At 44.5% G+C, this 60,948-nt stretch overlaps 2 protein-coding genes and 1 pseudogene across 4 annotated transcripts; all 3 read left to right on the plus strand.

The window, feature by feature from the left end:
- Positions 1-35,994: 35,994 nt before the first annotated feature.
- Positions 35,995-44,037, plus strand: LOC123444770 (5'-3' exoribonuclease 3-like). Of its 2 annotated transcripts, XM_045121607.1 has the most exons (23): positions 35,995-36,338; positions 36,914-37,016; positions 37,228-37,304; positions 37,436-37,627; positions 37,780-37,899; positions 37,998-38,060; positions 38,284-38,430; positions 38,538-38,702; positions 38,856-38,933; positions 39,075-39,161; positions 39,868-40,128; positions 40,212-40,307; positions 40,844-40,939; positions 41,104-41,174; positions 41,314-41,442; positions 41,525-41,601; positions 41,698-41,738; positions 41,813-41,887; positions 41,990-42,147; positions 42,383-42,487; positions 42,564-42,639; positions 42,735-42,838; positions 42,919-44,037. In XM_045121607.1, the coding sequence occupies exons 1-23, from the start codon at positions 36,135-36,137 to the stop codon at positions 43,541-43,543; spliced, it is 3,150 nt and encodes a 1,049-aa protein (XP_044977542.1). In that variant the 5' UTR covers positions 35,995-36,134; the 3' UTR covers positions 43,544-44,037. The 2 variants fall into 2 exon arrangements, with proteins under 2 accessions (XP_044977542.1, XP_044977543.1); XM_045121608.1 differs by lacking the exons at positions 35,995-36,338; positions 36,914-37,016; positions 37,228-37,304 and having other exon boundaries at positions 37,535-37,627; positions 37,814-37,899.
- Positions 44,038-46,920: 2,883 nt separating this feature from the next.
- Positions 46,921-47,757, plus strand: LOC123440454 (annotated as a pseudogene).
- Positions 47,758-56,473: 8,716 nt separating this feature from the next.
- On the plus strand, positions 56,474-58,500 carry LOC123440455 (wiskott-Aldrich syndrome protein homolog 1-like). 2 transcript variants are annotated; one of them, XM_045117018.1, is made up of 4 exons: positions 56,474-56,648; positions 56,763-57,038; positions 57,124-57,454; positions 58,456-58,500. In XM_045117018.1, exons 1-3 carry the CDS (start codon positions 56,496-56,498, stop codon positions 57,244-57,246), a joined length of 552 nt encoding a protein of 183 aa, XP_044972953.1. In that variant the 5' UTR covers positions 56,474-56,495; the 3' UTR covers positions 57,247-57,454; positions 58,456-58,500. The 2 variants fall into 2 exon arrangements, with proteins under 2 accessions (XP_044972953.1, XP_044972954.1); XM_045117019.1 differs by lacking the exon at positions 58,456-58,500 and having other exon boundaries at positions 57,113-57,205.
- The last annotated feature ends 2,448 nt before the right edge of the window (positions 58,501-60,948 follow it).

A 60,948-nucleotide genomic window follows, 5' to 3' on the forward strand; every position in this document is an offset into this window, starting at 1 on the left:
TATATATATATATAATTGGCTTACACTCGCCAAAAGCTACATCAGAGTCACATCATTACAATACATAATCATCAAGAGTAAGAGCAGGGTTCGACTACGGACGAAAACAAACGAGAAAAATAAGAACGACGTCCATCCTTGCTATCCCAGGCTGCCGTCCTGGAACCCATCATAGATCGATGAAGAAGAAGAAGAAGCAACTCCAAATGAACAATCAACGCGCTCGCGTCAAGTAACCTTTACCTGTACCTGCAACTGGTGTTGTAGTAATCTGTGAGCCACAGGGGACTCAGGAATCTCATTTCCAAAGGTATCAAGACTAGCAAAGCTTATTAGGTGAGGCATGGTTAAGTGGTGAGGTTGCAGCAGCGGCTAAGCATATATTTGGTGGCTAAACTTACGAGTACAAGAAATAAGAGGGGGAAGATCTACGCATATTGGATGTGACTACTGATGATCAAATGAATGATCCTGAACACCTACCTACGTCAGACATCGTGTTCTCGATCAGAGAAGGAACTCACGAAAGAGACAGTCACGGTTACGCACACAGTTGGCATATTTTAATTAAGTTAACTTCAAGTTATCTAGAACCAGTGTTAAACTAAGTTTCCACGTTGCCACATAACCACGGGCACGGCTTTCTGAAAGACTTAACCCTGCAGGGGTGCTCCAACTAGTCCATCACAAATTACCACAATCCGCATAGAAATCCTCGATCACGAACCTCGCGATCTCGTCGGATTCCTTAGTGGAAAACCTCAACTCTGATATTACCCAAAGCATCACCGGAATCCCGATGCACAAGATATCTCGTCAAAGGTAAAACTAATCCAGCAAGGCCGCTCGGCGTGTCGACGATCCCGATAGGAGCCGCGTATCTCGTTCTCAGGACACGACGGATAAGCTACGCGTACGAGTGCCAAACCTCGAGTTTCCTCGCGGTGGCCCCGCACAGTGCTCTATTTTGGACCAGCACCATTAGCACTCGCCCTACGTGTATTATGTAGAATTACTCCTCGGGTAGCGCTAACTCCCTATGCATTTCAGTATTATCAAAATTATTATGTTGGGCAATTTTAGTACCAATGTTGGGCCTTGCCAGACCAGCTTTAATCTAAAACGAATTATCAAGGGGGTCCCCATAACAACCCCGATCGTGTTATGAGCGCTCAAATATGGAACATAACACCGGTAGCCGAAACTAAGGGGGCAAAGGTGGAACAAAACACCAGGCTAGAAAGGCCGAGCCTTCCACCTTTTACCAAGTATATAGATGCATTAAATTAAATAGCATTAATATGGTGATATAACAAGGAACCCATGTTATCACATGGAAGCAACTGCACCTGCAACTTGCAACGCTACAACAGGGTTAAGCAAGCAGTAACATAGCCAATCAGTGGTTTGCTAGGTCGAACAGGTTGAAGGTTATCATGGCATTGTTGAGAGGCTGATATTTAACATGTGGTAGGCAACGAGACATATTCGATAGCATCGAAATAACTAGCATGGCCATGATAGTAATGATATCTGGGGAAATGGTCATCTTGCCTGAGATCCCGCTTGGAAGAAGAATGCCTCCGTGAAGCAGACGAACCGACATAGTCGAACGGGTCCTCACAATCCGACACGCTGCGGAACTCTATCGAGATGAAGCAAACCGGAAACACAAATCAACACACGGAATTCACCACACAATGCACAACACATATGATGCTTGAGCAGCTGAATACATGCAAGTCACGGCATGACAATTCACACAATCAAACACTACACATTAAGTGAAGTTCAATATGCAACGAGTTGCATATTGACGAAACTCCACGTTTATTTATTTAGTTCAATCCCGATTAGATACACGGCAATATTAAATGTGGTTAAACATGGCAAGAGGTGAAGCGCAATTAAACTACCTATCTAGGCATTTTAAATGTGGTCGGAAATGACATATAGCACCTTCGAAACGACCTCACATGTTAATATACAATTATGTCCAGATCTGAACTAACACATTTAATTGGTTGTTAAACAGCAAAACAAATAGGTTCACGCGATTCTACGCGTCGTTACAAGCAATTTACACATAGAGAACATCTCCAATGGAGCTACGGTTCAAAAGATACAAGCACCACAATCGGAGCTACGGTTCAAAAACTACGAGCAAAACAAGAAATCACCACAATCTGCCAAAATCAACCACATAGCATTTTCTACACCCCACAACTACGAGCTACTCAACTCCAATATAATCAACCAATGCATGACATGAAAGAGGGCAAGAAGCACTACAACAAACAACTAACAACAACTAGCATGGCAGCAAGGAACACTAGGAAAAGAAGTCACAAAATGGCACCTCACACACTATTTCAGACTTAGTGAAAATTACACTTCATGAAAGTGCAGTTTTTGATCTGAAGGCATATTGACAGCAGCAAAACCATAAGCTACAGGTCTACAAATGGCATGAAAATTTACAGCACGCTAGAGAAACACAAGGGCTACATATCACAAGATAGAAGCAAGACAAGACAGCAACAAAATATAACAGATTTCAGACTTAGAAATATTTTAGCTCCTCCAAATCATCACTATTTCTAGCAACTAGAGAGCAAGCAAACCATACCTAAACATGCATTTCTATTGCAACCAAAAATATCAGGGGCTAGCCTAAACATCAAAGAACAACTCTCTAGTTGTCAACTCCGTCAAACGAAGCACGGAATAAATCCTACGAATAAGACAAGAGGGCAACATAGCAAAATATCGCGCGAACTAACTTGCTCAAAAGCTAAAACTAATTGCACAGAAAAATCACATGGATTTTTCTACCCAGGAAACATATAAAATATGTGGGGTCGCACAACAAAAATAACGTCACACGTAAATGCGAGATAATAACCTAAGCACGAAAAATAAACTAGCGGCAAACCCCTACACGCAAAAATACCAATGACCGCTCTAAAATACATGGCAAGAGGGTTCCTAAATCATGGACATTTGATCCACGACATTCGAGCAAACCGGACTTGCGCGAAAAATAAATACGGGACGCAAACATAATAGGACAGCACGTGTTTCTAGGCATATGGCACGCTAAACGATGCCAAACAATTATGCAAGTCGGATAATCATATTCTATGCGAAATTCTACGCCAAAACCATATACAATATACCTCGATCCGACTTACGGAATAAAAACTACACGCGTTCTAATATCGTCTATTTTCTGGATTTATATATCCGAAAAACCTAATTATCTAATGGGCCAAAACTACACATGGGCATACAGGGCAAGGCGCGGGATACTATTAAACGCACATGGCGGGATTAGGGGCTGCTCACCCTAGCTGGGCTCGGCCCAGGTTGCTGGGGAGGAAGAGGCGCTCGGCTGGGCCTTGGGGAGTCGCGGCCCAAGAGAGGCGAGGCAGGGCGAGGCCGGCCGAGGAGCGTGGCGCGGCCCACTGGCGCGATGCGAGCAGCGTGCTGGCATGAGCGCTGGCTTCATGCTCTGCTGGAACGTGGAGGCCGGCGGCGGCGGTCCCTGGGGGCTCCGGCGAGTGAGCCCGTCGGCGGGATCCGAGGGGAAACGAGCAGATCTGGACCGGCGGCGCTGGATCCGTCCCTTTCCGGCGAGGGCGAAGCCCTATGCTGCGAGCTACGCGTCCATGCACCCGGGACCTGCGAGGGAGAGAGAGCGTCAGGAGATTAGGACAGCCGGGGAGAGGAGGAAGGAGGAGAGGGAGAGAGAGGCCGAGGGGACCTGGGAGCTCCGGCGACCAGCAAGGGTGGCGCGGCGGTCCGGCGACGGGGCTGGCCGGCGCATCTCGAGGCGCAGCGGCGGAAGGCGGCGGATCCGGGCCTTCGGGGCCCGCTTGGGCCTGGGGCGGGCCCAATCTGGGCTGTTGCGGCGGGGAGGAGAGAGTGGTTGCGCGGCTCCCGAGGTGGAAGGAGGGGATGTCTAAAAAATGGAGAGGGTCTATATATAACAAATGGGGGGCTAGGTTTAGCAGTTTTCCGTCCCGGATCCAACCATGGGGTCGGATTCGGATGATTCCGAACGCGGGAACGGGGACGTGGCTGTGTAGAGGGGATATCCGGAGACGAGAGGGAGAATGGGCGGCGCGGCAATGAATTTTGAAACACCGACAGATGTCCGACGGTAGACCGAATACGGTGCCGCTACGGTCGACCGTTCGGGTACCAGATGGACTCCGATCGCGACAAAATTCGACACGCGGCCTAGCTATAACTGACCACGACCGCATGCCAACTTTCACCTCGATCAGAGAAAGTTTCCAACACACTTTTACAACAGGGTTTTGACGATGTCGCGGGCGCGTGTATGTGCGGTCAGGCTCAGAACGGACAACGACACGAACCGGCAACTAACAACGGATGCAAGTTTTGAAAATGGGCAACAACGGGATGCCGATGCAATGCTGATGATGCGATGATAATGTAACAAAATAGAATAACCACACGACGAAAACGGAATAAAGGGGGAATCTTCTGGGGCGTCGGTCTCGGGCTGTCACAACTAGGGATTGGAGAGGAGATGGTGCTCATGAAGATGTTGATGGAGATGCCTCCCCTCTGACGAGAGGAGTGTTGGTGATGAAGATGGCGACGATTTCCCCCTCCGGGAGGGAAGTTTCCCCGGCAGGATCGTCCTGCCGGAGCTCTAGATTGGATCTGCTCAAGTTCTGCCTCGTGGCGGCAGAGAATCCACGAAAAAGCTCCACCCTGATTTTTTTCCGGACGAACCCCTTCATATAGCAAAAGAGGGGGGCCAGTGGGCCGCCAGGGTGCCCACAGGCCCTGTTGCCGCGGCCAGGGGGTAGGCTGTGACAACCAGGCTTGTGGGCCCGTGGTTGCTCCCCTGTGACACTTCTTTCGCCCAGTATTTTTTATCAAATCCAAAAAAATCCACGTTGATTTTCAGGGCATTTGGAGTTGCGCAGAATAGAGCACTCACACTTGATCCTTTTCCAGTCCAGAATTCCAGCTGTCGGCATTCTCCCTCTTCAAATAAACCTTGCAAAATAAGAGATAAAAGGCATAAGTAAGGTTCCACAAAGTATAATGAGAGTCCATAAAGCGATAAATATCAACATGAAAGCATGATGCAAAATGGACGTATCAATTCCCCCGAGCTTAGACCTTGCTTGTCCTCAAGCGAAAACCAAGACCCAAAACATGTCCACATGTTTAGGGATGAAAGTGTCGATAAAACATAATACGGACATGAGGGCATCATAATCACACATAGAACAGCAATACATCATAGAGATTCTTATGGGAAAGTAACAATTCCTTCACAAAGCAAAGTATGAAACAAAAACCTTACCGAGAAGTAGCCAACAACAGTCCATAGTCATTGAAGCAATTGCAATTTATCATATTATCACAAAGAGACCAATAAGAGCTTGTAAGGCAAATCCACATACTCAATCGTCTCTTTTGTTTTCCACAATTGTACTACTCACGTGATACTCATGGTATCGAAGTTTCAGTTGGACACACAGAAAGATAGGGGCTTGTAATTTTGCCTCCCAACCATTTACCTCAAGGGTAAAGTCAACAATAATAAAGCATAAGTACTCAGCTCCAAGTTGATATATGAATATAGATCTTTTCCAAGCATATGATGTTAGCCAAGATAAAGGCGAAATAAGGAATTAGTGAAGATCACCATGACTCTTACAAGGGCAAAAAGTAAATGTACAAGATAGGCCCTTCACAGAGGGGAGCAGAGGTTGTCATCCGCTTTTGAGGTTTGGATGCGTGTCCTCTTAGTGCGGAGGAACGTCACTTTATATTGCCTCCTGATACGTCTCCAACGTATCTATAATTTTTGATGGTTCCACGCTATTATCTTGTCAACTCTGGATGTTTTATATGCATGAATATGCTATTTTATATCTTTTTTGGGACTAACCTATTAACTCAGTGCCAAGTGTCAGTTTCTGTTTTTTCCGTATTTTTGGACCATTTTCAGACGGAGTCCAAATGGAATGAAACTTTACAATGATTTTGTTTGGACCAAAAGAGACCCCGAAGCTTTGGAAGAAGGCCAGAAGAGCCACGAGGGAGTCATAATCCCTGACACCGCCACCACCCCCCTAGGTGGTGGCGGCCAGGCTTGTGACCTCCTCGTGGGCCCAACCGATGTAATTCCACCGTCATAAATTTCTATAAATTCAGAAACCCCCAAAAAGAAACCTAGATCGGGAGCTCCGCCGCCGTAAGCCTCTGTATCCACCAAAAACCAATCTGGAGCCCGTTCTGGCACCCTGCCGGAGGGGGAACCCATCTCCGGTGGCCATCTTCATCATCCCGGCGATCTCCATGACGAGGAGGGAGTAGTTCTCCCACGGGGCTGAGGGTATGTACCAGTAGCTATGTGTTTGATCTCTCTCTCTCTCTCTCGTGTTCTTGAGATGTCTTGATCTCGATGTACCATGGGCTTTGCTACTATAGTTGGATCTTATGATGTTCTTCCCCCTCTCCCTCTTGTAATGAATTGAGTTTCCCCTTTGGAGTTATCTTATCGGATTGAGTCTTTGAGAACACTTGATGTATGTCTTGCACGTGTCTATCTGTTGTGATCAACTTGCGGGTTTGTGACAATTGGGAACCTATGCATATGGTTTGACACACGTTTGATTCATGTGAGTACTCGATGTATGTTTTGGTGATCAACTTGCGGGTTCGTGACATTGGGAACCAATGCATAGCGGTTGGCACACGTTTTGACTCTCCGGTAGAAACTTTGGGGCACTCTTTGAAGTTCTATGTGTTGGTTGATATGTATCTTAAGGTGTTATCTAGGTGACATTAGGGTCTTGGTTGATATGTATCTTAAGGTGTTATTCTAGTACGAACTCTATGATGGATCGAACGGAAAGAATATCTTCGTGTTATTTTACTACGGACTCTTGAATAGATCGATCAGAAAGAATAACTTTGTGGTGGTTTCCTACCCGACAATAATATCTTCGTTTGTTCCCCGCTATTAGTGACTTTGGAGTGACTCTTTGTTGCATGTTGAGGGCTAGTTATATGATCCAATTATGTTATCATTGTTGAGAGAACTTCACTAGTGAAAGTATGAACCCTAGGCCTTGTTTCCACGCATTGCAATACCATTCGTGCTCACTTTTGTTACTAGTTACCTTGCTGTTTTTGTAATTTCAGACTATAAAAACCTATATCTACTATCCATATTGCACTTGTATCACCATCTCTTCCCCGAACTAGTGCACCTACACAACTTACCATTGTATTAGGTGTGTTGGGGACACAAGAGACTCTTTGTTATTTGGTTGCAGGGTTGCTTGAGAGAGACCATCTTCATCCTACGCCTCCCGCGGATTGATAAACCTTAGGTCATCCACTTGAGGGGAAATTGCTACTGTCCTACAACCCTCTGCACTTGGAGGCCCAACAACGTCTACAAGGAGAAGGTTGCGTAGTGGACATCAAGCTCTTTTCTGGCGCCGTTGCCGGGGAGGTTAGCGCTTGAAGATATATCTTTAGATCTTGCAATCAAATATTTTTGTTTCTTGTTCTTTCGTTGAAAATTACAAAAAAATTGGAATTGAGGATGCCTCATATGCTCCATCTTTTCAATGTCTTTCATGAGCATGATGGGAAGGAAAATAGTGCTCAAGTGCTGAAAGAAGAATTACATAGAATGCTTGGCATAGAATATATGAAAGATGAGCATGATTGCAATGTTGTTAGCATGAATTCTATGAATACCCATGATGCTAATGATATGCAAAGCCACAAGCTTGGGGATGCTATATTTGATGAACATGATCTTTTTAGTTCTTCCACTTTGAATGATCAAAATTATTTTGATGAAAGCATGCCCCCTATCTATGATGATTATTGTGAGGATACTTATGCTTTGAAGAAGAGGGATGATAAAGCTTGTCATACTTTCGAAAACCCCTTTGCTAAACCTTGCTTTTTCATTGTGGACACAATTTGTAGTGCTCAAGTCTTTTACGGTACTCCCCCTACTATTCTTGAGAATAGACTTCCTTATGTGGAGAGTAGTAAAATTTATATGCTTGTAGATCATGAAAAGAATGCTTCAAGTGTTGGTTATATTTTTGAATTCATTCATGATGCTACTGAAAATTACTATGAGAGAGGGTCATATGCTTCTACTTATTGCAATAGTATCAAGCTTCCTCTCCATATGTTGAATTTTTTTAAGCTATGCTTGTTTTGCCTTCCTATGCTAGTTGATTCTTGCTCCAATAAATTGTTTGATCACAAAATCCATATGCACAGGAAGTGGGTTAGACTTAAATGTGCTAGACATTTGCTCCATGATGCTCTCGTTGTGTTTCAATCCTTACCTTTTGTGTGAGCATCATTGAAATCAATGCCTAGCTAAGGGTGTTAAAAGATAGCGCTTGTTGGGAGGCAACCCAATGAATAAATTTTTCTTTGCTTTTTGATTCCTGTTTTTTCTCCACACCATAATAATTCTGTTATGATTGTGTTTTTTGTGTTTCTTTTTGTGTTTGTGCTAAGCAAAACCGTTATGATTAGTCTTGGGGATGATCGTTTGGTCATGCTGGAAAAGACAGAAACTTTCTGCTCACGAAAAGAATTTTCATTTTTCTTCTGTAAGAGCTTTTGAGTTGATTCTTTTTGCTGCTGATTGCTATGCAAATTCTTTAGACTGTCATAATTTTTCAGAATTTTTTGAAGTATTAGAAGTATACGAAGTATATAGTTTAACAGATTCTGTTTTTGTTGTGTTGGTTGCTTATTTTGATGAAACTATGGATAGTATCGGAGGGTACTAGCCATGGAAAAGTGAAAATACAGTAACACAACATCAACATAAGTAGAATTCAAGTTTTCTACAGTACCTAAGGAAGTGGTGGTTCGATTTCTTATACTAATGTTATCACGAGTTTCTGTTTAAGTTTCGTGTTGTGAAGTTTTCAAGTTTTGGGTGAAGTTCTTATGGACAAAGAGATAAAGAGTGGCAATAGCTCAAGCTTGGGGATGCCCAAGGCACCCCAAGAGATTCAAGGATGCCGTAAAAGCCTAAGCTTGGGGATGCCCCGGGAAGGCATCCCCTCTCTCGTCTTCAATCCATCGGTAACGTTACTTGGGGCTATATTTTTATTCACCACATGATATGTGTTTTAGCTTGGAGCGTCTTGTATCGTAGGAGTCTTTTTTTGTGTGTGTCACAATCATCCTTGCTGCACACCTAGATAGAGAGACATGCCCTCACCGTGATTTTGTCGAGCTTCACTTATATCCTTTGGTAGACAATTCAGCTCACATGTGCTTCACTTATATCTTTTGAGCTAGATACCTTTGCTCTATGTGCTTCACTTATATCTTTTAGAGCGCAGCGGTGCGTGGCTTGGTAGTTGATCTATGCTTTGAAAGTAGTCTCAAAAGGGTAGTTATCCAAAGGGATACGAAAACTTCCACCTTCATGTGCATTGAATAGAAAGAGAAGTTTGATTCATCTCAATTAGTTTTGAGTTGTGGTTTTGATAATATTGAAGTCATGCTAGTAAGGTGTTGTGGATCTAGAAATACTTGTGTTGAAGTTAGTAATTCCCATAGCATGCACGTATGGTGAACCACTATGTGATGAAGTCTGAGCATGATTAGTCTATTGATTGTCATCCTTTGTGTGGCGGTCGGGATCGCGCGATGGTTTATACGTACCAACCCTTCCCCTAGGAGTATGCGTTGAATGCTTTGTTTCGATTACTAATAAAAATTTTGCAACAAGTATATGAGTTCTTCATGACTAATGTTGAGTCCATGGTTTAGATGCACTTTCACCTTCCACCATCACTATCTTCTTAGTGCCGTGCAACTTTCGCCGGTGCACAAAACCCACCATTAGCCTCCCTCAAAACAGCCACCATACCTACCTATTATGGCTTTTTCAAAGTTATTCCGAGATATATTGCCATGCAACTACCACCATGAAACGTTCCACCACGTCTACATTGCCATTGCATGATCATAATATAGCTAGCATGATGTTTCCATTAATGTCTATGCCAGGCTAGATCATTGTCACGGTACACTAGTGAAGGCATTCCATATAGAGTCATCATTGCTCTAAGTTTTGAGTTGTAAGTGTGATGATCATCATTGATGGAGCATTGTCCCATGTGAGAAAATAAAAGAGGCCAGCGAAGCCCATTTACAAAAAGAGGCCAAAGATGCCCACCAAAAAAAAGAGGCCAAAGAGCCCACAAAAAAATGAGAGAAAAGAGAGAAGGGACAATGCTACTATCCTTCCACACTTGTGCTTATTAAGCACCATGATCTTCATGATTGAGAGTCTCTTGTTTTGTCACCACCATATAGCTAGTGGGAAATTTTCATTGTATAATTTGGCTTGTATATTCCAATGATAGACTTCCTAAAAATTGCCTTAGGTCTTCGTGAGCAAGCAAGTTGGATGCACACCCATTAGTTTTCTTTAAAAGCTTTCACACACTCTTATATCTAGTGCATAATTTGTATGGCAATCCCTACTCATTCACATTGATATCTATTGATGAGCATCTCCACAGCTTATTGATATGCCTAGTTAATGTGATCATCTTCTCCTTTTTTGTCTTGCAACCTCCACCACACTCCACACCACTTATAGTGCTAAAACCATGGCTCACGCTCATGTATTGCGTGAGAGTTGAAAAGTTTTGAGAAAGTAAATGTGTGAAACAATTACTTGGCCAATACCGGGGTTGTGCATGATTTAAATTCGTTGTGCAATGATGATAGAGCATAGCCAGACTATATGCTTTTGTAGGGATAACTTTCTTTTGGCCTTGTTATTTTGAAAGTTCATGATTACCTTGCTAGTTTGCTTGAACTATTATTGTTTCCACGTCAATAGAAAACTATTGTTTTGAATCTAACGGATCTGAACATTCATGTCACATAAGAGGAGTTACAAAGGACATCTATGCTAGGTAGCATGAAAGCATCAAAAATTCATTCTTTATCACTTCCCTACTCGAGGACGAGCAGGAGTTAAGCTTGGGGATGCTTGATACGTCTCCAACGTATTTATAATTTTTTATGGTTCCATGTTATTATCTTGTCAACTTTGGATGTTTTATATGCATGAATATGCTATTTTATATCTTCTTTGGGACTAACCTATTAACTCAGTGCCAAGTGTCAGTTTCTGTTTTTTCCGTGTTTTTGGCCCATTTTCAGACGGAGTCCAATTGGAATGAAACTTTACGATGGTTTTTTTTGGACCAAAAGAGACCCCCGAAGCTTTGGAAGGACACAAGAGCCACGAGGGAGTCACAAGCCCTGACGCCGCCACCACCCCCCTAGGTGGTGGCGACCAGGCTTGTGACCTCCTCATGGGCCCAACCGACGTAATTCCACCGCCATACATTCCTATAAATTCAGAAACCCCCAAAAAGAAACCTAGATCGGGAGTTCCACCGCCGCAAGCCTCTGTAGCCACCAAAAACCAATCTGGAGCCCGTTCTGGCACCCTGCCGGAGGGGGAATCCATCTCCGGTGGCCATCTTCATCATCCCGGCGATCTCCATGACGAGGAGGGAGTAGTTCTCCCTCGGGGCTGAGGGTATGTACCACCAGCTATGTGTTTGATCTCTCTCTCTCGTGTTCTTGAGATGTCTTGATCTCGATGTACCATGGGCTTTGCTACTATAGTTGGATCTTATGATGTTCTTCCCCCTCTCCCTCTTGTAATGAATTGAGTTTCCCCTTTGGAGTTATCTTATCGGATTGAGTCTTTGAGAACACTTGATGTATGTCTTGCACGTGTCTATCTGCTGTGATCAACTTGCGGGTTTGTGACAATTGGGAACCTATGCATATGGGTTGGCACACGTTTGATTCATGTGAGTACTCGATGTATGTTTTGGTGATCAACTTGCGGGTTCGTGACATTGGGAACCTATGCATAGGGGTTGGCACACGTTTTGACTCTCCGGTAGAAACTTTGGGGCACTCTTTGAAGTTCTATGTGTTGGTTGAATAGATGATTCTGAGATTATGTGATGCATATCGCATAATCATGCCCACGGATACTTGAGGTGACAATGGAGTATCTAGGTGACATTAGGGTCTTGGTTGATATGTATCTTAAGGTGTTATTCTAGTACGAACTCTATGATGGATCGAACGGAAAGAATAGCTTCATGTTATTTTACTACGGACTCTTGAATAGATCAATCACAAAGAATAACTTTGTGGTGGTTTCGTACCCGATAATAATCTCTTTGTTTGTTCCCCGCTATTAGTGACTTTGGAGTGACTCTTTGTTGCATGTTGAGGGCTAGTTATATGATCCAATTATGTTATCATTGTTGAGAGAACTTCACTAGTGAAAGTATGAATCCTAGGCCTTGTTTCCACGCATTGCAATACCATTCGTGCTCACTTCTCTTACTAGTTACCTTGCTGTTTTTGTAATTTCAGATTACAAAAACCTATATCTACCATCCATATTGCACTTGTATCACCATCTCTTCGCCGAACTAGTGTACCTATACAACTTATCATTGTATTAGGTGTGTTAGGGACACAAGAGACTCTTATTTATTTGGTTGCAGGGTTGCTTGAGAGATACCATCTTCATCCTACGCCTCCCGCAGATTGATAAACCTTAGGTCACCCACTTGAGGGAAAATTGGTACTGTCCTGCAACCCTCTGCACTTGGAGGCCCAACAACGTCTACAAGGAGAAGGTTGCGTAGTAGACATCACCTCCTGTGATGAAGAACTTTATTATGCAGTCTGTCGCTTTTATGTCTTCCTCATCACAGGTTCGTACAAAGCTTATTTTCCACACACTAATATATCATACATATTAGAGAGCAATTTTTATTGCTTGCACCGATGACAACTCACTTGAGGGATCTTATTCAATCCATAGGTAGGTATGGTGGACACTCATGGCAAAACTGGGTTGAAGGTTTATGGATGCACAAGTAGTATCTCTACTTGGTGCGGGAGTTTTGGCTAATATGAGGTCAAGGCAATCGTCACATGCTAAGGGATCTCTAATCATATAATATTGTTTGGAACCAAGCAAACACAATTCATTATGTTGTCTTCCTTGTCCAACATCTACTTCTAGGCATGTAATAGTTTGGTGAGTGCTCACAAGTATAGAAAGTGTCTAAGATGATATATTTATATGTGAACCTCTCTTTCCTTATTACTTCTTATTAATTGCAACAATGACTGAGGTCTATGTTGGTCTACTCTCAACAAGTTTCCATCATCATACTTGTTATATATGAAGCTATCACTTTCCATAAGATTATCTCATGATCTCTCATGCTATCGTTCTTTTCATACTTTTGATCATGGCACAAAACAAAGCCCTTGACTAAGATACTCTTTATTATATAGCTCACAAGCTCGAATACATCAGGGGAAACACAAGGCAAAAGACTCAAACTAAACACTAAAGACTTATTCCACTAAGAGAAGAAATAAAATTGGAAAGGAAAGAACTAAAACAAAGGTAAAAGCAAAAGATATAAAGGTGATACGATACCAAGGCAACTCCCCCAAGCTTGGAAAAAGCCAAGGGGATTGCCCATACCAATGCTTAGTTGTCTTCATTTGGTGGTGATGGTGGTGGTGTTGCAACATGAGTTTGATCATCCGTCTTTGATTCCAAGACAACTATCAATCTTTGATTTATACCTTTGAGATCCGCGACATGGTTTTCCAGCAAAACAACTTCACGAGAAAGGTAAATATTGCGAGCAAGAGTTGTTTCACAAAACCTCAAGAGTTCAATCAAGGATGGAGAGAGCACGTGGAGGAAGGATTGGAGAAAATGTACTCCTTCAACGTCTTCAATGTTGAACCTAGGTTGAGCTTCCTCCCTAGCTTGGATTTTCTCCTTAGTTTTGTCCCTGGCTTCCGTGACTTCTACTCTTTTTAGATCAGCATCTTCTTCTTCATTAACTTGAGGGAGATTATTCTCCCCAACAGATTCCTGAGACATCTTTGCTCTAAATCTGCGACAGACAACAGGCTTGAAACGAAAACAGAGGAAAACTGCGCGATACGGAGATCAAAACCCTCGGGCGTTTATATAATGATTTTTTCTGGAGCAGAAGGAGTGCTCCGCAAGAAAACAGAGTCCGGGAGGCACACGAGCTGCCCACAAGCTCTGTTGCCGCGGCTAGGGGGGAGGCCGCGGCAACCAAGCTTGTGGCTGCCTCGTTGAAAGTGCATGCCATGCCCCTAATCGTCTTTTGGTGTTAATGACAACACATACATAGGAAACTAATCCTATTTGTTGAGTGTATCTCAGGATGTAGTAGATTGAGAATTATGTGCCAAAGGTTGTCTGAAAAGATTGGGGAGTTATATTTCGAGAAGGCTCGGGATTAAGAAGAGATGATGTAGATTAGTCTTTTGAGTTTACTGATATTGAGTATAGGGATCCCGCACTATTAAGAGGGGATCACAGGTTTTGCGATGAACTTGCTCATACCACATCTTTACTATCATACCAAACACCACACAATCTCCACTCTGTTCTCAATTCAAAACAGGTCTATTGCCTCGGACATCCGGCTCCCTCCGGACGTCCGACGGCCTGACGACCGGCAGGCTGAAATCCGCAGCCCGTCACCAGAAGTTTGTGCGCCATATAACTCGGAAATCCGGCTCCCTCCGGTCATCTGAGGGCCGGACGTCCGGCCAAGCCCCGGAAATCCGGAAGCGTGCACCAGTAGAATTTGTGTTCTATAACTCAGAAATCCGGCTCCCTCCAGACGTCCGAGCGCCGGACGTCCGACCCCGTCGGAAATCCGGAAACTACCACCACTAGAAGTTAAGCTGTATGACATGGATTTCCGGTCTACTCCGGACGTCCGAACGCTGATAAATTCAAAATAGGTTCAGTCGTATCTACAGGCCTCGGACGACCGACCCCTGTCGGACGCCCGGTTGCTGATAAATTCAAAAGAGTTCCAGTCGTGCCCACAGGCCTCGGACGACCAACCCATGTCGGACGTCCGGCCCCTCGCGGACGCCCGGACTTCCGGCAACTGTCGGACGTCCGGACCCTGCGTGACTTAAGCACCTCCAACGGCTGGATTTCACTCCACACTATATATACTCTTCTCCCACCTCGTGAAAGGGGGTTCAACACAGCTAGAATACACCCAAGAACACCTTTCCTCTCACTCACTCTTGTCTACACCAAATCCTAGATCCCAAGAGCATTTGTGAGTCCTTTTGAGTGTTGTTCCAATCAAAAGATAGATCGTCTCCCTCTCCTCCTTCACACCAAAGTGATTTGTGATTTGAGCAAGTTTTGAGCAATCCCCGTGATCTTGTTACTCTTGGAGGTTGGAGACTCCTAGGCGGTAGGAGTCTTCAGAGAGGAATCAAACCATTGTGATATCCCCCGGAAAGTTTGTGAAGGTTTGGAAGCCACCTCAAGGCTTACCACTAGTGGTTGAGAAACGCCTTCGTGGAGTTATCTCAGAGGGAGAATAGGGTGAGCCTTCGTGGCGTTGGTGTGCCTTCGTGGTAACATCCGCCCCGCTAACGGTGACGTAGCTTCCCTCCAAGGAAGTGAACATCGGGATACATCCTTGTCTCTCTCGGAGTTTCGGTTATTCCTAACCCTAACTCTCTACTTGTGTTAATCCTTATTACATACTTGTATTTGATTATTGTTTACCGCTTGTCTTACTTCACTCCAAATAGCTTACCCATTGTCATAGCAATTATTAGGGCTACACTCATATTCCGCACTTTAGCCTAAAATTGCTAAGTAATTATTAAAATTTGGATTTGTACCTATTCACCCCCCCCCTCTAGGTCCATCTCGATCCTTTCCAATTGGTATCAGAGTCTCGTGCTCTATTTGTTTGGCTTAACCGCCCTAGAGCGAGATGGACGTGGATCCAGCTACGGTAGCTCCAGTGCAGAGGGACGGGACTTCCTCGGAAGTCAAGTCTTTCACCTCTGAGGACCTGGAACGGGCCCTTGCCAAGCAAAAAGAGGAGCATGATGCTTCTCTTGAGGCCATGATTCAAATGAGACTAGCATCACTAACCACGGGGACAACCACGTCCCCGAGGGCCTCAGGGCCCCACATGCACGGTACTTCATTTGGCCAACCACCTCTGGAGAGGAACCAAACCAGTGTTCCATGGCTTTATGCTAGATCTCAAATTGAGAAACCTAAGTACAATCCTAGAGGAAAACCTCCCTTGCTTGATGAAAATTCCGATTTTGCTTTGTGGAGAGTTGGTATGCAGGATCATCTTAGGTACGCCAATGATGAGATGCTGGACATCCTCGAGCATGGGTACAATCCTGTAGATCCAAGATGCCTCACGCCCAGAGAAACTTATGACAAGCATCTCAATGACACTGCGATTATGTGCATAAGAAAAGGAATGAATGACAAGCAACGAAGACCATACATTCACATCACAGGTGCCAAGGAATTGTGGGACAACATCATAAGGACCAAGACCGGTACCTCCACTCTTCGGCTGCTCAATATGAAATTGCCAAGGGGCAATTGCAGAATTTCTGTATGGAAAAGGGTGAATCTCCCAAGCAACTACTAGAACGACTCATGACTCTCGCCGCAGACATTGAGTCATGTGACTGTGACAAGACGCAAGATGGCTTCAATCTGACCAAGATATTTCTTGTGGACAAGTTACTTCACGCTCTTGCTCCGTATCACCATCAAATGGTATGGGACATGAGGCAGCATTATGGGTTCAAAGAAATGACTCCGGATGACATCATATCCACCTTCCAATTATTTGAAGAGTCAAAGGCAAATGCAACAAAGCGCCTAGCCATGCATGGCACTTCAACATCAAAGATCAATCTTGCTTTGAAAGCCAAGCATGAGTGTGACGAAGAAGAAAGTGAAGAAGAAGACGGTGATGAGGACTGCGAAGATGGTGATGATGTTGACTCTGATGAAAGCCCATCTTATGAGGACATTGCTCTCTTTGTAAAGAAGTTCAGTGCAGGAAAGTTCAAGGGAAGATTCCCAAAGAAGAAGGTAAGGAAATGCTATAATTGTGAGGAAACCAACCACTTATCCAGTGACTGCCCTTATGAGAAGAGAGAAGACAAACCAAGGTTTCCAAAGACCTTTGTAAAGAAGAAGTTGCCAAACCCTATGAACTCCAAGTTCAAGAGGACGCATGGAAGAGCAATGGTTGCACAAGAAGAATCAAATCCAGAAGATGTTGGTGGAGTTGCCGGAGTAGCTCAAGATACACAAAACACCTTGAGGCTAGTCAACAAAAGTGGTGATGTTGTTCACTACAACTATATGAAGGACTACAAGGGCAACGCTCACAAGTGTTTGATGGCAAAGACTGCCATGGGAGATGAGGAAGACCAAAGCTCCCATGATAAGGTTAAGGTAACTCCACGGTTAAACTCCTTCAGTCTAGTTTCCACTCCTTCTCATGAGTATCTTGATGCGGAAGATCACTATGAGGATAATGACTTAGATCATCCCATGTTTGCTAAAATAAACAAATTTATGTGCTCTCTTAAAGGAAAGAAGCTCACTATGTTTCGCATACTTATGGAAATGGTGAGTAAGCACACCAATACCATCAAGGAACTCGAAACCCTCGTCACTGAGGAGAAGGAGAGAAGTGAACTCCTTGAGCAGAAAGTCTTGTATGAGGAAGCACAAAATGATGCACTATGTTCAAAAGTAGGTGAAAACCTTGATAAACATGCTAATGATCTTGCCTCCTTGAAAAAGGCTGAATATGTGTGCAAAGAATTACTAAATGATAAAGACCGACTTGTGAACTCTCATGCTTCCCTTTCTAAGGACTGTGAGCGTCTATCCTTGTCTCTCAAAGACAAGGAAGAGAAACTCACTGTTCTTACAAAGAGCTTTGAGGCACTTAAGGTCACTTATCTTGACACTCTAGCTAAGGCCTACTCCTCACCTATTATCAATGTTGATACCTGCACTACTAACTCTAGTAGTGAACTGACATCTATCCTTGAGGAAAATTGTTCGTTAAAGGCACAGCTAGACAGAGGTCTCATGACATGTGCACAAGGACAAAAGACTCTCAATGAGATCTTAAGTCGACACAATGGAGGTTTCGCCAAGGAAGGGCTTGGGTTCAACCCAAGCACTGCCAAGAACAGTGCATCTCCTCTCAAGTGTACCACTCCGCTTAAAGAAATATTTGTACGAGAGGGACACACAGAGAAAGGTAAGGTTGTGAGTGGATCGGCCACTAGGGGTTCGTCTACTCACAACAAGACAACCGAATTCATGCCTCCATCCTATGTACTCCACAAATCAAAGGAAGGAGAGGTCTATGCTAAATTCGTTGGTCCCCGTAATGCATTTCGATTCTATGCTATTTGGGTCCCTAAGACTCTTGTAACTAATGTGAAAGGCCCCATGACAAAATGGGTACCTCAAACCAAGTCTTAATTCGTTACAGGTTGTTTTCTCCGGAGGAGCCAAATGGGTGATCGACAGTGGATGCACCAATCATATGACCGGAGATAGTAACTTGCTCTATGACTTCATGCAAGCCATTCGACCATACATGAGCACTGTATTTGGTGGAGGGTCGAAAGGGCAGGTAATTGGGTTGGGCAAGGTGGCAATCACTAATGACATGTCTATTGCAAATGTCATGCTTGTCCAATCTCTTCAATATCATTTACTTTCAGTTTGCCAATTGGCTTCCGTCGGTTATGACACATTATTTGGACTAACGGATGTGAAAGTCTTTAAGAGAGACACTCTTGAAGTGGCCTTTGTTGGAGAGTTGGATGGCAACCTTTACACGGTTGATTTCTCGAAAGAGAGCACTTTCCATACAACTTGTCTAATGGCCAAGGCCGACATGGGATGGTTGTGGCATCGCCGGCTCGCCCATGTTGGCATGAAAAATCTTCAAAATCTCTTAAATGACAATCACATCCTTGGACTAACAAATGTATTTTTTAAGAAATATCGTGTGTGCAGTGCATGCATAGCTGGGAAACAACATCAATCAAGACATCCACCCAAGAACATTGTATCCACTTCGAGGCCGTTAGAGCTCCTTCATGTGGATCTGTTTGGGCCTCCTTCATGGGCAAGTCTTGGAGGGAAAAAGTATGGCCTAGTCATTGTTGATGATTACTCAAGATATACATGGGTGTTCTTTCTCAAGTCCAAGGACGAGACGAAGATCACTTTCATTGACTTTGCCAAACAAGCCCAGCGGAAGTTTGACAAGGACATCAAGGCAATAAGAAGTGATAATGGCTCTGAGTTCAAGAACTACACCCTAGAAGAATTTCTTAGTGATGAGGGAATTGAACATCAATACTCCGCACCTTACACCCCTCAACAAAATGGTGTGGCAGAGAGGAAGAACCGGACACTTGTGGAAATGGCAAGGTCCATGTTAGACGAATACAAGTCACCACATAGTTTTTGGGCTGAGGCCGTCAACACAACATGTCATGCATCAAACCGGCTCTTCCTCCGATCAATATTGGAAAAGACTCCATATGAGATCCTAACTGGGAACAAGCCCAATGTTAAGTACTTTCGTGTGTTTGGATGCAAGTGTTTCATCCTCAACAAACGGGAACGGTTAGGAAAATTTCAATCCAAAACAACTGAAGGGATTTTTGTTGGCTATGGGTCAAACTCTCACGCCTATAGAGTCTACAACAAATCCACTAGATGTGTTATAGAAACCTGTGACGTGACGTTTGATGAATTTAACCGCTCCCATGGGGAGCAAGTTAATCTAGATGATGCAGGTGAAGAAGACTCCCCACAAGATATCTTAAACATGGGTGTAGGTGCACTTCTTCCCATGGAACAAAGACCCCATGATGATGATGAAGATGATGAGAGTATCTATCATCCTCAATACAGTTCACTGCCCGTACCTCCACAAGATACTAGCACACACATCATGCCAGTTGTTGAGGATCAAGTGGGAGAACATGTCTCTCACCCTGATGACACTCAAGAACAAGTTGATCTTCAAGAGGTAGACCAAAGTATGGGTATGCTTGATGATGAACCTCAACAGGTGCAACGCGAAGAGGAATATCTTCCTCCGCACATAAATGATCCATATGTTGAGGACGTTGATGATGGAAACGAAGTCGAACCTCGTGAAACCTTGACCTCCATCATGCCACGTGTGGCCGGTCGTGTTGATATTGATCAAATCCTCACAGGCGTGTCGGAGGGTAGAGTGACTCGTAAACAATTAACAAATTTTTGTGCTCACTTTTCGTTTGTCTCTAGTACCATGCCACATAGGGTTCAGGATGCATTGTGTGACAATGACTGGCTACTTGCTATGCAAGAGGAGCTAAACAGTTTTACACGCAACGAAGTATGGTCATTGGTAGAACGACCAACTGAGGAACATAATGTCATTGGAACTAAATGGATTTTTAAGAACAAGGAAGATGAGAACGGGACTGTCCTACGCAACAAGGCAAGGTTAGTAGCACAGGGGTACTCCCAAGTTGAAGGTTTGGACTTTGGTGAAACTTTCGCCCTTGTTGCTCGTCTTGAGCCCATTCGCATTTTATTGGCCTATGCTGCTTTCAATGGTTTTACTTTGCATCAAATGGATGTGAAAAGTGCTTTTCTTAACGGTCCTCTACAGGAAGAGGTATATGTATCACAACCACCTGGGTTTGTTGACCCTCATCACAAAGACCATGTATATAAACTTCACAAGGCTTTGTATGGTCTTAAACAAGCACCCCGTGCTTGGTACGATCATCTTAAGAAGTTCCTACTCGATGATGGCTTTGTGGTGGGGGTGATCGATCCCACTCTTTTTACTAAGAGGGAAAATGGTGATTTGATTTTATGCCAAATCTATGTAGATGACATCATTTTTGGTTCTCCTAACATCCATTTGTGCAAGAAGTTTGCGGCCTCCATGACCAAGACCTTTGAGATGTCACTCAACACGGACTTGAAGTTCTTTCTTGGTTTTCAAATACAACAATTTCAAGAAGGAATTTTCTTGTCTCAAACTAAGTACCTCAAGGACATTCTTGAGAAATTTGATATGACAAATGCTAAACCAATGAAGACACCTATGGCCACCGATGTAGTTCTAAATGAAGACTCAAACGGTATTCCTTTTGACCCATCTACTTACCGCTCCATGATTGGTTCGCTGCTTTATCTTTGCGCATCTAGACCGGACATCATGTTAAGTGTAGGAATATGTGCTAGATTTCAAGCTTCCCCTATGGAAAGCCATCACACGGCGGTTAAGCATATTCTTAGATACCTTGTTCACACCCCAAAGTTAGGCTTATGGTACCCTAAGGATGCAAAGTTTGATCTTATTGGGTATTCCGATGCGGATTGGGCCGGTGATAAAGTGGGACGGAAATCCACTTCCGGTGCATGTCAGTTTCTTGGACGCTTCATGTCTCACTTTCCGCCGCGACATAGATCAATACGAGGTCGCACGTGACTCTACGGACTCACGTTTCCGCACAAACGTCCAGGCGGACATCTTTACCATAGTCATAGTTCCTAAGGGGTTATCTATTCATCACTTTATTGATGTTGAGCATATTCGCATGCACCCAGCGAAATATCCGGGTGCCATTGAGCTTATTGAGGCATCGGGGCTTGCCGCCCCGTTTGCCTTTCATTGCGACTTTAATGCTGCTGCCATTCACCAGTTCTATGCCACATGCCATTTTGGCTCCGACAACACTGTGAGCTGGATCACCTCTGACGTTCGCTTCACAGCTTCTTATGCTACATTTGTTGCCGCACTGGGTTTTCCCAATTCCGGTTTCAAAATACATAGGGATGATCCTAACCATGCGCCTAAGTCTATTGACGTGTGTGGGCATCTTCTCAAGCCACTACGTGAGCTTGATGCGGATGAGCGCATGAAGGACCTTAACCAGGTATCCATCTGGCGCTCACCTTACTTCATTATTTTTCATGTCTCATCCGCACCATCTATCCCAAGATGGGTGATAAGGGTTCTTGCAGTGGCTATTGTATCGACATCATGTATCACTTGTTCGAGAACCCCAAGGGCAAAATCAATGTGCCCCATTTTCTATGGCATGAGATTCGGCTTGCTAGCTTTCAGTACAAGCGAGCCTTTCCTCACACTCCTTTCATCCAGGCACTTATTAACCATGTTGCTGATTTCTCTGTGGCTGTCACTCACACCCATCGCAAGTGGGTCATTCCCGCTCACATGGCGGATGACTTTGCTCCCAAGAAAGCCCCCTCATCCTCCACATCCACTCGTCGCACTGCTGCACGGGCCGCCACCCCCTCATCTAGCTCCGCTCCTCTCGGTCGCATTGCCAAATTCCTTGGCAAGGCACATTCTGCATTGATGAAGGCCATCTCTTTCCAGTGTGGTCAAACCCATGATGTGGTTTCTCGCTTAGTCTCCTCCAAGAATGCCCTCAAGGCTCGTCTGAGAGCCTCGGGCACTCTTGATGTGAGTGATGATGAGGCCCCTCCTGCTGCTCCTCCTACTGATTTTGGCTTCCCTTCTGGTCCGGAGTGGTCTGATTTCCTTAACAAGGCTGGTGGCAGTGGCTTGGCTGATGATGCTGATGATGATGGTGATGAGCTCTGAGCGTGATTGGTGCTGTTGATGGCTCCCTTTTTGGTACTTGGTGCCAAAGGGGGAGTAATGTATCGTAGTTTTTTTATCGTCATTTTTGGTCTTTGGAGATTTAATGTAATGGATAAACTCATGTATGGCTACTTATGAATGGTTGTGACTTGCTATGGATTGCTATGATATCATCATAGACTATTATATCTTGCTTCCCTATTTCTATGATGATCTATTATCTTTACATGTTGATCCATTGGAGCTTCGATTTTTTTTATCATGCATATCTTAAGGGGGAGCTCCGTACTAAATATCTCCTAGACTATAATGTATGTTAAATCTTTTTGAGACCTATGTATATGTTGTCATCAACTACCAAAAAGGGGGAGATTGAAAGTGCATGCTATGCCCCTAATCGTCTTTTGGTGTTAATGACAACACATACATAGGAAACTAATCCTATTTGTTGAGTGTATCTCAGGATGTAGTAGATTGAGAATTATGTGCCAAAGGTTGTCTGAAAAGATTGGGGAGTTATATTTCGAGAAGGCTCGGGATTAAGAAGAGATGATGTAGATTAGTCTTTTGAGTTTACTGATATTGAGTATAGGGATCCCGCACTATTAAGAGGGGATCACAGGTTTTGCGATGAACTTGCTCATACCACATCTTTACTATCATACCAAACACCACACAATCTCCACTCTGTTCTCAATTCAAAACAGGTCTATTACCTCGGACATCCGGCTCCCTCCGGACGTCCGACGGCCGAACGACCGGCAGGCTTCGGAAATCCGCAGCCCGTCACCAGAAGTTTGTGCGGCATATAACTCAGAAATCCGGCTCCCTCCGGTCATCCGAGGGCCGGACGTCCGGCCAAGCCCCGAAAATCCGGAAGCCTGCACCAGTAGAATTTGTGTTCTATAACTCGGAAATCCGGCTCCCTCCGGACGTCCGAGCGCCGGACGTCCGACCCCCGTCGGAAATCCGGAAACTACCACCAGTAGAAGTTAAGCTGTATAACACGGATTTCCGGTCTACTCCGGACGTCCGGACGCTGATAAATTCAAAATAGGTTCAGTCGTATCTACAGGCCTCGGACGACCGACCCTTGTCGGACGTCCGGTTGCTGATAAATTCAAAAGAGTTCCAGTCGTGCCCACAGGCCTCGGACGACCCACCCTTGTCGGACGTCCGGCCCCTCGCGGACGCCCGAACTTCCGGCAACTGTCGAACGTCTGGACCGTGCGTGACTTAAGCACCTCCAACGACTGGATTTCACTCCACACTATATATACTCTTCTCCCACCACATGAAAGGGGGTTCAACACAGCTAGAATACACCCAAGAACACCTTTCCTCTCACTCACTCTTGTCTACACCAAATCCTAGATCCCAAGAGCATTTGTGAGTCCTTTTGAGTGTTGTTCCAATCAAAAGATAGATCGTCTCCCTCTCCTCCTTCCCACCAAAGTGATTTGTGATTTGAGCAAGTTTTGAGCAATCCCCGTGATCTTGTTACTCTTGGAGGTTGGAGACTCCTAGGCGGTAGGAGTCTTCGGAGAGGAATCAAACCATTGTGATATCCCCCGGAAAGTTTGTGAAGGTTTGGAAGCCACCTCAAGGCTTACCACTAGTGGTTGAGAAACGCCTTCGTGGAGTTATCTCAAAGAGAGAATAGGGTGAGCCTTCGTGGCGTTGGTGTGCCTTCGTGGTAACATCCGCCCCTCTAACGGTGACGTAGCTTCCCTCCAAGGAAGTGAACATCGGGATACATCCTTGTCTCTCTCAGAGTTTCGGTTATTCCTAACCCTAACTCTCTACTTGTGTTAATCCTTATTACATACTTGTATTTGATTATTGTTTACCGCTTGTCTTACTTCACTCCAAATAGCTTACCCATTGTCATAGCAATTATTAGGCCTACACTCATATTCCACACTTTAGCCTAAAATTGCTAAGTAATTATTAAAATTTGGATTTGTACCTATTCACCCCCCCCCCTCTAGGTCCATCTCGATCCTTTTCACTCGTGCGCTCTCCGGACTCCTTTTTATTTTTTCTAATTTTCCATAAATTCGAAAACGGAGAAAATTTCCTATTGGAAAAGTTTTGTAGTCCATTTACTTACCAAAACACATACCTTTTGGTTTTCAGGGTCTGAAACAGGCTGATAAACATCCCTTATGTACTCCTTTGGAGTTATGATATTGATGATATTGGTCTCAACATTTATGGGAGTACCAGAGATGTAATGCTTGATTCTTTGCCCATTTACCACTCTAGGAAAATTGCCTTCCGTGTTATTTATTTTGATGGCACCGGAACGATATACTTCCTCGACAACGTAGGGACCTTCCCATTTAGAGAGAAGCTTGGCTACGAAGAATCTTAAACGAGAATTGTATAGCAAGACATAATCACCTACATTGAACTCTCGTTTTTGTATTCTTTTATCGTGCCACCTCTTAACCTTTTCCTTGAACAACTTGGCATTCTCATATGTCTTGGCCCTCCATTCATCTAATGAGGTGATATCAAACAACCGCTTCTCACCGGCACGTTTGAAATCGAAGTTGAGCTCTTTGATTGCCCAATAAGCTTTGTGTTCAAGCTCAAGAGGTAAATGACATGCCTTACCGTAAACCATTTTATACAGTGACATGCCCATGGGATTCTTATAGGCAGTTCTATAAGCCCATAGTGCATCGTCAAGTTTGCTAGACCAATTCTTTCGAGATCTATTGACGGTCTTTTGTAAGATCAATTTGATCTCCCTATTACTCAACTCCACTTGACCACTAGACTGAGGATGATAAGGAGATGCAACTCTGTGGTTGACATCATACTTAGCGAGCATCTTGCGGAAAACACCATGAATGAAGTGTGAACCGCCATCAATCATCAGATATCTAGGGACTCCAAATCTTGGGAAAATGACTTCTTTAAGCATCTTAATAGAGGTGTGGTGATCAGCATTCTTAGTGGGGATAACCTCTGCCCACTTAGTGACATAATCCACAGCAACTAAGATGTGAGTGTACTCATTGGAACTCGGGAAGGGTCCCATATAATCAAAGCCCCAGACATCAAATGGTTCAGTGACCAGTGAATAGTTCATAGGCATTTCCTGACGTTTGCTAATGTTCCCTATTCTTTGACATTCGTCACACGACAAGACAAACTTACGGGCATCCTTGAAGAGAGTGGGCCAATAGAAACCTGGTTGCAATACCTTATGAGCAGTTCTGTCTCCAGCATGGTGTCCTCCGTAAGCCTCGGAATGATACTTTTGCAGGATTTGTCCCTGTTCATGTTCAGGCACACAACGTCTAATAACACCATCTACTCCTTCCTTATAAAGGTGAGGATCATCCCAAAAGTAGTATCTCAAATCGAAGAAGAATTTCTTCTTTTGCTCGTAGGTGAAACTGGGTGGTATGTATATGGCTACGATATAGTTTGCATAATCAGCATACCACGGTGCACTATGTGAAGTGCAGATGACATTCAATTTCTCATCAGGAAAGCTGTCATCAATAGGTCGTGGGTCATCAAGGACATTCTCTAGCCTAGACAAGTTATCTGCTACAGGGTTATCAGCACCCTTTCGGTCAACAACGTGAAAATCAAATTCCTGTAGCAGGAGAACCCATCTGATTAGCCTAGGCTTAGCGTCCTTCTTCTCCATGAGGTACTTAATAGCAGCATGATCATAGTGAATAGTGACTTTGGAGTCAACTATATAAGTTCTGAACTTTTCACATGCAAACACGACTGCTAAAAACTCCTTCTCCGTAGTGGCATAGTTTCTTTGGGCACTATCTAGAGTTTTACTAGCGTAGTGAATGACATTCAGCTTCTTGTCAACTCTTTGTCCTAGAACAACACCAACAGCATAATAACTAGCATCACACATGATTTCAAAGGGCAAGTTCCAATCAGGTGGTTGAACAATAGGTGCGGTTATCAAGGCCTTCTTAAGTATTTCGAAAGCTTCCTCACAATCCTCATCAAAAACAAAAGGAACATCCTTTCTAATAGGTCGGTAAGAGGCCTAGAAATCTTAGAGAAGTCTTTAATGAATCTTCTATAGAAACCAGCATGACCTAGGAAACTTCGTATACCTCTGGTATCTGTGGGGCAAGGCATTTTCTCAATTGCATCAACCATAGCCTTATCAACACAGGATCACCCTTTGGTGTGGGAGGATCCCCAAGCAGTTCAACATGCAGATTATTCTTGAGAATATGATATTGTTCTAAGACAATTTTATCTATCTCATCTCTTTCCTCCATATGCATATCATTTTCATGCTCAAGCAGATATTGCTCTAAAGGATCCGTAGGAGGTACGGCAATAGAGGCAAGAGCAATGATTTCATCCCTACGAGACGACCCTTTTTCATGGGGTTGTCTTCCAAACTTGGAGAAGTTAAATTCATGAGACACACCCTCGAAACTAAAAGTGACAGTCTGTTTAATGCAATCAATGTGAGCATTGACTGTGTTGGGAAAGGGTCTACCGAATATGATGGGACAAAAGCTATCTTGTGCAGTAGCAAGGACGAGGAAATCAGTAGGATACTTCGTCTTACCACACAGGACTTCTACGTCTCTCACAATTCCAAGAGGGCAGATAGTGTCTCTATTAGCTAGCATAATAGTGACATCAATGGGTTCTAACTCAGCAGGTGCAATCTCATCTTTGATTTCATCATATAGGGAACGGGGTATTGCAATAACACTAGCACCCATATCACATAAACCATGGTAACAGTGATCTCCTATCTTGACAGAAACTACGAGCAAGCCAACTACATGTCTGTATTTGTCTTTTGCGTGAGCTTTAGCTATTCTAGTGGAGTCCTCACAGAATTTGATAACATGCCCATCTATGTCCTTGGCTAAGATATCTTTGATAATAGCAACACTAGGTTCAACTCTAATTTCCTCAGGGGGTGCAAGTGGTCTAATGTAACCCCTACGTATCACAGTTGGAGCTTTAGAATAATCCTTTTTCCTAGCAGGGTATGGTGGTTTCTCAGCGTAGGCACAAGGAACAATAGGATCACTAAAAGCAATGACTTTCTCCTCAACTAGATTGGGTTTAACTATGTTGATTTCTATAGGAGGATGATATTTAGATCACTTCTCTGTGGGAAGATCAACATGAGCAGCAAAAGATTCACATAGAGAAGCTACTATCTCAGAGTCAAGTCCATACTTAGCGCTAAAAACTCTAGAAATGCTTGTTTCAACAAAAGATTTAACGCAATCAAACTGGAAATTCATACCTGACTCCTTACCTTCTTCCAGCTCCCAATCTTCAGAGTTACGTTTGATTCTTTCCAATAAATTCCACTTGTGGTCAATATCCTTCTTCATAAAAGAACCGGTACAAGAAGTGTCAAGCATGGTACGGTCTTCATGGGAAAGCCGAGCATAAAAGTTTTGAGTGATAATTTCTCTCGAGAGCTCATGATTGGGGCATGAATATAGCATGATTTAAGCTTCCCCCAAGCTTGAGCTATGCTTTCCCTGTCACGAGGCCAAAAGTTATAAATATAATTCCGATCACGATGTACTAAATGCATAGGATAGAACTTTTGATGAAATTCCAATTTCAACCGATTGTAGTCCCATGATCCAGTATCATCACATGGCCTATACCATGTCAACGCCTTATCCTTCAAAGATAAAGGGAAGACTTTCTTCTTTACCTCATCCTCGGGCAAACCTGCAAGCTTAAATAAACCACAAACTTCATCTACATAGATTAGATGCAAGTCTGGATGTGAAGATCCATCTCCCGTAAAAGGATTAGCCAGCAGTTTCTCAAGCATACCCGAAGGAATTTCATAAAAGATATTTTCAGTAGGTACCTCAGGTTGAGGAACAACTCCACGTGCTTCCGTTTGTGGTGAAGATACCCCGAACAAACTCCTCAAAGGAATAGTTTCCATAGTGACAAGTGACAATAAATTTCAGCACAGTATATAAATGTTTCCTTACCAAAATCCACTTACCAAAGGCGCTTCCTTCCCCGGCAACGGCGCCAGAAAAGAGTCTTGATGACCCACAAGTATAGGGGATCAATCGTAGTCCTTTCAATAAGTAAGAGTATCGAACCCAACGAGGAGGAGAAGGCTCTGATAAATGGTTTTCAGCAAGGTAATAAATGCAAGCACTGAAAGTAGCGGTAAGAAGTGATGGTGTAGTGAGGTGAAACGTTGCAAGCGAAAAGTAACAAGTAACAAGTAGTAGCAACGGTGCAGCAAGTGGCCCAATCCCTTTTGTAGCAAGGGACAAGCCTGAACAAAGTCTTATAAGAGGAAAAACGCTCCCGAGGACACACGGGAATTTCTGTCATGCTAGTTTCATCATGTTCATATGATTCCCGTTCGTTACTTTGATAGTTTGATATGTGGGTGGACCGGCGCTTGGGTACTACCCTTACTTGGACAAGCATCCCACTTATGATTAACCCCTCTCGCAAGCATCCGCAACTACGAAAGAAGAATTAAGACAACGTCTAACCATAGCATTAAACTAGTGGATCCAAATCAGCCCCTTACGAAGCAACGCATAGACTAGGGTTTAAGCTTCTGTCACTCCAGCAACCCATCATCTACTTACTACTCCCCAATGCCTTCCTCTAGGCCCAAATATGGTGAAGTGTTATGTAGTCGACGTTCACATAACACCACTAGAGGAAAAACAACATACATCATATCAAAATACCGAACGAATACCAAATTCACATGACTATTATTAGCATGACTTATCCTATGTCCTCAGGAACAAAAGTAACTACTCACAAAGCATAATCATAATCATGATCAGAGGTGTAATGAATAGCATCAAGGATCTGAACATAAACTCTTCCACCAAGTAATCCAACTAGCATCAACTACAAAGAGTAATCAACACTACTAGCAACCTTACAAGTACCAATCGGAGTCGCGAGACGAAGATTGGTTACAAGAGATGAATTAGGGATTGGAGAGGAGATGATGCTGATGAAGATGTTGATGGAGATGCCTCCCTCCGACGAGAGGAGTGTTGGTGATGAAGATGGCGATGATTTCCCCCTCTGGGAGGGAAGTTTCCCCGGCAGGATCGTCCTGCCGGAGCTCTAGATTGGATCTGCTCAAGTTCCGCCTTGTGGTGGCGGAAAATCCACGAAAAAGCTCCACCCTGATTTTTTTCCGGACGAAACCCTTCATATAGCAAAAGAGGGGGGGTAGTAGGCCGCCAGGGTGCCCACAAGCCCTGTTGCCGCTGCTAGGGGGGTAGGCCGCGGCAACCAGGCTTGTGGGCCCCTGGTTGCTCCCCTGTGACACTTCTTTCGCCCAGTATTTTTTATAAAATCCAAAAAAAATCCACGTTGATTTTCAGGGCATTTGGAGTTGCGCAGAATAGAGCACTCATACTTGCTCCTTTTCCAGTCCAGAATTCCAGCTGCCGGTATTCTCCCTCTTCAAATAAACCTTGCAAAATAAGAGAGAAAAGGCATAAGTAAGGTTCCACAAAGTATAATAACAGTCCATAAAGCGATAAATATCAACATGAAAGCATGATGCAAAATGCACGTATCAGGGAGCATAGTAGACAAAGTTTTCTCTATATTGTCCACATCAGTAGGTTCCTTCTCACAAAAGCAGTTTGGAACATATCTTATGAACAACATGATTATACTCGTCAATGGACTTAAAATCCTCAAGGCGAAGATGAGTCCAATCATGGAGTGCTTCTGCCAGGACTACTGCCTTCTACTGTTCACACCTCGTTTTGAGGGTCAGAAACACAGTATTAGGACATTCCCCGTGTAAATACCCAAACTTGAGATCTGGATGAATATGGTGCCTTATGATGAATAAAGCATCATAGTTCTGATGTTCTATGAGCGGCGTGGCTTCGGCCGGGAGAGGAGTCTTCCGGGGCTGGATTGCACACGCTATCCCACGGGACACAAGACTAGTCTCGATATAGCCCATGTGTGGGTAGTTGTGGCCACTGAGGGCAAGTGAAAAGGACGTGGATGTCGCCTAGAGGGGGGAGAATAGGCGCTTTAAAATAGTTAAGGTTTAGGCTTGAAAAAATGCGGAATAAAACTAACGTTTAATATGACAAGCACAAAACCTACAAACAACTAGGCTCACCTATGTGCACCAACAACTTATGCTAAGCAAGATAAACAACTAAGTGATAGCAAGATATATTACAATAAACAATATGTCTATCACAAAGTAAAGTGCATAAGTAAAGGGTTCGGGTAAGAGATAACCGAGGCACGGGGAGACGATGATGTATCCCGAAGTTCACACCCTTGCGGATACTAATCTCCGTTAGAGCGGTGTGGAGGCACAATGCTCCCCAAGATGCCACTAAGGCCACCGTAATCTCCTCACGCCCTCGCACAATGCAAGATGCCGTGATTCCACTAAGGGACCCTTGAGGGCGGTCACCGAACCCGTACAAATGGCAACCCTTGGGGGCGGTCACCGAACCCGTACACGTGGCAACCCTTGGGGGCGGTTACCGGTACCCGTACAAATTGCTCGGGGCAATCTCCACAACCTAATTGGAGACCCCGACGCTTCCCGGAGCTTCACACCACAATGATTGAGCTCCGAGACACCACCAAGCTTCTAGGACGCCAAAGCATCCACGAAGAACAATATCAAGGGTACTAAGTACCAAAGGTAGTAAGCTTCTCAACTTCTCTCTTCCACGTATCACCGTGGAGAACTCAAACCGATGCAACTAATGCAATGGCAAGAACACACGAAGTGGTCAAGTCCCTCACACTCAAATCCCTCCACAACAACACAAGCTATGGAGAAATATGAGAGGAAGAACAAGGAGCTCACAAAGAACTCCAAGATCAAGATCCAAGGGGTTCCCCTCACATAGAGGAGAAAGTGATTGGTGGAGATGTGGATCTAGATCTCCTCTCTCTTTTCCCTCAAGAACAAGCAAGAATCATTGGAGGGATAGAGAGTAATCAAGCTCTAAGAATGTCAACAATGGAGGTAGAACAAGAGCTCAACGGATGGATAAGTCCAAGGGGGAAGAAGACCCCCTTTATGTAGTGGGGGAAGGAATCAGACCGTTACCCCCACTTTCTACCCGAGCTCCAGCGGTACTACCGCTGGCACTCCAGCGGTACTACCGCGGGCCCCAGCGGTACTACCGTTGGGCCCCTGGTAGTGCAACGGCACTACCACCGCCAAGAAAGTCTTCGCAAAAAGGTCCGTCCACGAACAACCGCTAGGCAGGCGGTACTAAGCTCCTGGAGCGGTACTGCCGCTGACTAGAGGCGGTACTACCGCCAGCCAGCGGTACTACCGCTAGGGCCAGCGGTACTACCGCCAACTCCAGCGGTACTACCGCTAGGTCCAGCGGTACTACCGCTCGCTACTGAAACAACCATAACTTTCGCATACGAGCTCCGAATCGAGCAAACCCAAGCTTGTTGGATTCAGGACGACAAGGGATATCCAAACAGAGACCATGCGGTTATGAAAATGCCAAAGATATAGAGATTTGAGTCCTCTATGAATGAAGAACCGACAAAAACTCCAACATCGAAAACATCATAGTAGATGCATATGGACTCCGTTTTCGATGAACTCGAGCTTGTCACGAAGATGACCATAAGCTCTAAAACTCACAAAGAGAAACACCAAACAGGAACCAAGAAGTATGATGCGAGGATGCAAATGGTTTGAGCTTTCCACGAATGATACGATCAAGCTACTCACTTGAGAGCCCCCTTGATAGTACAACAATCTATCCTAAACAGAAAACCTATCAAGGGCAAACCTATACCTTGCACCTCGTCCTCTTGAGCTAGATGATGATGATCTTGGCTTCCTCAAGATGGACCACCTTTCTTGATTGTGTTGGCTTGATGAATACTAGTTGATTGCTCCCCCATACTCACTATGGGTGAGCCACTCTTCAACATATCTTCACAAGTCCATTGCCACCACAATGGACGGCAAGCTTCAAGCATGATATCTTCGTGCTGATCCACTTGAACTTGCACATAGCAATCTTGATGACTATCACAACTTGACGTCATACTTCATGGGTAGTATGAGATCTTCCCTTTGACGCAAGCCCATGGAAACACACCTAACCCCCACATAGAACTCTCACGAAGACCATGGGTTAGTACACAAACACGTAATGGACAATGCTTACCATACCATGGGATCACTTGATCCCTCTCGGTACATCTTGTACGCTTTGTGTGTTGATCATCTTGATTTACTCTTTGTCTGAGATCTTGATCAACCATTGATGATGATCACATCTTGTAGTCATACTCCATGGGTTGTATGAGATCTTCCCTTTGACGTAAGCCCATGTAAACACACCTAACCCCCACATAGAACTATCACGAAGACCATGGGTTAGTACACAAACACGTAATGGACAATGCCTACCATAGCATGGGATCACTTGATCCCTCTCGGTACATCTTGTACGCTTTGTGTGTTGATCATCTTGATTTACTCTTTGTCCGAGATCTTGATCAACCATGTGTCTCTATGACCATTCTTTGGATAATACCTTGAATACCATCTTGGTCATCATATAAACTCCTTGAACCCAACAGATGGACTTCAAGAAGTGCCTATGGACAAATCCATACCATGGGATCACTTGATCCATACCATGGGATCACTTGATCCCTCTCGGTACATCTTGTACGCTTTGTGTGTTGATCATCTTGATTTACTCTTTGTCTGAGATCTTGATCAACCATGTGTCTCTATGACCATTCTTTGGATACTACCTTGAATACCATTTTGGTCATCATATAAACTCCTTGAACCCAACAGATGGACTTCAAGAAGTGCCTATGGACAAATCCTATAAATGTAACTTAAGGCAACCATTAGTCCATAGGAATTGTCATCAAGTACCAAAACCACATATGGATATATATGTTCCAACAGCAAGCTTCTCAAACTCTTTGATAGTCATCTTTGCCTACATGAGGAATTAACGATAATTAATTTATGGGCGGTAAATTAAAACCATCATGGTTATGTAATAAGAAGGCAAAAGGTTGATGCTCAAGTGAAAACTTGAAAGATTCCCAACCTCAATTGTGTGAACATAACACAATGAAGATCACTTAGATCTCATAGTAATAGGCTGCATTGCTTTTACCTTGTGTATGCTACATAATCTGGCCATCTCTTGGGCCAGGCCGGGCTTATGCTACATATACCTGGCCATCTCTTGGGCCAGGCCGGGCTTCGGGCCGGGCTAGAGCAAGCCCATCGCAGAAAACCCACGCCCGAGCCCGGCCCGGCCTGACTGTCGGGCCTAGATTCCAGGCCCAGGCCTGGCCCATCACTGCTAATTTCCGTTGGGTTCGAGCCTCGGGCTGGGACCCTTCCTTAAAACGCAAAAACAACAAATCTAGGCCCAACCTAAATTACTCTTCGGGCTCAAAATTCAGGCCCAAGCCCGGCCCATGGGCAAGGACAGGCCGGGCCGGGTTTGGTCACGCCGGGCTGGGCTGCCCAGGGCGAGATGTAATGCTACAGTTTGAATAAAAGGAATACACGTTGAAGGCAAACGCTTGATGAGATTGATGAAGCGTAGACCTCACAGTAAGAGGGGATAGTGTGCAAATCACCAGTAGATTCTAACTCATTACCCTGTGATTCCAAATATAACGAGGGGGTATTCAAAAATTAGCAAGTTTGATATGCGAGAGAAGATGATCTCAATCGCAAAAACATGTTCAAAGAATTTGATATGTGATAAACATATGGAACATGTCATTCTTCCCGGATGAAATATGATACTTTATATATATAAGCAAGCCATTGCATAATATAATCACACCTACTAATATTTTCATAAGTCCTAACTAGAATAAAATATAGAATATGGACTAGCATGTAAGTAGTCAAACTAGGTACTGAACAGTACTAGACATAGTCTACAATTGCAATAATACAATAATTACTACTAAAATTAACTAAATTCAGAGAAAAACAAACAGCAACAGGGTAGCCCGAGGCCACCCAAGCAGCTTGGGCCTGGGCCTGCCCGGCCTTTGGCTGGCCAGCATTCTTCGCATGAAATAAGCCCGAGTCCATCATTCAACATTTCAGAAATTTGTTAATGAAATTGGTATGCGACGACTTAGGGACCTGCAAGCGTCACGGGGAGTCTTTTCTTGAGATATACTTGTTTAAGACATCACATCATGCTATTTCTTTATGAGTTTATGTTTTAGGTTCTCATCAAATTTTCATGAAAAACTTTTTGAAGGAGAATCCTTTTGAGACGATATCATTATCCGGACAAATCATGAGATGACTCTACATGGGTCAATCGTAGATTAGGGAAGTGTTAGGATTAGTTACAAATACTCCCTAGTCGGTCCCCTCCTTAGCAAAGGCATCCGGCCCCTTGCCCGTAATTAAGGGGAAAATCTCCCCTTGCCCGTAAAGACAGAACGGTTGCTCCCGCAACCGGGCCCTCATCCCCTCAGGCTGGAACCGACGTCTCTCGTGAGATCGTTACGTCTTCCCCCATGATATAAATTATAGATTCATGTACATTGATAGGCATATATTGCACTTTTTCTTCTTCTACTCCCTCCGTCACGGTTTAGAAGGCGCGCATGATCAAACTCTCGGACCAAGGTGAATCTTGATTGACTCTATTTTTTTTGCAAGTGCTCACACAATAACCGCACGACGCCTAACTATTTGAGAAGATAATGCACAGTAACTCACACAACCACTAAATGAGAAGTGCATGCAGCCTACTAGTACTTCTAATTAATTAAGCATTAAATGCCACTCGTCTTAAATCCTCTTCTATTCTCAAATTGCATGTAAACGGAATCACGTCTTCTAAACCGTGACGGAGGAAGTAACAAATGGTTCCGAAGGAACGTTCCGTAGTTAGATAGTTTTTGTTTTGTTTGAGGGAACCGTAGTTAGATAGTTTTTCTTTTTGAGGGAACCGTAGTTAGATAGTTGCTCTCCATCTTGGTGCAATGAGCGTAGTCTGGGCTGCGACGGGCTCAGTGTCCCTTCCCAATTTGATACGGCCGGCCCGGCTCGGCCCGCTGACGCCGGAGTCAAACCTCTTGACGCTGACGCGTGGGAGAAATGCAGAGAAGCCCTTGACGCAGACGGCGAAAGAGCTCTCCGCCCCCTAGCCGTCCCCTTCCTCAGCGACAGCGAAGGCATCCAGCCCCGCGAGGTCCAGACCGCAAAACCGCCTCTCCTCGTGCCCCCACCTCAGATATTTCCACGCCGGGAACGGCATATACCTACCGTCCCCGCCTCGTGGCCTCCCCCTCCTTTTTTAGGGTTTCGCGCGTCACTCTCTCTCCCGCCCCGCCCCGCCCCGACCCCGTCCGCTCGTTTGTAGGGTTAGGGTTCCGGCGAGCAGCCCCTGCCCCCCGCCGCCGGCGGCGATGGGTGTCCCGTCGTTCTACCGCTGGCTGGCGGAGAAGTACCCGATGTTGGTGGTGGACGTGGTGGAGGAGGAGCCCGTCGAGATCGAGGGCGTCAAGGTCCCCGTCGACACCTCCAAGCCCAACCCCAACGGCCTCGAGTTCGACAACCTCTACCTCGACATGAACGGGATTATTCACCCCTGCTTCCACCCCGACGACAGGGTACGTACGCTCGCCCCCTCCCCCGCGTCAATATCGAGATGTGTTATTATGTTTAGATGATTGGGCTGTTCGATTCGGTGCTTCCGGGCGAGGAAGGCCGCGAGTGGCTGGGCTTGGGATGGGATGGCCTGGCTGCGTAGATACGTGGTAGATTTGTGGGAGCTATGCAGTTACACCCGGGGGGAATTAAATTACTTGCAGAATGGTAGTTGCCATTGAAGGGAGCTCCTAAATTGTCCCCAAACCATCCTGAGGTTTCAGGAAGATGCTGTAGTTCAACTATTCCAATTTGATGCTGCACTTCCATGACCAAGTCCGAGACTTTTGTTTTTCTGTCAAACGATGCTGAAAATTAATTTCTGGACAAGTGAATCTGCCAAGAAGATTCAAGTTACTTTTTGTTAGGAGGCTCTGCAGTTTGTGGACTCCACACTGCTGCTTTAACAGCAGTTTTACTGGAAGCATTTTATCCCCCCTAATATGAGCGTTCTAACATTTGCTTATTGCTCAATTGTTATCAATATCAACTTCTGAGCTGACCGTGGTTCTTTATTCTATTGTATTTTCTGCCACAGGCCTCGCCCACAACATTCGCTGAGGTTTTCCAGTGCATGTTTGATTACATAGATAGGCTCTTTGTCATGGTTCGCCCTCGGAAGCTTTTGTACATGGCCATTGGTACAAATTTCATCTCTTTGTTATCTTTTCTGTTTGGCTGTTCTAATGTTGATCAAACTGATGTAGTCATACTCTTCCTTTAGAATGAATAGACATCCTCTTCCCCGAACAATGGCAAAACATGTTAAGCTTTCCTTTGAACAACTTACTATTGTCCGTACTTGCGTTTAACACATTTTCTCCATTTGTATTATCCTACAATGGCTTACAGATGGTGTGGCTCCTCGTGCTAAGATGAACCAGCAGCGCTCTAGACGATTCAGAGCTGCAAAAGATGCTGCTGATGCGGTCAGTATTCTAGTGGAATTATCTTCTTATATTAATATTCAGTATAATCGTACAATTCTACCTATTGTTATTTGTGAACATCCGCAACCACTTATGATTGCACTCACTGGTCACTGTTGTCCTATGTCCAGGCTGAAGAAGAAGAAAAGCTGCGTGAAGAGTTTGAGAGGGAAGGAAGGAGGCTTCCTCCAAAGCAGCAATCACAAACATGTGATTCTAATGTTATTACTCCCGGGACGGAGTTTATGGCTGTTCTATCAGTTGCTTTGCAGTACTACATCCACCTCAGGTTGAATTATGATCCTGGATGGAAACAAATTAAAGTAAGCATACCTGTTTCCTAATTTGTCATTTAGTGTTGGGATTTTTATTTGTTAATATGTTTGGTCATATTTCCTTATGATTCAGGAACACCATGGATTGGTATTAGAAAGTATGTAGAAATAATATGTATCCTGATTACAATCTTTTGAAGGTTATTCTTTCTGATGCCAATGTTCCTGGTGAAGGGGAACATAAAATCATGTCCTACATTCGTGGCAATAGGAACCTTCCTGGATTTAACCCAAATACCCGACATTGCCTGTACGGCCTGGTAAGTTCCGTTCCTGTATGCTTAATGTTCTATTTCGTGTTGGGCAATATTTTATCTGTTAGTCTTGCTAACGCATAAATTTAATCTCACGAATGCAGGATGCAGATCTAATCATGTTGGCTCTAGCAACACACGAAGTGCACTTCTCTATACTGAGAGAGGTTCTCTTCTCATAATACAGAATTTATGCTTTTTACCATATATACATGCCGCAGCCTTGTGCTAAGAAAAAATGTTACATTTTTTTGTATTTTCCTGTTGTCTATGTTGCTACTCTAGTTACAAAGAAATCAAGTTCTTTCCTTCAGAGCACTGCCTTTTCCTTGAACATGTTGTTCGACATTATGCCATGAAAGCTTATTTGCATATACTTTGTGTTTACAGGTGATTTATACACCTGGACAGCAGGACAAATGTTTCTTGTGTGGTCAAGTTGGACATCTAGCAGCAAAGTGCGAAGGAAAGGCAAAACGGAAAGCTGGGGAGTTTGATGAGAAGGGTGATGAAATAGTACCGAAGAAACCCTACCAGGTAATGAGATCAATTTCTTTTATTGCAACCTGTGATTTGATGCTATTCAGTGGACTTACCAATGAACTTATTTTCATTTGTGCTGCTCCACTTTTGTGCCTTCACAGTTCTTGAATATATGGACCCTACGAGAGTACCTAGAATACGAGTTCAGAATGCCAAATCCAGCTTGCAAGACTGATATTGAACGCATCATTGATGATTTCATCTTCATGTGCTTTTTTGTTGGCAATGATTTTCTTCCACACATGCCGACACTAGAGATCCGTGAGGTTTGTTTCCTATCCGTGAGGTTATGTAGTGTTACTAATTAGTAAATTGGAGCTCTGTCTTCTCTTTGAAAGTTCGACAGGTTTCATTTTCTCTTTCTACTTTACTTTCTTAGATTATTCTCACACGATGTTAACCTCCATATCTGTCTGCAGGGAGCTATTAATTTGTTAATGGCTGTATACAAGAAGGAATTTCCTAATATGGGTGGCTATTTAACCGACGCTTGCACGGTATTCAAATTTCATTCGTACATCATCTGATCCAAGTGGTTTGTTAGAAATATATTTTGTTTGAAATGATCCTCATATTTTGTTTGAAATGATCCTCGTGGGTTTCTCAGCAGTAACACATTTTTATCTTCATTGTTGTAGCCGGATCTGAATAGAGTTGAACACTTCATTCAAGCAGTTGGTTCATATGAGGATAAAATATTTCAGAAAAGAGCTCGTTTGCACCAGGTAAAGATGACATCTATCTTGACTTTGTTCTCAATTGCTTAACTTCAACTATACCTGGTGAGTGTATGGTGAAGAGCGATATCCTACATGTCATTTCTTCTCCATGGATGATATCGTGTGCTTTCTCATGTTGTCAAGTGGCAACTAATCTCCCTCGTTGTTATAATTGTCTTCCTTGTTCACAATATTCCTCATTTCTGTATCTTGGCTCCATATAGCTTGATGTCTCTGCTTTTGTAGTTAACTGTATTTTTATTATTTAAGCAGGAATTTTTGTTATTAGATGCTTAACTGTTGTTAACTGCTGAATTTTTGTTATTTATAGCTTTCCCATGTTGTAGTTAATAACTGTAGTTAACTGTATTTTTGTGAATATTATGGTTTATGGAAATTTTACAGAATAAGAAAATATAGGGGTCTCTATCCATATATGTGGTTATAGTTTGATATGTTATCATGAAATTTGCATTTGGCATAGCACATTCACAAAGGTCAGGCCAGACATGCCTCCACCATTCGTAGCCATTTCTTGAGTTGTGTACTCTGTATATCTCTTGGAACTAGACAATATAAGTAAACGACTCTGGACTGCAAATGTTTCCAGACTTACTTATATACATTTGATGCTCAGCTGTTATTATGTTAGCAACCAGTAGTGGGTGCTTTCACTTACAGTTTACATTTTCAATGATGCTATCTTCTGTAGCGTCAAGCTGAAAGAATAAAACGTGATAAAGCCCAAGCAAAGCGAGGTGATGATGTGGATCCCCAAGTCAGGGGTGATCTTATTGTACCTGTTGCACGTTTCCAAGGATCTCGCCTTGCCTCTGGGGCTGTGGCTTCACCATTTGAACATAATGGACGTAGCACGGAAAAGGGCAGTCAAGCTAAGAAAGCGCGTATATCCTCTTCAGATTCCAGCCTTTCTGCTGCTGTTGTTGAAGCTGAAATTAGCGTTGAAGCACAGGTACTTTATTTGATCTTGTTTGAGAAGGTGTTATATTTGTTTGAAGATATGTTTTCAACTGAATCTTGCTGCAACTTCTACAGGCACGTGAAAACAAAGAAGACCTGAAGTCAATGCTTAAAGTTGCACTTCGTGATAAATCAGATCTTTTTAATTCTGAAAATCCTGAGGAGGACAAGGTATTTCTTGTATCTTTGGTTATCTGTGCAGAAATCTTCTTCTGCTGCTGTATCTGTTCATTGCAGTTGTAAGTTCAAGTTCAACAATGCTATGCATATTGTCATGACATTGTTGAGGGCACTGGCCACTGTACGTCACCAATGTTAAGATATCTTTACTTAGAGATCTTAGTGATAAGATAGGTCTAAACTACATTCCTGGTAGGGTATTACTCCCTCCGTTCCTAAATATAAGTCTTTATAGAGATTCCACTAGTAGACTACATACGGATGTATATAGACATATTTTAAAGTATAGATTCATTCATTTTGCTTTGTATATAGACTCGTAGTGTAATCTCTTAAAAGACTTATATTTAGGAACAGAGGGAGTATTATATATATAAGTTAATACATTACTTACTTTAGGGGCTAGGTATGTCATCCCTTCGGGAATTGAAAGTACACTTCTATTTTTTGGACCTTCCGAGACTGTTTATATATATTTTAATTGTTAAAAAATTCAGGTGATAACATTGTTTGTTAATAATATTCAGATAAAGCTTGGAGAACCAGGATGGAGGGAAAGGTATTATGAAGACAAGTTTGGGGCAAGAACGCCTGAACAAATTGAAGAAATACGTAGAGATGTTGTAAGTATCATGGAAGTGCCTTCAATATACTGCATTCATGATTCATTATTGACACCATACCCTGTTGCCATTATTACTTTATTCATGATAGAAAATGTCACTTGATCATTATTTGAAAAATGCATTTTCCTTAATTCTTATATGACTGCTCTATGTTCCTTCAGGTTCTCAAATATACTGAAGGTTTGTGTTGGGTAATGCACTACTATTATGAAGGTGTCTGCTCATGGCAATGGTAATGTAGCATGTTTTAATTGGTCAAATATAAGACGTTACACTGTTTTATTGTAGCACAATTGCTGATAGTTTTTAATTGTTCCTCTACCCATCTCATCGATACCTGTTTCATTCTAATTTCTTCTTACTATATGTAGGTTTTACCCTTACCACTATGCTCCCTTTGCTTCGGATTTAAAAGGTTTAGGCCAGCTTAATATAACTTTCGAACTCGGGTCACCATTCAAACCTTTCGATCAGCTTATGGGAGTTTTCCCAGCGGCGAGGTGAATGTGCTAATATCTTCTTTCTCAATCTTAGTAACTTGATGGGGTGGATTATTTGATAGGTTGTTTCATTACATTTCAGCTCACATGCACTACCTGTACAGTATCGGCAATTGATGACCGATCCTAGTTCACCGATAATTGACTTTTATCCGATTGGTATGCTTATTTTGCTAATATATGATCATGAATTGTATCAGTTTCTCTTAGAACCTTAAGCTGGTTCTAATCTGTTTTAACCTGTGTATGCTGCAGATTTTGAAGTAGATATGAATGGAAAGAGGTTTTCTTGGCAGGTACATTTATCTTAGTAAGCATACTTATGTATATTATACATCTTCCATATTTAACTAAAATTTGTACTTTACAGGGGATAGCCAAACTGCCCTTCATTGATGAAGATAGGTTGCTGTCTGAGATTAAAAAAGTCGAGCATACTTTGACGGTATGAAACAGTATCACATCTGTTTATTGCTTTATGGCATATGTAATAGAAGATCTTGTTTTAACCTTATAAGATTTTCCATATTTTCCTCGTCTTATGTAGCCTGAAGAAGCAAGGCGAAACAGTACAATGTACAATATGCTTTTTGTGAATGGCGCACACCCAATTTCGCCTTATATCTACTCTCTAAGCAGCAAATTCGGACATCTGGCTGATAATGACCGAAATGAAATTAAAGAGCAGCTCGATCCTTCTGCTAGGTTAGCTAACCCTACCAGGATTCTTGATTCACTGCAGATAGTATTTCATTGTTAAGTGTAGTAGTTACATGTCGACTGATTGGCCTTCTTAGTTCTACTCAATGGGCTTCTTGCTGGGGCCTGTGCGCAAAGTGAACATGAGTAGACTGCCATCGTATAGTATAACACATAGCCCCTCTTTTATGAGCTGCTATAACTATAACATTACTTAGCTGCTCTTGCTTATTTTGTGCAGTGGAGGAATGAATGGTTACATCTCACTTTGTGGTGGGGATCCAAGTCCGCCCGTCTTCAGATCTCCGGTGGATGGACTGGAGGATATTATGGACAATCAAGTGATGTAAGCTCATTTCTCCCCTGTATTATTAATATGATCTGGCACTTGAATTCAAGATTATGACATTTGCCTTCCATAGATGCTCGATCTACAAGCTTCCAGATCCTCATAAGCACATAGCACGTCCACCTGTTGGTGTTATCATACCCAAGAAGGTACACAACTGATCTTATTTTCGCGTAACATCAACATAAGTATATCATTCCACTTGGGAATTGTTCACTGTTAACAAGCGTACTTTGGTCTGAAGGTTGTTGAAGCTGGTGATCTGAAACCACCGCCTGTGTTGTGGCATGAAGACAATGGCAGGAGGCCTCAAGATAATAACAGGAGGAATTTTAATAACAGCAGCAGGTAGTGTATGAGTCTTTACCCTATTTAATCAATACTTGCTTCCACATTGCAAATCCTAACCTACCTTTGAAATGGTTAAGGCAAAACCCTGCAGGATCGATACAGGGCCACCAACTAGGGGAGGCTGCGCACCGACTAGTTGCAAACAGCTTGAATGTTCGTGGTGGCGGACAATACTCGCCGGCTAGGCCATATCAAACTATAATGAATGGTATGCATTATCCAAACGGAATGCCACCAAGGATGCAGCAGCCTGCTGGACGTTCTGGTTGGCATGTTCCTAGTGATAGTCTACCCAATGGTCAGGCGGTGCCATCAGGTCATCAGTATACAAGAGATAATCGTGGGAGGCAACAACCATATGCGAGAGACAGCCGCAGCGACTCAAGAGGAGCGGGCCGACATCCATCTGGATACCATCAGAATAGTAGCAACGCATATTCATCGCATACTGCTCCTCCGTCATCGGGTTTTGGACGATATGGGCAACCCCCCTCGTATGCTGGGGTGTATGGTGGTGGGGCCTACCAGCCTGCACCATATGCAGGAGCCCAACAGTGGCAGCAGCAACAACCTCCTAGTTCCTATTCTGAAGGTGGGGTACCTGCTGCTAGACCTAATTCCCGACCGCAGCAGTCACAGAACCGCTACAGCAACTTGGATAGGACTTCAAACAGGAGGCCACCAGGTCAGGGTCGCTACTAGGCCCGCTTCCTCTTTGGTTCTAGCCCTGGCTCTGCTGTTACTACTTGCTAGAACTTACTTTGACTTAAGTCAGGCATAGGAATAGAGACACAGCATTTGCAAAGTCTGGGTGATCTTCAAGCTTCTTCGTCGTGGTATAAAAATTACCTAGGAAGTGTTGTATACTATAAATTATTGCCAGATCACCAGATACTGGAGTAGACGCATCCAATTTGCAAATTCTGGTGATCTTCAAAGCTTCTAGGCAGCAGCAGCAGCAGCAGCAGCAAAGATTGTAAGCGGCGTGTTGTACACTAGCATTTATTTTGAGACCACCAGATGTTGGTGGCTGATTTCCGTTCTTTCATTTGGGGGCATGATATATAAGTTATCTGCTGTTGGGAGGATGTTCACAAGTTTTTGTATTGTAGAGATGATGTATGTATCTGGGATTCATTCAATTTTGATGATGGATAATTAGATATATGCATAAGAAATCCCATTTTTCTCTTATAGATGCTGGTATTATTGGGTTTGATTAGATATATTCATCCAATCTGTATGGATTTGTGATTCTCTAAACTAGTGGTAGTTATTGGCATGATTGAATACTACTATGTGCTATTATCATGAACATGATGTTACTGTGGCTATGTACTATCCATACTGATCCGTCCGTTGATTCCAGATCAAACGGGTTAGAGAGGGGGCAAGTCACCTTACTGTTCATCGACGAATTGCCACTGTTCATGGGGCCCGTAGACAGCCCCTCCGACGGATCTTTGCTCCATAATTCATTATATATTTTAAAAATAATTAATAAAAAGTTCTGTTCAATCTTAAAAACTTTTATTTTTGCATAAAAATAATATCAAAGTCTGCTCAAAACAATGTTAGTTCTGGTTAGTTTTATTTAAATTATGCAAATTAGAGCCTAAAATCAAAGCAAAAGTGTATGAAAAATAGTAGATACGTTGAAGATGTATCATACATCTACGATGACACCTAATATGAAGTGTTGGCGGCATGGGTGACGATTTCCTCCCTGCAATCTCCTAATGAAAAACTCTACTTTGGATTGCCCCCTCCCCCTGTACACCTCTTCCTCCACCATCCTTTTGATTCTAAGAGCACTTGATGTTACTTTTCGAGTAGATCACTTTGATGGCAACTCGAAATTTCTAGCTTCTACGAACTTAATGGCAACTAATATGGAGATCAAATCTAGGACAAGGGATGGTAATTTCCTTGATTTTAGAGGGGAAAGGAGAACAGCTGGATCCATGACGTTTTGGATCAATGTGGCAAAAATCTAGGACAACTCGGATCCATTATAGCATTTTTGATGGAAATTTGTAAGAAGAGGGGAGAAGAGAACGACCGGATCCACGAGGTTTCTCACCTTTTGTGGATGCGGTTGTTGTGTTTTTCATCCAGACGGCGCTGATTTTGCTCTCGTTGCCATGGCAATTTGTGAACCACAAGCAGAGAGATAGGGGAAGACCGTCGACAAGGTTAAGCGAGATTTTTGGGGCATAGAGTGGCATAAAGTGCCTACTCTGGTGCGTAGAGGGAGGAACGAGTCGTTGGTCGTGCGGGCCGCGGGGTGGTACACCCGGACGTGTGAGCTGCGGGATGGCAAGCCCAGACTTGCGGGAGGCCGAGTGGGACGTCGGACCTGCGAGCGGCGGGAAGGGAGGGGGGACAGAGGGCTCGGACGTACGTGTGCAGGCGGTTTTGTGTAGATGCCACATGACAGGCAAACATCCCTTGAATGTCACACATGTGATAAATATCGCGACCATTATAAAAAAATGTGCGCGCATGATAAACAGTTCAGCGCGCGGGGCAAAAACGGCTTCGCACGCCCCACATTTCATGCGTTCGCTACCGCGCGCCGGACAGCGATGACTCGCGCGCGTCATCTACCCACCACTCGATAAAGGCGCTGGCGTCGCCGCCCGCGCCACCACATTTGCTCCGGCGACCCGACGACGCTTCCCCGGCCTATCCTCGCGCCGCCGTTGTTTCCTCATCCCCCTCTAGTCGCCGCCGTCCCTCGCGCGCGTCATTTCTCCGACGAAGAGCGCTCGGCCGTCCATTGTTGCTCGGCGTCCACAAGGTGTTCGACAAAACGCTTGCAAGGTATGTATTGCTTCAACTTTACATTTTTTACATGAATTTGGTGCATGTTTTTTGTAGTTTTTATAGACTAGTTTAAATTCAATATTATAGATGAGTTCGTCATATGATTTTTTCAAAGAAGATTTTGATATTGAAGTGGAAGAGAAACTTGTAATGATCCTAGCTATGCACATTAAAAAAAAACCGAAAATGGTGGTTCGGTTATGGGTCAGAAGAAAATTTAGAGATTAAGTCCGGATGTGCGAGAGGCCGAGTGGGGCGCTGGACATGCAGGAGGCCAAGTGGGACGCCCGCCGTGCGTGTGCGGGCAGTTATGTGTAGATGCCACACGAGATGTGGGGGCAACCATCTCTTGGATGCCACGCGTGTTGTGAATATCGCAACCTTTTTATAGAAAAAACTTAGTCCGATTATGTTTGGTATTGAAAGAAAATCCCCCGTATGCCCCTCCACAGGCTCCACTGTCGCTCTCTCACGGAAAAATTGACAAAAATGACCCCTGGGGGGAAAGAACTCACGGAGTGACCCCTCGGGGAAAATATTTCACCCGTCTGACCATTTTGTGTGGCGCCCGACACCTAGGCGCCACACTACACTGTGTGACGCCTAGCCGTTCGGCGCCACCCCCCCGACCACCTGGCAGAGAGGGCCCACCCCCCAGGCCGTGTGACGCCTAAGCCTCAGGCGTCACACATTGTAATGTGTAGCGCCGAACGCTTAGGCGCCACACATTGACTTAAACAGGCATGGGCCAGCCCCCCTCCCCACCCCTCCCCATTCCCCTCCCTCATTCAAACCGACGGCGGCTGGCTCTCATCCAAGCCCAAATACCCTCCCCCATCCCCTCCAGATCTGGTGATTTCTTCCTTGGATTGATCCCCCAAGGTTGGCTACTAGGTAATCTCTTCCGTTTCCCATCCTTCTATCCAAGTGGAATAGGTTTTTGTTGAGTAGATTGATATGAGTAGATTGATATGACTAGATTGATATGAGTAGTTAGGATATGAGTTCTTAGGATTTGAGTAGTTAGGATATGAGTAGTTAGTATTAGTAGTTAGTATATGAGTAGATCCATATGAGTAGTTAGGATATGAGTTCTTAGGATTTGAGTAGTTAGGATATGAGTAGATTCATATGAGTTCTTAGGATTTGAGTAGTTATCATATGAGTAGTTAGGATATTAGTAGTTAGGATATTAGTAGTTAGGATATGAGTAGATTCATATGAGTAGTTAGGATATGAGTAATATGTAGATGAGTGGATTAGTAGATGAGTATTTTTTTTGAATATGAGTATTTGTTGTGATTTGTAGGATGGTGTGGCTTTTGAATGATGTTTATGACGTTCAACACCGGGCCTATTCGAAGTCGGAGAAGAAAATGGTAAGTAGATCATATGATAAAAAATAATGTATTTAATAAGATGAAAATGTAATGATATCACTTACTCCTATCTGTTTGCAGGGGCTTATGCCCTTGAAGATCCGGTCTCACGGGGCATCATCTGTAATGCAGTACGATGAGCGGTACATACCATACATCGAGATGACAAGACTCCTTCCATTCATTCAGCTTGTGAGTCGGTCAACGCCCAATCTGAACGCTGCGGTAGTCACTGCACTTATTGATCGTTGGAGGCCGGAGACACATAGTTTTCACCCCCGGACCGGTGAGATGACAGTTACTCTTCAAGATGTTTCCATGATCACCGCACTTCCGATCGAGGGGAAGCCTCTTTGTATGAGCACTGATTCCGAGGGATGGCGGCAACAAATGGAGGCCCTTATTGGTATGTCGCCTCAGGAGTCGGAGGTAGAAGATGGAGGGAAGAAAGATAGAGTCCCGGCCGGCGCTCCTTTCACTTGGATTGCCGCGAACTTTGCTCATTGTCCTGAGGACGCAGATGACGAGGTGATCCAGAGGTATGCTCGCGTGTACATGTGGTACGTCATCTCTAGGACTATCTTCGCTGACGGCACTGGCAAGAATGCTCCATGGATGTGGCTGAAGGCGTTGACTGTTTTCGACAACAAGTTCAGTTGGGGCTCGGCCGCACTGGCTTACTTGTATCGGCAGGTAATAAATTGTTAATAATAAGTACTCTCTGTTATCCTTTTCTGCTAAACTATTGCATGTTTGTTGTTACTTGTAGTTGGACGATGCTTGTCGCAGGTCCACAAAGGACGGTGGAGTTGGTGGTTGTATGCTCCTACTTTTAGTATGTAGCTGGGAACGCCTTCCTGTTGGACGCCCTAAAAGCTCAAAGTGGAATACCTGGGATGACCACGCCAACCCTGTATGGCTTCCTAGATGGGCTTACAAGTGGGACTTTGTATCGGAGGTGGCAAGCGAAGTGAACCTATTGTACAAGCAATACACGAACGAGATGGATTCGCTTACCCCCGAGCAGGTAAGATGGTTTCAGAGTTGACTTCCAGCTTTTATGTTGTGAGTAAAATGAATTGTGCCTTTTATGTTGTGTTGTAGGTGGAATGGCAGCCATATGGTGCCGGGCCAAACTTTGGTGATGCACACACGTTCGAGCTCAATCCACTATGCGTGCAGGAAAAACATCTTTGGCTAATGCGTTGTCCCCTTATATGCAATTGCATGATTGAGTTTCATCTCCCACATCGTGTGATGCATCAATTTGGGTTGTTTGAGCCACACCCGCCGGAGTGGGTGGACACCGACACACAGCTGCACAGGTAACCAAATCATGCACAATAAAGAAGTACTAATGAGTTTTGTTTTAGTGTTGAGTGAGCTACTGATGGGTTTTGTTAAAAGCAGGTTGCATAGGAGGAGGCAGCGAAAGATCAAGGATTGGCATAAGCATCATAAGAACTATGTCATTATGTTCGAGCAAAGTGTGCAGGCAGCTTCGAGTGCACAACGAACCCAGCACCGTCAGCATTGTCCGCTTGCGTTCAACAACTACCTAAGATGGTTTCAGGAGAGTACTCGTGTCGATATTTGTCCGCCGGCTTACGAGGAGGACATATTGGAAGAACCCACTAAGTACGATGCACTTGCCCATGGCGATTACAACAAGTTAATTCGCGAAGGGTACCAAACTTCCTTGGCCCCTGTCCTGAACTTTGTGGTAAGTGTGCTCACCTATGTTAAATATGAATGCTAGTACACCTATTCACTTGCATGTCATTGTCTTGTGATCATAGCGCAAAGAGGTCAAGAAACAAGGTGATGAGTTTGAAGATATTCTAGAGAAGACACCTGGAGGAAAAAAGGGAGAATATGCACTTCGTCTTTTCATGAAGGTGTTGTGTCATTATTATTATTTTACCCACGAATGCAACATACGGTACCTTATATATGTCATTTATATTTGAATCTAACAGGAACAGGGCAAGAAGTTGCGGCGCCTATCCAACATTTTAGGTTGTCGTGACCCTGAATATGTTTCACCTTCGAGATCCGGTTCATCCCAAAGAAATACTCTAGACGATTCAGCTTCTTCGGGCGCTCGTATGGACGATGGTGACATTACCTCGGCAGCTAATACCCAAAGAAATACTGTAGAGGATGATGTTGACACTCCAGAGGTATGACATAGCCATAAAACATTATGCACTTTCAACCTTCAACTTTCAACTTTCAACCTTCATATGTATTAGGTTGCGGACGGGATGACGTTGAAGGCTTTCCAACGCTCCGCTTACATGTTGAAGCCTAGGAAGGAATTTAGGCGGTACTCACCGGATGATTATGCGAAAGGAAAGAACCCGGTCACCGGGGGCTGTCGTTTGTCAAGGATGAGAAGCATGGACGATGAGGATGACCCGGAGCAATTTGTAGTTTTGAGAAGAAAGAAGCTAGTTTCTAAGAGGGGACGAGGCGCCAAGATATGAACCGGAGCCATTTGGAGTTGTGAAGCATTTGCACTTGTGTTGTGAACCATTTACTTTTGTTGTGAACCATTTGGAGTTGTGAACCATTTACTTGGTGTTGCACTTGTGTTGTGAACCATTAGGAGTTGTGAACCATTTACTTGTGTTGTGAACCATTTGCTTACTTGTGTTGTGAACCACTTGTGTTGTCAAAATATATGTTTTCAATTTCTGTCAAAATATATGCTGTCAAAATGCTGTATTGCTGTCAAAATTCAGCTTCCAGCAGGTTTTCACATGTGTGGCGCCCAAGGCTTAGGCGCCCCACATGTGCAACGCCTAAGGCTTAGGCACCACACATGTGCAACGCCCAAGGCTTAGGCGCCACATATGTGAAAACCTGCTGGAACCTTTGAGCACACCCTTTCCCGCCACCTTTCCCTCCTCCGTTCCCGCCAAATTTTGAGCACACCCTTTCCCGCCACCTTTCCCTCCTCCGTTCCCGCCAAATTTTGAGCACACCCTTTCCCGCCACCTTTCCCTCCTCCGTTCCCGCCAATATTTCCACGTCTTCTTTCCCACCACCTTTCCCTCCTCCGTTCCCGCCAATATTTCCACGTCTTCTTTCCCACCACCTTTCCCTCCTCCGTTCCCACCAATATTTGGAAAGCCTATAAGCGATGAACTCGGAGGTGAGTTGTCTATGGCTTTGCGACGAAAGGGCACCATCAACCCTCTTGCCTCGACACATGTGAGGCATACAACTGATAATATTCCATCCTGGCCCTCCTTTCCATGGTCTTGCACGGACAATCCAAGGACACCCTCTATCCTCACATGCAACCGTGTAACGCAGCTTCATGTTTGAATTAACAATTCTGTGTGGCCTATAATGCGTAACAGAATATTCATCCAACCACATCTTCAGTTCAAAGAATGTTTCTAACTTTGACCCCGGCAAAATAATATTCTTCCCATGTCTGTCCCGATGAGAAGGTGGCCTAACTCCAAACAATATGCCTTCGCCTCCGTCAACCACGGCTTCATCCGCAAGGCTAAGATCCTCGAACAATGTTGTCCGGTGATCATGCTTTAATACCTTCCTGAAAGCTTCAGCCTCCTTTGCCGTGAACCCTTCCTCATCAACTTCTTCATCGGGACCCTCATCGTCAGACTCAGATGCATAGACACGTGAGTACGGAATAGAATGGTCCATTGTCTCTTGCAAATTATATTTGTCCAAATTGATGGGGAACGTCGCATGGGAAACAAAAAATTCCTACGCGCACGAAGACCTATCATGGTGATGTCCATCTACGAGAGGGGATTTCCGATCTACGTACCCTTGTAGATCACACAGCAGAAGCGTTAGTGAACGCGGTTGATGTAGTGGAACGTCCTCACGTCCCTCGATCCGCCCCGCGAACCGTCCCATGAACCGTCCCGCGATCCGTCCCATGATCTAGTGCCGAACGGACGGCACCTCCGCGTTCAGCACACGTACAACTCGACGATGATCTCGGCCTTCTTGATCCAGCAAGAGAGACGGAGAGGTAGATGAGTTATACGGTAGTGTGACGGTGCTCCGGAGGTTGGTGATGATCTAATCTCAGCAGGGCTCCGCCCGAGCTCCGCAGAAATGCGATCTAGAGGTAAAACCGTGGAGGTATGTGGTCGGGCTGCCTTGAAAAGTTGTCTCAAATCAGCCCTAATAGCTCCATATATATAGGAGGAGGGGAGGGGAGGCTTGCCTTGAGGCTCAAGGAGCCCCAAGGGCTGCACCACCAAGGGGAGGAGGAGTCCTCCTCCAATCCTAGTCCAACTAGGATTGGAAGGTGGAGTCCTTCTCTTCTTTCCCACCTTTCCTTTTTTTTTCTCTTCTTTTGGTTTTTCTTTCTCTCTTGCGCAAGACAGCCTTGGGCTGACCCCACCTACTTGGTGCGCCATCCCCAAGGTCCTTGGGCCCTCCCGGGTGGGTGATCCCCCCTCCCGGTGAAGATCCGGAACCCATTCGTCATTCCCGGTACATTACCGGTAATGCCCGAAAACCTTCCGGTAACCAAATGAAGTCATCCTATATATCACTCTTCGTTTCCGGACCATTCCAGAAACCCTCGTGACGTCCGTGATCTCATCCGGGACTCCGAACAACATTCGGTAACCAACCATACAACTCAAATACGCATAAAACAACGTCGAACCTTAAGTGTGCAGACCGTGCGGGCTCGAGAACTATGTAGACATGACCCGAGTGACTCCTCGGTCAATATCCAATAGCGGGACCTGGATGCCCATATTGGATCCTACATATTCTACGAAGATCTTATCGTTTGAACCTTAGTGCCAAGGATTCATATAATCCCGTATGTCATTCCCTTTGTCCTTCGGTATGTTACTTGCCCGAGATTCGATCGTCAGTATCCGCATACCTATTTCAATCTCGTTTACCGGCAAGTCTCTTTACTCATTCCGTAATACAAGATCCCGCAACTTACACTAAGTCACATTGCTTGCAAGGCTTGTGTGTGATGTTGTATTACCGAGTGGGCCCCGAGATACCTCTCCGTCATACGGAGTGACAAATCCCAGTCTCGATCCATACTAACTCAACGAACACCTTCTGAGATACCTGTAGAGCATCTTTATAGTCACCCAGTTACGTTGCGACGTTTGATACACACAAAGCATTCCTCCGGTGTTAGTGAGTTATATGATCTCATGGTCATAGGAACAAATACTTGACACGCAGAAAACAGTAGCAACAAAATGACACGATCAACATGCTACGTCTATTAGTGTGGGTCTAGTCCATCACATGATTCTCCTAATGATGTGATCCCATTATCAAGTGACAACACTTGCCTATGGTCAGGAAACCTTGACCATCTTTGATCAACGAGCTAGTCAACTAGAGGCTTACTAGGGACAGTGTTTTGTCTATGTATCCACACATGCACTGTGTTTCCAATCAATACAATTATAGCATGGATAATAAACGATTATCATGAACAAAGAAATATAATAATAACTAATTTATTATTGCCTCTAGGGCATATTTCCAACAGTCTCCCACTTGCACTAGAGTCAATAATCTAGTACACATCACCATGTGATTCCAACGAATCCAACACCCATATAGTTATGGGGTCTGATCACGTCTTGCTCGCGAGAGAGGTTTTAGTCAACGGTTCTGAAACTTTCAGATCTGTGTGTTATTTACAAATCTTTATGTCATCTTATAGATGCTACTACTATGTGCTATTCGGAAATACTCCAAATATCCACTCTACTATACGAATCCGTTTCACTACTCATAGTTATTCGGATTAGTGTCAAAGCTTGCATCGACGTAACCCTTTACGACAAACTCTTTAACCACCTCCATAATCGAGAAAAATTCTTTAGTCCATTAGTTACTATGGATAAATTTTGACCGCTGCTAGTGATTCAATCATGGATCACTCTCTGTACCTCTCAACAGACTTTGAGTCAAGGCACACATCAGGTGCGGTACCCAGCATGGCATACTTTAGATTCTACGACCAAGGCATAGAAGACGACCTTCGTCTATTCTCTTTATTCTGCCGGGGTACGGTTTTGAGTCTTACTCAAATTCACACCTCACAACGCAACCAAGAAATCCTTCTTTGCTGATCTATTTTGAACTCCTCCAAAAACTTGTCAAGGCATGCATCTTGTTGAAACTTCTATTAAGTGCTTTCGATCTATCTCCATAGATCTTTGATGCTCAACGTTCAAGTAGCGCAATCGAGGTACTCCTTTGAAAACTCCTTTCAAACAACCTTGTATGCTTTACAGAAATTCTACATTACTTCTGATCCACAATATGTCAACCACATATACTTATCACAAATTCTATAGTGCTCCCACTCACTTCTTTGGAAATACAAGTTTCTCATAAACCTTGTACAAACCCAAAATCTTTGATCATCTCATCAAAGTGTATATTCCAACTCCGAGATGCTTGCACCAGTCCATTGAAGGATCGCTGGAGCTTGCATACTTGCTAGTATCTTTAGGATCGACAAAACCTCCTGTTTGTATCACATACAATGTTTGCTCAAGGAAACCGTCGAGGAAACAATGTTTTGACATCCTATGTGCAATATTTCATAAATAATGCAGCAACTACTAACATAATTCTAACAGACTTTTAGCATCGATACGAGTGAGAAAGTCTCATCATAGTCAACTGTTTGATCTTGTCGGAAACATCTTTGCGACAAGTCGAGCTTTTCTTAATAGTGACTTATCACCATCGTCGTCTGTCTTCCTTTTAAAGATCCATCTTTACTCAACAGTCCTATGACCATCAAGTAGTTCTTCCAAAGTCTACACTTTGTTAACATACATGGATCCTCTCTCGGATTTCATGGCTTCCAGCCATTTGTCGGAATCCGGGCCCACCATTGCTTTCTCCATAACTCGTAGGTTCACTGTTACTCAACAACATGACCTCCAAGACAGGGTTACCGTACCACTCTGCAGTAGTACGCGACCTTGTCAACCTACGAGGCTTGTAGTAACTTGATCCGATGCTCGATGATCACCATCATCAGCTTTCACTTCAATTGGCGTAGGCGCCACAGGAACAACTTCATGCACCCTACTACACACTGGTTGAAGTGATGGTTCAATAACCTCATCAAGTTCTACCACCCTCCCACTCAATTCTTTCGATAGAAACCTTTCCTCGAGAAAGGATCCGTTTCTAGAAACAAACACTTTGCTTTCGGATCTGAGATAGGAGATGTACCCAACTGTTTTGGATATCTTATGAAGATGCATTTATCCGCTTTGGGTTCGAGCTTATTAGACTGAATTTTTTTCACATAAGTGTCGAAGCCCCAAACTTTCAAGAAACGACAGTTTAGATTTCTCTAAACCTCAGTCTATACCATGTCATCTCAACGGAAATACGCGGTGCCCTATTTAAAGTGAATGCGGTTGTCTCTAATGCATAACCCATAAACGATAGTGGTAATTCGATAAGAGACATCATAGCATGCACCATATCAAATAGTGCGTGGCTATGACGTTCAGACACATCATCACACTATGATGTTCCAGGTGGAATGAACTGCGAAACAATTTCCACATTGTCTTAACTGCGTACCAAAACTCGTAACTCAGATATTCATTTCTATGATCATATCGTAGACAATTTATCCTCTTGTTACGACGAACTTCACTCCTGAAACAGAATTGAACCTTTCAATATTTCAGACTTGTGATTCATTAAGTAAATACTCTTGTATCTGCTCAAATCGTCATTGAAGTAAGAACATAATGATATCCACTGCGTGCCTCAGCATCCATTGGACTGCATACATCAAAATGTATCACTTCCAACAAGTTACTATCTTGTTTCATCTCAATGAAAACAATGCCTTGCTCATGTGGTGTGATTTGCATGTCACTAGTGATTCAAAATCAAGTGAGTATAAAGATCCATCAGCATGGAGCCTCTTCATGCAATTTATACCAACATGACTCAAGCGGCAGTGCCACAAGTAAGTGGTACTATCATCATTACCTCGTATCTTTTGGCACCAATATCATGAACATGTGTAGCACTACGATCGAGGTTCAATAAACCACTGAAGGTGATTATTCAAGCAAATAGAGTAACCATCATTATCTTTAAATGAATAATCGTATTGCAATAAACACGATCCAATCATGTTCATGCTTAACACAAGCACCAAATAACAATTATTTAGGTTTAACACCAATCCCGATGGTAGATGGAGTGTGCGACGTTTGATCATATCAACCTTGGAAACACTTCCAACACGTATCGTCATGTGACAGCCCGAGACCGACGTTCCAGAAGCTTCCCCTTTTCTTTCCGTTTTCGTCTTGCGGGTATTTTCAGTTGCCGCATCATCATCGCATCATGCGCATCATCTGCATTGCATCGGCATCTCCGTTGCCGCCAGTTTTCAAAACTTGCATTCGTTAGTAGTCGCCGGTTCTCGTCGTTGTTTGTTCTGAGCCCGACCGCACACGCACGCGCCCGCGGCATCGTCGAAGCCTTGTTTTAAAGTGTGCGTTAAACTTTCTCCGCTTGAGCTCGAACTTGGCGTGCGGTATTAATTTAGTGTAGGTAGACCGTCCGTCAAATTTCATCGCGATCGGAGCTCGTTTGTTACCCGTGTCGTTTATTATATAGCGGCACTATAGCCGGTCGATTGTCGGACGTTTTGGTATTTTAAACTCTGTCACCGGGTTGCCTGTTTTTCCGTGTCATCTCCGCCTAGCGCCTCTGCACAGTGCACCGACCCTACGCGCAGCCCAGTCCGAAACCTCCCGGAACCCGAACCCGGCGGTCGTGACCGTTGGATCCGGATCGACCCCGTTTTACCCTAAACCGTCATCAGTTTGTCCATTGGTATCCCTAAACTAATCATCTCAGCCACCCGATCATGATCTGATGGTCAAAAGTTTGTCCCTCTTCCTGTTTAAAAGGCCCCTTGTTAAATCTCAGACCAAAACCCTAAAAGTCAGGGACAATTTCCCCTGTCCCATCCACCCATCGCCGCCGCTCTCCACCCAGTCTCCTCGGGATCATCCCGGATCTATTTCCTCCAACCAGCAGCGCTCCCCCGATTCTCCCCTTGATCCAGCCGCCGCCCACCTTGTTTTCTCCGCCAAGCCATCCGGGGTCCAGTTGATTCGTCGTGAATGTCCTCCTCGACGCGTCCTCCGCAAGCAAGGAGCCTGAGGCACCCCGTTCGCGTGCTGTAGCGCCCCTGCAGCCGAGGCAGAGCCTCCTCCTGCCCGCGCCGTCGTCGGCTGGTCGCTTGAGGCGCCGCCCCGGGCCTGCGACCCCGTGCTGCTCACCGGGAACGTGTCGCTGTCGGCGAGCACCTCCCCCAGGCACCATGGTAGCCCGAGGGGAGCTTCGCCCGCGTCGGCCTGGAGTCCTTCGTCGCGCCGCCGGCGAGATCCGGCATGGTTCCAGCTCGACCCCTCCTGTCGTTGCCATCCAGGAGCACCTCAACCTCCTCCCGCCTCGTTCTTCACCACGACCAGGCAGCCCCAAGTGCGCATGCCTTGCCTCCGACCATCTCCATAGCCCGCACCCCTGCAGCTTCGGGACCAGCAGTGGGCACCAGCTCACCGGGATCATGTCGTTGACTAAGCCCACTGTCTCCTCCTTCCTCCTTCCTCCTTTTCCTTTGCTCTGAAACTCCTCTCTGTTTTTCCCTGTTTTTGCAGCGTCCCCATGTCATGGTGCCCAAGCTCGTGGCTCCCGGAGCTTCGTCGGACGCCTCCAGCACCGGGAACGAGATCCCTCGCCCGCGCCTGCCTCCAACGTGTGTTCCACGAGCTCCCCTGCACCCGAGCCTCCCCTCGAGCAGTTCTGCAGTCCCCTGTCGAGCTCGCCCCAAGCTCGACCCCGCCGCCGCTGCCCAGCACCTGAGACCAACCTCTCCTCTGGCCGTGCCTGCGAGCAGCTGCTGGAGCCGCCGCGCCGCCCCGTCAGCCGACGAGGTCCTGGCCGCGCCTCCCCCTTGCCCTTTCTTCTCCTCCCTCTATTTTACCTCTGCTCTCTCTAATCTCTGCAGGTCTCTCTCAGGAGCTCACCCGTGGCCTCCCCTGCACGTCGCCGCCCCGGATTGACCTAGCCCCGAGGTCCTCGTCGCTGGGCCAGGAGCACCTCGTCGTCCTAGACCTCGCCGCCGTCGGGGACCAGCACTGAGGAACAGAACGAAGGTTGGTGCAGCCCCACCATGGATGCCCTTGCTGCCCTGCAACTCCCCATCCGCCGTCGTTCTCCAATGGATCCGGTCGATGCTTGCTAGGCCCGCCCATTCCCGGCCTGGGACAGCCCCGTCGAAGCCTCCAAGTCCCTCCGGATCGACGATTGACCCCGTCTAGAACAGCCATGGACGAGCAGTTTCAGTAAGGTGCAGTTCTAGCCGCGATTCAGATTCAGTTTTTGTTTAGATTCAGTTCAGCGTGCTTGTACTCATCTAGCGAAGGGACTCGTTTTTATCACTAGCGCGTCTCAGCCTCGGTGGTTAGTGTGTTGCGTTTCCACCCAGGAGACCAGGGATCAAATCCCCATGCATGTTATATTTTTAGGATTTGTGCCTCTCCATGCGCTCAGCTTCTGCCTTATTTATTTTATGCTGTTTTGTCAATTTTGACACAACCACTTATTTAGTCTGGGGGTAGGGCTACTAATGTCCATGCAAGGGATCTGGGGTTCAAATCCTAGCAATTCCATTTTTTTATATTTTGGACAGACTCAAATGCCCGTTTGTAAAATTCATATAAATTTAGCCGTGGACCGGATTAAAATGTTTTCCACACGTAAGTTGCTTAGAATTTTCTGTAGTTTCTCAAAAACCAACTCTCATGCATAATTAGATATGTTTAGTGTGTTGTTTGCATCGGTTTGCATCTCGACGTGTTGAAAACGGTTTAGGTCGTAACTATTTGTCCGTAGCTCCGTTGGAGATGTGCCATATATGTAAATGGACCAGAACGACGAGTAGAATCACGTGTTCCACTTTGTTTCTCCGTTTAACAAATATAAAATGTGTTTAGGAAAAATCTGGGCAGAATTAAGATTTAACACGTGGGGTCATTTCGGAGATGCTATATGTCGTTTCCGGTCTCATTTAAAATGACTAGCTAGGTAGATTAATTTGTGCTTCACCCTCGTGCCAGGTTTAACAACATTTAATATATCCGTATACCTGAACGGGAGTGAACTAAATAATTCAACGTGGAGTTTCGTCGATATGCAACTCGTTGCATATCGAGCTTCACTTAATGTGTAGTGTTTGATTGTTGTGATTGTCACGCATTGCATTAGACCGTTCATGCATCATGTGTGTCTTGCATCGTGTGGTGTATATCGTGTGTTGATGCTTGTTTCCGGTTTCCTCCGTCTCGATAGAGTTCCGCAAGCGTGTCGGATGTGAGGGCCGTTCGACTACGTCGGTTCGTCTGCTTCGCGGAGTCATTCTTCTTTCAAGCGGGATCTCAGGCAAGATGATCATTTCCCTAGATACCACTACTATCATTGACATGCTAGTTTTATCGCTTCTATCGTTTATGTCTCGTTGCCTACCACCTGTTAAATATCAGCCTCTCAACAATGCCATGATTACCTTCAACCTGTTCAACCTAGCAAACCACTGATTGGCTATGTTACTGCTTGCTTAACCCTGTTGATAGCGTTGCTAGTTGCAGATGCAGATGCTTCCATGTGAAAACATGGGTTCCTTGTTATATCACCATATTAAATGCTATTTAATTTAATGCACCTATATACTTGGTAAAAGGTGGAAGGCTCGGCCTTTCTAGCCTGGTGTTTTGTTCCACCTTTGCCCCCTTAGATTCGGCTACCGGTGTTATGTTCCATAAAGGAGCGCTCCTAACACGATCGGGGTTGTTATGGGGACCCCCTTGATAATTCGTTTTAGATTAAAGCTGGTCTGGCAAGGCCCAACTTTGGTACTACATTTGCCTAAACACCTAATAAAATTGCATAGGGACTTTCCGGACCCCGAGGATAATTTAATCAACCCCCGGGCCAGTGCTCCTCATGAGTGTTGGTCCCACCTGAGCGATGTCCGGCGCCCCTCTGGTCACCCGGAGGTTTAGCGATCCCGACGTCTAGCTCATCCGCCGTGTCCTGAGAACGAGGTACGCGACTCCTATCGAGATCGTCGACACGTCGGGCGGCCTTGCTGGATTAGTTTTACCTTTGACGAGATATCTTGTGCATCGGGATTCCGGTGATGCTTTGGGTAATCTCAGAGTTGAGGTTTTCCACTAGGGAATCCGACGAGATCGCGAGCTTCGTGATTGAGGATTTCTATGCAGCTTGTGGTAATTTGTGATGGACTAGTTGGAGCACCCCTGCAGGGTTAAATCTTTCGGAAAGCCGTGCCCGCGGTTATGTGGCAACATGGAAGCTTTGTTTAACACTGGTTCTAGATAACTTGAAGTTAACTTAATTAAAACATGCCAACTGTGTGCGTAACCGTGACTGTCTCCTTCGTGAGTTCCTTCTCCGATCGAGGACACGGTGGGGTTATGTCTGACGTAGGTAGGTGTTCAGGATCATTCTTTTGATCATCTGTAGTGACGTCCGTTATGCGTAGATCTCCCCCCTCTTATTTCTTGTACTCGTAAGTTAGCCACCAAATATATGCTTAGTCGCTGCTGCAACCTCACCACTTAACCATACCTCACCCATTAAGCTTTGCTAGTCTTGATACCTTTGGAAATGAGATTGCTGAGTCCCCTGTGGCTCACAGATTACTACAACACCAGTTGCAGGTACAGGTAAAGGTTACTTGACGCGAGCGCGTTGATTGTTCATTTGGGGTTGCTTCTTCTTCTTCTTCTTCATCGATCTAGGATGGGTTCCAGGCCGGCAGCCCGGGAGAGCAAGGATGGACGTCGTTCTTCTTTTGTCGTTTGTTTTCGTCCGTAGTCGGACCCTGCTCTTACTCTTGTTGTTTATGTAATGTACTGATGTGACTCTGATGTAGCTTGTGGCGAGTGTAAGCCAACCCTTTATATATCTCTCCTTTTCAGTATATGTACTTGTAACGATATCCATTCTTGCGACACGACGAGATGCGCTTCTATCCCTGACGAGGCCTTCGTGCCAAATTGAGGATAGGGTCGCATCTTGGGCGTGACAAGTTGGTATCAGAGCAAGGACTGACCTAGGAGCCCCCTTGATTGATCGAACTTGGCCGAGTCGAGTCTAGTGAAAAACTATTTGAGTCTTAGTTATATATCGGAGAGTAGGATTCTTTTTTCTCCTCTTCTATGCTCTGGTGAGGAATCTTGACGTAATAATTCACTCTACTCCTCTTCCCACTCAAAAAAAAAATTAGGATCACGCGGATATTTTTGGAATCTATATGATGCCGATGTGACGGAGTTCTGTCTTGGTGCCTCCTGTCTGACTTGATTTTCTTCCGGGGAGTTGAGCTCCAGGGGATTCTCGAGCACATCGTTATCATTCAGATTTCTTAGTATCTCAGGACGAAGGATGTTCGTAATTGCTTCAATACTAGTAGTGGCGAGATAACCCCCATGTCCCCAGTACTGGTGCAGATTGTTCGGGGGTACTGCCATACTTTGTATCGTTGTGATCACGAGTGTCTGTTGTAGATGAAGGTCCGAGATTTTGGTCGTGTGTTGACGGATGTGATACAAGTGACGGGTTAGTATAGGAGTTGTGTGATATTACTCCTTGTATCCGTGTACCAGATTGCATGACCAGATATTTCGGGAATTCATAGGTGGGAATTCAAGTAGTTGCTTATAGGACAATCTTCCAACAAATGCATGATGTTAGGTTGGGGTTCGACATCTAGTGGATTCGTTTGTTCACGGTCGACTTACAGCGGTACACGTTGTGTCT

This window comes from Hordeum vulgare, chromosome 3H (assembly GCF_904849725.1).
Source record: "Hordeum vulgare subsp. vulgare chromosome 3H, MorexV3_pseudomolecules_assembly, whole genome shotgun sequence".
NCBI lineage: Eukaryota > Viridiplantae > Streptophyta > Magnoliopsida > Poales > Poaceae > Hordeum > Hordeum vulgare.

Excerpts from the sequence above, each read along its gene's own strand:
- LOC123444770 (XM_045121607.1), top strand. The coding sequence starts at position 36,135 with ATGGGTGTCCCGTCGTTCTACCGCTGGCTGGCGGAGAAGTACCCGATG. Across the intron at positions 37,017-37,227 it reads GCTTTTGTACATGGCCATTG|ATGGTGTGGCTCCTCGTGCT; the intron begins GTACAAATTTCA and ends AATGGCTTACAG. Across the intron at positions 38,431-38,537 it reads TACCGAAGAAACCCTACCAG|TTCTTGAATATATGGACCCT; the intron begins GTAATGAGATCA and ends GTGCCTTCACAG.
- LOC123440455 (XM_045117018.1), top strand. The coding sequence starts at position 56,496 with ATGGTTCCAGCTCGACCCCTCCTGTCGTTGCCATCCAGGAGCACCTCA. Across the intron at positions 56,649-56,762 it reads CTGCAGCTTCGGGACCAGCA|CGTCCCCATGTCATGGTGCC; the intron begins GTGGGCACCAGC and ends CTGTTTTTGCAG. Across the intron at positions 57,039-57,123 it reads CCGCCCCGTCAGCCGACGAG|GAGCTCACCCGTGGCCTCCC; the intron begins GTCCTGGCCGCG and ends GGTCTCTCTCAG.